Here is a 71,668-nt window from a genome sequence, read left to right on the forward strand (position 1 = left end):
AATTGTTTGCGTCATTTAGAGCGGCTGAGAGCATTGCAGTCGATTTGGTTCTGCCAGTCTCTCTTTGTCTCTCTCTTTGTCTTTGAATTGGCCCCTGCTGGCCCTTGGCAGACTCCAGAGAAGCCAGTAACAGTGCTGACCATCTCTCAACAAGCTAAAGAAGGACCAATTTCATGGGAACTGAGTCTGAGGCAGGCAAGGAGGCTGTTTCAGTTTTTAAGAGTGGCTGGGGGTCTTTTTCAGCCACCGCCTACAGTGACACACACCCAAGCTGACAACATGCTCATACAAACATGCATTCATTCACAACTCATTCATGCACACACAACATAATCTATAAAGTCTGTCATGGCATCCAGACATGCAAAGTGCAGCCTCAGACTTCCTTACTCACATACAATGGACAGCCATCCAATGGTATTTATCACTGGGTCACTAGCACAAGGGTTTAAGATCTTGGATTATGGGAATGTTCCTGAGCTCTGTAATTTACTTAGCTGCCATTCTTAGATAATCCAGGACAAATGCAGAGGATAAAAGTCATAAGTTTTTAATAATCTGAACTGTCAGTCTAAAGTTGGCTTTGTCCTCACAAAAATATACTTACTCACATTAGTGTACATTTAATAGCCTTATTATTCTTGGCTAAACAGTTCACAATGACTAAGTAATCCTCATGCATTTTGTCGCAGTCACCCAGTGAAGTCACTCCTGTGAGGAAAAACTTCCATTTAAGGCAAAGATTTTCCATTATTTTTTCTTCTTCTTCTTCTTCTTCCTTGGTATATTTTTTACTGTCAGGTTTGCAGCTGTTTTTGTTTTTTTAAATATATAATATTAATAATAAGAATAACAAATACTCACACTGTAAACGTTCCTGCTTTTGGTAATCACCATTGTGTTTTTTTTGTTTTTTTCAGTTTTTTTTTTTTTTTTTTGTGTGTGTGTGTGTTTTTGTATCCGAGTATCTATATATCTATGTGTACACATCTCATGGGCTTGTGGTTGGGGTGTCGGGGTGTAAAGTAATGTGGGCTGGCATGATTTTATTTTTCATCATTGGTGTTTTATTCTTTCTTGCTCTTAATTGTTTAGTCTTTTTTTTTTAACAATGTAAAGCACTTTGAGCAGCAAATATCTTGTGTATGAGAAGTGCTTTACATCGAGGATGCATGTCTAGTTAGTAAAAGGATATATATATATATATATATATGGTCTTTTTAACTAAAATGACTAGGCATGCATCCCACTCAGACTATGCTGTTTCAGGCTGAGTTTGCATGCCAAAGGGACAAGAAGCTTGACATCCTTATACCCCTATTATTCATACAACTTCCTGTCATTAGAGGCTCTCCTGCTTTTCCAGCTTTTCTTAACCATGGAAGTGAACTGCAGTGCTGTTATGCTCCACTTCAGAAGACTTTGGCATTTCCTTTGCTGGGGTGTGGTGGCAGCTGTTGTTGGAGATGGGGTCTAAATGTAGGAGTTTTGTGTGTCTACTGGGATTTGGATGCATGTGTGTGTGTTGGCTAATAGGGATTTTCTCCTCATTTGCTTAAACTTCTCCAATTGTGTGAGACTTTCTGCTCAGTTTCCTGCCTTCCTGGCATAGCCTAAACTAACAGTTAGTGTGTGGATGACAGGGTGTTGAGTAGCCCAGTCACACACATCCTCCAAGACTCTCTAAGTGAAAATGAACTGTTCAAATGGTTGTAATCTTCTGTTCAAGTTGTCATAACTCTGACTTTTTGCCACAGCATTCTTGTATTTTGTTTTTATGTGTACCAGCTGCTTTTCACATGTCAGTCCTTGCTGCTGTATACAATGCTTTCTTCTTTCTCTTTTTTGACATTGAAAAGATAATAGATATATAGTAGCAAAAATAACTTTTGATCAACAAAATGGCATGTAGCTCATTTTGTATTGCAAATTTCATCACATCAACCTGCTATCTTACTTTGCTATTATATGATTTTTGTCTTGTTTACCGATATTCCAGCAATGTGTCTAAAAGGCTTCAAACTTGTTCACCCTTGCTGTCATGGTAATATTCAGCTCAATCATATGGATCCATATGGTGATAATTTGTAGTAGTGTAAATGAGTGGAAGTGAGTGGAAATTACACTAGTCAGAAGTAAATGCCACAGACATACACACATTTATCTTACAGGAGAACTCACTAATCTATTAGAAACTGGGGCCAAATAACACAATGATGTTCACTTAAAAGACAATTGAGGTCAATAAAGGTGCCAGACAAGGATGTTAAAGGAAAGGAAGACTCAAGCAGGAAACAAAAGACACAGGTTGAAGAGAAGGAGAAAAAGTCAAGATAGAGTGTATCTATGTCCAGCATATTTTTTGCCTGTGTGTGTATGTGTGTGAGTTAGATCTCCGCATGCTCTGTGCGTCTGGGTGTCCAGGTGAGGTCACTGCTCAGCTATGTGCCTACACAAAAACCTTGAGATATCGCTCCCTTGAGTCTCAGTGTGTACACATACTGTTGTGAGTCTCTGTGCATGAATGTGCTATTTGAAATCGCATTCCCACCTTTGCAGACACATGAAACGGGATTTTCAGAATTTGTTCTTTCTTTTGGCTTCATAAATATGAACAGTTTACTTCCTCATTGTTTTTAGATTCCTTTTCTAATGAAAGTAGACAATTTGAAACAAATGAGAAGATTGAAATAAAAGATAGAGTAATTTGTTCCACAAAGAAAAAGAGAGAGAGAGAGAGAGAGAGAGAGAGAGAGAGAGACCTTGAATTGGAGCATGGTGTCAGGATGACAAAGTATTCAGAAACTCTGCTTTGAGAGGCCTTGATTTAGAGATGAGTATGTTGTGTTTTGAGGGCAGTTTTGTTAATAGAGCAGACCTCAGACAGCAAAATAATTTAAAGAAGCACACTTGGAGGAAGATGGATTACACTAAGGAATGTGTTGTCACTTCATCTGTTGACCTCTTTTTATCTTTTAGCTTTTTATCAGAATGTCAATATCAAGCACATTTTTGTGTTTAACCCTCACTTCTTTTAGGCTCTGAACAGTTTTCCCTTATAATATGAAAAGTTCTCTGCCTGGTATGATTAAATCATATGCATCCCTCCCAAGAAAGTTTGTTGACTCCTCTATCATAATTTTCAGAACCATATTCATCTGTCCAATGCAATCAAAGTGCACTCCTCTCCACTGTACATCAGTGTCTTTTACTCTCAATTCAATTCATTTGCTCCCAAGGGCACCCTAACAGATGAGATCCAGATGTGGTGATGTCAGCTTTTGTCTATGACTCTAAAGCTGTGTTCCACGAGACTGTGGTGTGAGGGCTGGAGTACAGTTTGTGGGAAAAGTGAACACCAGTCATGTCTCATACTGGTAATCCAGCATACAGTATGTAAAGGTCTGTAATCAGTGTTAAAGTTGATGCTGGTGGCCATGAGGTCACTGCTTCAAAAAGGTAGTAAATTCCTCCATTTACAAGCGAATAAAAGGAAAATTGATGCACAATGCGTCATTCCTGGTCACCAGCCTGACTTGCTCATTTTCCCAGAAAAGTTAGATGAGTGTGATTTTAACACACATATGTCAAGTTGGCATATGGACTCAAATATTCCATTCCTCACTATTTCTACTTTCCCATGATACTCCTTAGTTACAGATCATCTGCCACACTACTAAACATCTCCATGACAACCGCTACTTCCAGGTTTTTTGTGGGTTTTTGTGATCCTTTACCATCTTTATTAAATGTCTTGGCTCATAGCGTGTTAATCCTGGTGATGCATGTGTTCAGGGAACCAGTCGGGGAGAGTTGCTGACTCAGTTTCTCATTCATCCAAATTTGAAATAGATAGTAAGAATATATTGGGGGGTAGTGTAGTTACATATGTGTGTGTGCAACATGATTAAGGCACCGATTCTGCTTATTTAGTGAGGATATTATTTTGACTAAATAGACGTAGGCAACCGGTCCCAGCCTTTTCCTCTGCTTCACAGAAAATAGAATAATGATGGTTTTTGTTTGTTTTTGTCTGTGTAATTTAAAAAAAAGAGATTTAATCTTAAACATAGAATGAAAAACAGCATCTGTAGCAAAAAGTGTGAAGATACATAAGATAAAAACCTTTAAGATACAGTAAATTTCTCTTGAACACATTTAGGTTGCACATTTGTTTCTTTCTCACTAGGTGGCGCAGCTTCATCAAACTCAGTCTATATTGGATTGCATAGAGCCTTATTTGTTGAGAAACAGTATAAATAAAGAGGGGGTGAGAGTAGTTTTGTTTTTGTTTTGAGAATTTATTGACTTAACAAAGGTTTCTACTACATTTTGTACTGATTATTAATATAACTAATTCATGAACAGATTATTAAATAACAGGAAATAATATCCATTTATTTATTATCTACCGCTTAGTCCATTACGGGCCACAGGTAAGCTGGAGCCTATCCTGGCATTTTAACAGGTGAGAGGCAGGGTACACCCTGGACAGGTCACCAGTTCATCGCAGGGCCAACATTGATAGGGCCAAACAACCATTCATACATATACAGAATTTAGAGCTACCAATTAACCTAACATGCCCGTCTTCGGACGGTGGGAGGAAGCTGGAGAACCCAAAGAGAACCCACGCATACACAGGGAGAACATGCAATCTCCACACAGAAAGGCCACCGCCCCCCAGGTTTGAACCTCCCCCAGCCGAGGCTGGAACCAGCGACCTTCTTGCTGTGAGGCTGCGGTGCTACCCACCACCACCAGTTTTTTTATTAATATTATTTCAAGGTGATCTTTTCTGCTTTTTTATAATTTAGTTGTTTTATTGTTTTGTTTTCCTCTGAAACATTCATGATGAATTTTATATGTGTATGTAAATCGCAAGCTGAATTTAGTAACTTCCTGATAAATGTGCAGACAATTTGGCTCAGATTTTTGCAGCAGTTGATGATGACAATGTATTTCAAAGCAGGAGATAATTGGCTGGAAATGCGCTCTTATAAGTAAAAATATTGAGATGGGTATTTGGGTGCATGTAGGACATGATGCAAATATTTCTCAACATACTGTAATTACTGTGTTCAGCTTTCACCATGGACATGTTATATAAATATACGTGCAAAACTCTAGCTCTTTGCTGCAAGGATTACTGTATTATTGTATTTGATAATAAAAGGCTACATACATGGGATTACTTGATACAGGAGAGCACTATGAGATAATCTCCATTCAAACTGACGATTGTAATAGTGTCATTCCATGTCAAATAATTCATTGCCAGGATGTTAAATTATTTATTTAAACAGTGGCTTTGTCATTCAGTTCGGTCTGTTTTGTTGCCCAGTATTGTATTAGGTGCTTTTTACAATTAACTACTAATCCTTCATATATATATGTGACTTTAATGTTGTGTAGTTCTGGTAAAGTATTTGTCATGTGCATTTTCTGAAGATTATTGTAATTTAATTTTATCAAACTACCCTCAAAAGATAATTATAAATGCCCCTCTTTCCCTCATCTTTGATTCACACTGACCTGGAACCCACAATGTTCCTTGAAAACAGACATATGCACAATAACAATAAAGGTGAACCGATTTCAAAAGATTAACAGTTTTAATAAAATTCAAGTCAAACATCAAAATACTGAAATGGCAAAAAAAGAAAAAAAAGTCTACATTTCTCTATTTTGTACAAATCACAGTGGTTCAAAAATATTACAAAATTTTAGTTCCAAAACATTTTTTTGCAACAGCAGCAAAACATTCTGATTGTTTTATTGTTTATTTTTAGTTGTTTTTTGTCTGAAGCCCTTAATAGTTTGTGAGTGTGGTGTGCTCTTTTCTTTGTCTTGTATCGTAACAAACACAAAAATATAAGCAGTAAATGTTAATAACACTTATATGAGTCAATGGAAACAATAGTGCATAACAATACTATACAGTATATATGATACACTTAAAAATTACAGTATAGACCAGGGGTTAGTCACACCATGTCTGTCAATAGTAACAACTTGTGCATACTATCCCATGTATACACTAACTTAGTTAATAGATACAGTGTGGTGAGCATTAAAAGGTGAGCGGTTAATACCAACGGGGACTTTTATCAAACTTCCAATACTGTGTTGTACTTTGGATAATTACTTCCTTTATTAAAGCATAACACAAATAGCGGTCACAGCTAATATCTTCATTTAACCCAACCAGTCATTCAGAGATGCTGTTCCCCAACTAAAAGGACAACAAGTCTATGCAAGATGGCAGCACTGTTTACTGCAGATAAATAATGAAAGAAGTAGAGTCCATTACTTAGAGTCTGGCTGATAGAGAAAGCCTAAGTGGAGAAAGTCAGACGCTTAATGCTTATCAAGAAAACTGGTAAATATAAAGACAGCACACAAAAAGTACAATTAGGCTACATAATAGAAAGTGCAGGCACCTGGAGGAGTGCAGAAACATTATTCCAAAATTGCTGGTTTTCTGGTTTTCTTGGTCATTTCCAAACACAAGTCATCTATTGCAAGGTTTTAGCATAGATGATTTTACATACTGAATTTCTAAAGCTCTATATGTTATCACTAAAAGTTATCAATATTAATCTAAAAACCAGTGACCACTTTCTGAAACTATTACAGAACATAAGTTAATTCTTTTCAGCTGTAAGAGACTGTGTATCAACAAAAGCTCGCTATTTCTACTTCTATGCTTGTGTGTTTCTTGGCTTAGCTCACAAAAATTTGAGCCCAGACAACTAGTTGCAGTGCTGTTAGTCTGCACAGAGATGAAAGAGTGAGATTTCACTGAAGGCACAGGAAAGGAAAAACAAAATACTTGTGTAAAATGCAAAATAAGGTGTTCTCTCAGTCACTAGGCCTCGCTTTAAAATCAGGAGCTCAGGCCTGCATAGATGGGGTGAACTGCTCTGTCCAAAATAATGTAACAATAAAAAAATAATAAAAAAAAGAGGGGGAAAAAAGACTGAACCAATGGCCTGCATGATCATGTGACAAGATGGAACCTTGGCTTATAGGGTTCAGTGTGTTGCAAATATTAAAGGTTGAATAAAATAAAAGACGTCAACAGGGTCTCTCAACCTTCTCAACCATATCTATTTCCTACAATTTTCCACCTGATAATTGTTGTTTGTTTCCTTTCATTTCATATTTTTACAAAACCCCATCAATATATCCATAAACTTCAATCACATACCCAACACTAAAAGGTTTAGAAAGTCTACTTTGTCACCAAAGAAACATGTGCCATGCTCTGTACAGATCCTTTGTTAGTAGGTCATTTAGGACATCCTAAAACGTGTACAATTTGCTTTTTTATTTTTATACCCTAAAGCCAATATCTTAAAAATGATAAGAAAGAGATTTAATTATTAAATTATCTACAGTAACAGCATACTATGTACATCTGTGGTCCTCCACAGCAGCAACAAATCCTCTGTAATCATTATCAATCCGATGTCTGTAAGTGTCCCAGCATATTATTTTAAGATATAAATTTGTTGATGCTACTGTAAGTTGTGCTGAGTGTTAGTAAAGCCGACATCTGCATAAAGCCACTCAGTAAGACAGAAACCTCTATGGAGTTCTTTGCCAACACGGCCTTAGAGAAGTTTCATAAGTCCTGATATGCAGCTTAAATGGTAAAGACATGCTACAATCTTTAGGTTTAGAAACAATCTTACATTAGGATAAATCCATGCCTACAGGAAATTTATCATCACAGACATTAAAAAAGAAAGTGCCTTCCTAACACAAATGTCACATCAAAAAATTTAGTCCACCACGCAAATAAACCACATTCTAGTAAAGCCGAAGCCACTCAGCACACAGGCCAGCTAGTGCTATTTGAAAAAACAGAAAAATTTATCTTAAAGTCAGTGGTTTCAAAGTTATCCGCAAGAAATAAGCCAGCTGTTTAAAAATGCTACCTCTCAGTCACCTGGTCAGTGGGGAAACCCAACCATAATTCAAGTCCAAGTGTCAAGAAAACATCCTGTGTGAACTTAAGGTCACATGATTAGACCTACCTATACCTATACTACTACACGGTGTGTAGCATTGAAAGGTTTGCATAAAACAAGGTATCAATTTTGCACAGGCATGGCGCAAGTTAGCTTAAAAACTCCATTAAGAAAGATAATCTCTGAGAGTGCAAAAGGAAACATCATTTTAGATTTTACAGCCAAGACATGATCCCTGTCAACTTTATTCATCATGTCGGTGACTGTTTTCTCCAACTATAAGGCACATAGACCAAGACAAGAAGCCGAATGGTTTATGCTAGCCATTAACACCATGAAGACAAAGTGATTCTTTGGAAAACTAAAGAGGCTAAAAACTCCTGATGTCCTTTCTGTTCCCCTCTTCAGGTCAAATTTTTAAAATAGGATGATTTCAAATATCCATGGAATCAGGTTTGTGTGCTCATAATGCTTACTGAGATTTGTTCACATTTTTTTTTATAGAGATGGATCTGTTCAATTCTCACTTGGGCCTCTTGAGATCTTATCGGACTTCTATTTCAGTAGCTGAAAATGACTTTACTCGCCTCCCATGGAAAACAGCAAAACACACCACATCTCTCGCATAATCTATCTCCTACAGTCGCCTGGGTAAATCTGAGGGGTGTAAACCCAAGAACAGAGCAACGTGCTAATAGAAACTCACCACAAGATCTTTTTCTTTTTTTTTTTCTTTGTTTTTTCTCCCCCCACATTCAGCAAAAGAAATTAGCACCCTTAACAAGAAAATCAGTCTCCTTAAACCGCCTGCTGTTTGAAACAAAAATCATAACTTGAATTTCTATTTAATCTCAATTTTGTGGTTAGAATGAAAGCAAAACATATCACACTTTTTCTGAATATAAAAGTAATTACAACCCTCACTGGCTTATTTGTAATATCAGAAACCTACGGGCTCTTCAATGAGTTATGACCTTTTAGAAAGTGCTAGTAAATGGAGAAGAAATGAAGAAATGAATGTTCTTTGCAGATAGACACTAAACAACTAGAGATGCATGAAGCCTCAACATAAAGTGGACATTAATGTTGGTTTTTTAAGCACCAATTTCAATTCCAGCAACAAAAATGGAAGGCAATTTTGTGCAGTGAAGCTTTTTTCCTGACACCAAAAATCAAAAGTGACCCCCCCCAACCCCCCCCCCCCCCCAATCATGTCGGATTCATATATCATCTTCCACTGCCACTGTCAAAAGTCACACCCCTCTTCTAGTAAAAAAAATAGAAAAACAGGACAAGCAAAAGTGAAGAGGGTGAGGAAGAACGACAGCTTTGGTACTTTGGTAATCAGGTGAAAACCAATAACATGGTGAATGTGCTTTAGCTTTTTTGAACACTTTCCAAGAATTGAAGTTATACTGACGATCTCTATAACTAAAACTAGGTAAAGAAACAGGCATAAAAAGAAAAAAAACCTGCTAGGTTAATGCCAGGGCCCTGAGCAGTGCTGCCCCTAGTGGTGTAGGGGTGTAAAGGCAGGCTGGCTTAGGTGCTTTAATGCAACCTTGTGATCGTGGACGTTTAACACTGTATCCATCGTTCCTCTGTGGCAGAGGTATCAAGTAAGGCTAGCCCTCTTTACGCCCATCATTGCTGTAGAGTGGCTATATGAGGATTTATGAAAAGCAGGTTGACGAAACCAACTAATCAAGGACAGCTTGTGTTTAGCTTTTTTTTTCTTTTCTTTTTTTTTTTTTTTTGCTAGTGTAGAAGAAAAGGGTGGAAGGTGCCATTTGATGATTAAAAAAAGACTATAATAGAGGCAAATTTCTGCAATCAAATCTCTTAGCAGGAAGCTTGATCACAGAGATTTGAGTTGCTAAATGTTTTAAGGTTACCCTTGCATTTTTCATATATGGACTTGCAAAGGCAATCATTCATTTCCTTGGAGTAGTGTTTACTATTTCCCCTGATAACAGTGTCTTAGAATGCACATTAAAATGCGTAAAGAGGTTAAATAATATTGAACAATTATAATTACACTGATAGTTTCAGTTCCTGGCAATCCAGTGCTGGTTTTTTTGAAGCGTGGATCACTGCCATGGATCTGTGAGTGCAAGATAACAGTCTGTGTAGAAGTGAAGGCAGAGGTAAGCATCCCCCCCACCCCACCCCAAGGGGCGCTGCAGTGGTCAATGTGTAATAGTCATTAAGGTCAATGTGAAGGATGGAGACTGAGAGAGAAAGAGAGCCCTTAGTCCCAGTCTAATCACTCAAAGGCTGAGACACTGTGAGTGCTGATGGAGGGACAGAGCATTTATGGAGGGGACAAAGGGTTGCACTGCACCGCCACAGGCCTTTATAGATCAGGGCATCTGGGAAGCACTCAGCTTGGAAGCATCACTCAATCATAATATCCTACACACATACTCACACATCCATACTCATACCATTCATTTGGGTTCACATCTGTCACATGACATACCAAAATGCACTCGTGGTCACCCACAATTACGGTATAAAGAGGCACATACATTCCCCCAAGCATGCAGACATTCAGGCATATTAGGTGTTATTTCACCACTGATAGAGGTTTCAGAGTCATCCTCCTCTATATTCGTACAGGAGTGGGTTAGCTTTCCACAATCATCCAGGCCTGGATGAAAAAGTTAGTGGAGGAAACCCTTCAGGAGACGTGTGGAGATGAAGACGGGTGCCTCCAGAAACACCAGCCCCGTTTGGTGTGTTGCTTGCGCAGGATCTCTTCCTCGCGCTCACGCTCCTTCCGAGAGCGCAGATAGCGATCTTCCTCCTTCAAGAACCACACAGGGGGCCAGCGCTGCTTCTCAAAGTGCTTCTGGTTTTCTACAGAGAAGAGTGCAAATAATAAGTTTGCAAATGGAGGAGCAAATGTAAGTTTTTTTTCCTTAACAAATCACTTAAGGTACAAATGTTTTATGTACTATTACTGTAAATTAACTGTATTAATGCTTTTGCAGAGAGAAAAATGCTAATAATAATAATAATAATAATAATAATAATAATAATAATAATGATGCCCTTATTCTAACTGTTTGCTATTGAAAGTCACTTTTCCTGTGATGTCATTGCAATAAGCTGACAATTAGATAGATGGATGGATGGATGGATGGATGGATGAACGGTCAGACAGGCAGACAGATGTAAATTAAATAAAATATAATTAAATGAAAAGGGGCTTATTAAGATCAAGAAAAGAATAAGGTCTGCACTGTACCTGGAGACATGGCCTTCATGTCTTTGGGAAACTTGCGGCAGATGCTGTTATAATTAGTGCAGATGTGATGGAGACACCATGCTGACAGTTGTTTGGCATTGTGGAACTGTAAAAAGAAAAATAAATAATTATTAGTACTTTGAAAAAAAGCAAACATCCCCAAAATTTAACTTAGTCAAAAGAGAATATATAGATGGATTATGAAACATGTTTATGGAATTAATCCATAATAAATTATAGAGCAATCTTTAAGTGAACATCTATTACTACTTTAAAAAATATACAGTTTCCATTCAAAAGTAATGAATTAAAAAGTCATTGTTATTTGAAGAAGGGAGAAAAAGGCAGACCTGTGCAAGCTCAAGGTAAGCCAACACCTGCCCATCAATGTCCACTCCTTTGACCGCCACCTGGAGGAGCTCATCCACAGCGTGCTGCTCTGAAGAGGCACAAAATGGACAGCACTATGTCAGTATTTGTTGTTTCCATGCACATGGGTCTGCATCTTTATCTCCATGTCATAAATTCTTTATCTGTCAACCAGGATTGAAACTAACCACTCTTATTATCCTAAGTGTGTCAGTAATAAAAAGAGATCTTGAAGTGCAAAGATAAAGTATTACCAAAACTATCCTTGGCCACATCTAAACAGTGCAAGATATTCAAGTGAATGAACATTTGTCTCTCCAGCATTTGTGAGGCTCCACAGAGAATCTTTACCAGTGAGGGCGACAAGGCGTGGCAAACAGAGACAGTTGGCCAGAACAATCAGTTCCATGGGCTCCAGACCAGGGCAGGGAGTCAGGAGGCCGCAATACAGGAACTCAAGCACCCCACGCATACTGGCCGTAGTGGTGTTAGGAATGGATACCTGAAAAATGACCAAATCATAAGAAAATAAATAAACAAACATGAAAAATTCAGCACATAAATATAACAAATTAATTAGACAGGGATTCTTTTTTTTTTTTAAGTCAAATATGTCTTTTTTGTTAAGGCACAAAGCACAGAAAGTGATGTGTGTATTTGGAGGTCAGAGGATAAAATGTTCTGGTCACATCCTCTTTTATCTTTGCTCAGTTGAGAGAACTGTCTAGGGGGCTAGTGATGTGCCCTAACTGAAAAGGTCCAATGCACACACAAGCCTGCCATGCTGCCAATAGTTACAAACACATCCAGTCATAATGTAATCTAAAGCTGAACACATTTTCAGAAATCAAAACAGATGAGAACACTCCAAAGAGATACACAGGGATTTCTTAGGTCTTGTGCTTTTCTAATAAAATGATCTTTTGCCGTTACAGGTTTAAACGTGTGACAGTGATTCAAATGTGTAGAACTAAACGTGTTGAAGTTTAATTTAAATCCCAAAAAATGACCTATTAGTGCAATGTTTAAAATTGGATTAATCTAACATTTATTTGGACACCAAAGTCTAAAAAAATAACAAAAAAAAACATTTACTTGTAATAGTTTAGTTGCTCTCTCTTAGACCTAAGTGACTATATGCAATGGTCATTGCCTCCCATTCTAGGGATTTAAACATGCAAGAACATAAAAATGAATAAGCTCTTTCTCACAGCTTAATTACTGTACATTTGACCAACACTAATTCAATGGCATGTAATAAAGTTTAAACTGCAAGAGGATGGAAGGAAGGAAGATGATTAAAAGTGTTGACCTGACCCCTTGAGGAGCTCTCCGAGTCTACCCACTATGACACTTTTCAGCCTCCACTACAGCAACCAATTAGGTGAATGTCAGCATGGTGCGACCTCTCTTTATATTAGAAAAAAGACACAACACAGAAACAAGGGTGGTCTCTAAAGCATAAAGCGCCAGCTGAGACCTGGAAGTATTAATGAGAGGACACACTAATAATGACAACACATTCATGGATAAGACCCATCATCATGTATTATAACAAAGTGTTTAGACTAAAAAAGTAAACAATGCAATCTGACTGAAAGACAGGGAAAACTGCTGTGATATATAGCATATGTACATTTGATTTAGGTCACTAAAGACTGCAACTAAACAGAAGTGAAATAAATATAGAATAAAAAAGACAAAGCAGGAAGACATCACAGATAAGATATAGTTTTAGAAGAAAGAGGTTTTTTTTAGTAAGAAGCTTAGCAGACTCATTTTTGAAACACTAAGCTTTTCAGCATGTAATACTCCACTAAAATTAACACTGGCACGGTGAGCAGAAGCCACATAGTGACAAACTATGGTGACACACAATAGTTAATAATCCATAAGTGTACCATGACACACTCGGTGGCCAGTTTGCTTGATGGCCCGCACAGAAAACAAACCCAAAAGCTGATTACACATCTTTTGCTGAAACTAATGGCTCATGGTCCAGAAAATGTTCATGTTGTTAAGTTGCTAACAACAATAATTGCAATAAAAACAATTAGAATATCCCCCTAAAAATACACGAGTGTATGCCATTCTGCACCAACGAGAATAGCCCGTTATCACACAGCAGCAAGAACACTGAAATGTGTGAATATAAAATACTGAAAAGAAAATAGTACGGCACTGGCTGATCACATGCTACTCTCACAGTTATAGAATTATAGGTTCTTTTTATTTATATATAACAGATTTATAAGATGGTGGCTGGTTTCTCATTTTCTTAACAAATGCAGCCACTTCATTTTGCAAATCTTCAAAAAGGGTTTTTCCTAATTTGTGTCAGCACAGATGCTGATGTAGACAAGTTAATAAAATGAGAACATCAGATGTGTCAGATTTGAGGAATTCTGTTATTGTGCCATGCTCTTAAATTTCTGCTCCCATCTGCCCAAAAGGGAGAAAACAGTTTTACACACTTTATCTGACACTGAAATAAGTTATTTTCAAAGCCATCTTACAACCCAGCTACAGCAGCTTGCTGCAGACATTTACAATCTAAATAGCTATTTAAATATAAAAAGCTTCTCTGTAACAAGAAATGCAGATACATTTACATGAAAATAGGAAAACACTGTTTAACATAAGCAAACGTTGACAGTTACATTGTGTTGTCATTCTTTGTTTCTTTGTTTCTAGAACACCTGCTCTTTGCCAGCATCATGCCATAAACAATGGCACAGCAGACAGGAACTGTTTAAAGTAACCATTGACAACAGCAGCCCACCAACAGCAAATATTGTGCTGCATCAGCAACAACTGGCTGTGGTGGGGTTTCACACAAACTTTTGCAGTGTGCTCTGTAATAAGAATCCAGGCTTTCAAGGTGAAAATATAAACTGCACATCAGTTCCTAATGATGTTATCCCTTTTATTACCACATCTGTGACTGTTTGTGAGGGAACTTTCAGGTATTCTGAGAATCTCAGTAACTTAAACACTCTATGTCAGTAACTTCCTTTGTGGTTAGGTCAGGTCTGGCACGTATGGATTGCCACAAGAAACTGAGCACACCTGAAGTAACTAGACCCACCACTTGGGAAATGCTAACCTCAGAATAAGGGCCTTTTTTACTTTAAGTATTGATGCAGTTTATCAAAATATCCTAATTCTGCTCTTACAGAAGCCCTTGCACAAGTATTTTAATATTTCTATCTGTAGCAAGCTTGCCTTTGATAAACTGGCAGTTGCACATGATTAAAACGAGAGGACAGAAATTAACATATGTTTCGTTGGTAGAAACATTCTGTGGTTTGCATGATGACAAAGTGAAGAGTGACACAGCTACAGGAAGTCAGGTTCAGGAAGTACTTGTTTTTTTGTGAGTTTTTGAGCATGTATGTGCCTGCAGTGACTTTCATTATTCTTAGCACTTGCATTTATTATTCAGATGAACTGCAGACACACACTTCGATTTCTAAGAAGGCTGACTTGTTCATGTAAGGGATACGAGAAGGCAAGATGATATGAGCATGGTTTGGTTAATTCTTCAAGAAAGGTTTTATTTTTTAGTTTTTATTTAGGTGCATTTTATAGTGTATGTCATAATTTTGTGTGCAAAACATTAATGGGGCTGATAATCCCACAGCTAAAACCACATCTGTAAGTGAGGCAAAGGTTTGTGGGTCAACCTGATAACAGAGCGAACAGTCAGCACAGTGAGAACAAGTATAGTGCTCGTGTTTTTACAATGTCATTTTACTAGCAAGTCATCAACATGATAAATCTTATCTAAGTAAGTCGTACACCTTTAGTCCATTTTTATTCTTTTATCAGTAACATCTGTATGCTGATTACGAGTGTGTAATTGTCTTGCTGCTAAAAGGCTGTCCTGGCTTTTCTGCTATCTGAATTTCCCAAGATTTAGGATACAGACACTCAACCCCCTTTAAAAACTTAAAGGTAACTCCATCCTCACACACTTTCCAGTATGTCTGAACTCACCTCCTCAATGTAACTTTCCATGAAAGAGCCACGGAACATGGCAGCCATCCAGTCGCAGCTGGAGATGAGCAGGGGCTTGTGGGCCGGGAGGCAGCCATCATCCATTCGGAACACCACATCTAAAACCGGGGTGGGAAAAGAGCGTTCATCTCGGAGAATGCCACAGAAGCCCAAGCTACAGAGGGGGGAAAGACAGACGAGGCAGACGTCCAGACACGCACACAGGCAGACAGAAGGCCAGACAGACACACAGAGACACATAGACACAGGTAGACAGACAGAGAGATAAATTGACAGGGGGACAGAACAGCTTCTGGCTAAGAGTCAGGGAAGGAGAGGAGAGGTAGAGTTGTAGGTCATGGAGCAAATTCTGTGTGAACTTGAGCTTTGTTAAAGAAAGTGGTGCAGTAACAGGAAAACACACTGACCATGTCACTACATGGGCATTCTTAGTCAAAACAAGGGATATTGTTCATCTTTATGCGGATCCTTAGTTATAAGTGGGGTAAAGTAAACATGTTGGTGCAATTGTATACATAGACTACAATTAGCCTACTAGCAGGGTACAAATAAACATAATAACGGCAACCACAATTGGGGAAGTAGAAAACGAAGTAAATGTGATGTCTTGTTCAGAAACAGTGGACACTGGTGTTGGCTGCCAACACTGTGACTACGTGCAAAGACAACAGCCAAGGGGAGACAGACAACCACGTAAACATGAGACAGTATGCACATAAGAGCAAGCACAAAACAAACAAGCAGACTGAGAAAACTGTCATCAAGTCAAACGATGACTTAAAAAGCTTATCATCAAGCAGAAAAACTGAAACATACAAAATACTCATTTTAGTATTTCAACAGCAAATCATGATCAAATGTACAGAGGTTGTACATTTTCAGAACATTTTCAGAAGATGAAAGAGAGTGCTGGAAATGAGCAAAATCTTTCTGATCTTATTCACGCATTCTCTTCACCAACCTGCCATGATCCTCACATTCGCACATATAACCACACACATGCACACACAAACACCAATGCTTCAAATGCTGTTGAAAGTGCTAAGGCACAGAATGGTTGGCACTTTGGTTTACCAGCAAATGTCCCTTTATTGAGGCACTCTTTGATGCGGTTGGCTCTGCGGACATGGAAGGCTTTGGTGATTTCCTGGTTCATGAAGCTTTCTCTGTTCAGAACATTGGCGACCATCATTCGCAGGTCAAACACCTCGAGCAGCTCAGCGATGGTGGCCACCTGCATCAGATCACCTCGGCCCTCATCCAGACTACCTGTGTATAAGTACTGAAGCACCGCCTAAAAATCCAGAAAATCCAGAAGTATAATAATAATAATAATAATAATTTGTTTCTCAGTTAACACTAGAAGGTTTGGAACATTTGCAGTCTTCATGTTAGAGTTACATCGTTTTCATTTTATTACCTTGAATGGTTCCTCTTGTATGAGTACATCCATGGCTACCACAGTCATGAGTCGTGGCCGTCCAGTCATGGGATCATCAACATGCTCCAAACACACACTCAGGAAACCCCTTCCCCATCCCGAAAGTGCTCGACCAGTCCCTAGTGCTCCCAGGAAGAACTGGGCACGAGAAGGAAGTGCATTATCACTCTGGGAAGTCCTCAAAGAGCACTGCTGGAGCAGCTGGGGTCGATTCGGGCCCCTCACGCCCTCTCCTACCCCATCTTTATCAATGTCCAGGCTCTTGGTGCGCCCAGCTTGCTCCTTGGCTCCTCTCCTGTTCTGTTCATCTTCCTCCCCACTTTCAAGATTTTCCTTACTCTCCTGTTCCTCCTCCTGTAGCCCCACAAATGACCCACCAAGATCAAGGGTGAAGAGGTCATAGAATTTGGAGCAGGATGTAGCCAGATAGACTTTGTGCGCAAAGACACGAGTAGAGCCACCCTGTAGAAGGAAAAGAACATCGGCACACAGAGGCTGACAGAAAAGGGAATCGGGGCCCTCACCATCTGTCAGTGGGGGGTCTGGGATGCCCACTATGGGTCGTGGTGGGCGTGGAGGCAGGAAAGGTGCCTGGAGAAGAGGTCTTTGGACCTTTTTCAGGTGGGACTTCCAAAACTGCAGATGTCGGCGGGAAATAAGGGCAGCACGGATGGCATTGTCAAAAACATCTTTGACTCCGAATTGGGCAACAATGCTGGTCTCATAGTAGGGAATACCAAGTTCCTTTGCCACTTCATGGCCTCTCTCTGGAGGAAGAATATCTGTAGGTTTGATGGGCCTGTGAGTCAGAAAGAGATAATGATCTGTATGATGACAGTACTGAGATAAAGAAGTAAGCCCAAACAGGATGGAGGAAGTATCATAACAACACCAAACATTCATGCCAAGACAAAAAATGTAATTTTTTTTTAATCAGTCCACTTTAGTAATTATTTTAACATGTTTTTTTAGTATTTATGCAGCAGACATGATGGTTGAGAAGACAAAGCCAATGACAAGCATGACAGTGAAAATGGTGTAGTTGGGTAGCCAGGTTCTTATCTGTAGTGAGTCAGTAACTGTTATGAAGCTCTTACTAACCACTGATTAACTGGACAAGCTCCAAATACAATTTTTACTGAAGTCACATTGGTGTTGGTGTTATCACATGATGTCTGTTAAAGGCTGATGAAGAAGGTATCTCACTTTGCTAGTGGCCGTCGTGCACGGTTAACTGCATCCAGGTCAGCATAGCGCAGATCCAGCTGGCAGCCAACCAGGATGATGGGTGTTCGGGGACAAAAGTGCTTGATCTCCGGGAACCACATGGTGCGAACGTGGCGCAGGGAATTGGGATTAGCCAGGGAGAAGCAAAGCACCACTACGTCAGACCTACAAAGAAAGATGTGAAAGAAAAACTTCTCATTTCCTTTACAGCATTTTTACTTAAGACAGGAAGAGGCAAAGCAGAGCTGATTTATTACAGCATGAATAGGTAATGTCAGTCAACACAGGACATGTAGTCTTTGATAGATTGAAGGGAACCAAAAAGAGAGGCATTAAAAAAGGTCAATGCTGACTCACTGAACCTGTCAGTTTATGTTAAAATATGTGCCACGTGTGAATGGAAGATGCTTATTTCAGCTCTTGCAAAGCATTGTGGGAGCATGGACAGCACCTATGCTAAAGCTTTAAGTCTGGACCTTTGGGCTGATTATTTGTGTGGCTTGTCTCTCTTTATCTCTCTTGCATAAATCTTTCTAAGACCTTGAAGGCAGCATGGGCCACAAACGGAAGGCTAAGAATAGATCAGGACACACACACAGATCATCTGATGTGTCTGAGCAAGGAGACAGCAGCACTTACAGCTGATCTCCCACAATGATATTTCAACAACAAGTTGCTGCATGTTTATCTGTGTTTAGGTAATGTTTAATTTGTGTCACTGACATGGATCTTTCAGTACAACAAAAATGCTGACTGGGAAAAACCTATTTGAATTCCTAAACCATCTTCTTCCCCAGTAATACAACAACACAGGACTTTGAACCCCAGCAGAAAAAGACTACTCAGACTTATGTAACTCGTGTGTAGCATTAATCATTCATAGCTTGAAGGCAGTTTAAATGAAGACTGTATTTCAGATTTTTACATTTGCCTAGTATGAAAATATCATATTTTAAGAGAATTCATGGGGAGACTTGATTTGCATGACATATAGACAATGAACCTGACGTCCTCCTATCTACAAAGAAAAGGTGAATGAATATTAATTACTTCAAGAGGACTTGTAGCATTAAATCAGTTGGGACATTTTTTTGTAGTATACACATTTGTTCCATAGTCCTCTTCACTTCTACTAATGTAATTTCTAAAAAGCTCTGGATCGCAAGGACATAATATACAAAAGCCAGGATTTACACCACACTGCCACCAAACTGCCATTAGCACTTTGTTAAAGGCTCATTACTATAGCTTATGGGTTAGTCTGTATGAGGTCATACTGTGTACATGCTTTTATTCTCACAATGAAAAGCTTTTTTTCTTCCTTTTTTTTTTTTATAAAGACAAACTTTGGCTTGCTGCAGTAGTTGACCATATATGCCACTCTATTTAAATATACAAACGGCATCAAGTAATAGTACTATTCAGAGTAGTTTCAGCTGACTTGACTACAGAAAGTGTGAGGTTTTCAATACTGCCTACGTGTGTCAGAGGCACAGCCATGACCTTTATGAAATGGCATGCCCATTTTTACTGTATTGTAAGAATCAGTTCAATATTTCATAAAATCTAGACCTTCAAAAGAAAAAATCTCATTCGTGTCAACTTTTTCCTGGCCCGTCCCCCCTGCCTGGCTGCCCATCAAAACTTTTCTAGACCCGGGTCTGCATAGAAAGTATAAATCCTGTCTATCACATGTCAACTACTGTTTTTTAGAGAAGTGTTCTACTCTGATTTGTATCTCAGAACCTGTTTATAATTTACTTCATCACATTTATGGCGCTTAAATGATGACATGGGTCTGATTGACATGAGACTGATAAATTTTGCTTACTGTTGCTAGTGTGTCCAAAAACAATACTTTGGGGTAAGTATGTGCCGGTACGAACCATGAACCACGTACCGCTAGTTTCCTCCTTCTCAGCTTAACGATAAACAAGCGAAACAACATTTTTAAATATGGAAAGAGTTCGGGTGTTAAACCCTCTCACCAGGAAAAAAGTGGGGGATGAGGGTGTGTTAATTTCATTTAAAAAACACAATTAGTCACGCCTGTTAATGTGTTTTTTTTTTACAGCTATAATTTTGATCAAATTATTACTGCTAGACTTCTGTTCAAATGACTCCACCACATCTTATTTGCCATGTATACCAACTGGCTCCACCCGCAACTGGCAAACGAAATTTGTGCTCAGTGCAACACAAGTACAAACTGGCTGAGGTTAAGTTTAGCTTAGCCTATTTTCAGGCTGTTACCATTTTCTCAAAAAGACTGTTCTTCTTCTATAAAAGCATGTGACAGTCAGACAATGTGATGATTTGAGTTTTGATCTCAACCAAAGCCTACAGAGGCAGGTGTGAAGGAGGGCAAGAGTGGCAAAGTGTTGAGTGCATGGAGGAGGCTAATGATGGAGGTTAAAAGGCTGATTAGGTGAACTGGGACATGGAAGGTGAAGTGAAGCAGTGGAGAGGAGTCTGAGGTAAGGGTTCAAGTAAAGGAAAAGGTCCGGATGAATGAGTGGAGGAGCAGAGGTAGCAGAGAAGGAGGACAAGCAGGAGAGGAGATGGTGATGCCAGTTAGGCATGCAGGAAGAAAACAGCTGAGCTGGCATTGTGTCTTTGTCAGCTGACTGCAGGCTGACAGAGTGGATAAACACATACATATTCACACACACACACACACAAATAAATGCATTAAAACAGACACACAAACAGGGGAAGATAACCGTAAATGTGCAGACATAGAAATAGTGGGTAAAGAGGAGAATAAATATGAACTGAACTATATGCAAGCAACAAAAATATAACACAAAGTGTGTCAGCAATGGGAACTTTGCATAACAGGAACAAGGTGACATGTTATATAAAATGCCTCCAACCAACCCTGACAAAACTCACTGGCTGAACAATCTGATGTGTGGAATGATAAAAATATCGGATTAACTTTTCCATGTTAATTATTTATTTTGATGTCCTATATGAACCTCTTCAAATGGTCTGGATTTATACAGCATTAATCATTTTAAGCCCTCTTAATGACAGTGGAAGAACAACAACCTTTCACACACATTCATACATCACTTCTTAGTCTATACAGCTTAAAGCTCGTGCATGATTTTTTTTTCTCTCTCTTTTTAAAATCACACACACACACACACACACACACACACACACACACACACAGAGAGAGAGAGACAAATCAATAAAAAAAAATCACAGAGGGCAATTTGAGGTTTGCTTTCTTGCCGAAAAACTTGGAATCAAACCAAGATCTTCCAGTTGAACCATAACTAACCCACCCCATGGTTGAGTTTGGTCACTGTCAATCAAATTAGCATTTGCTGATTGTGCTTTAGCAATAAGTACTTTTGCATTTCATGCCAATAAAGCAGCTTTAACAGAGGGATGGAAAGTAAGAGGATAGAGTGATGATCCAAGCACGTCTGGTGGAGGAAGGATGTGACAGCTTAAGAGAGTTCAATCAAAAAACATGGCTACTGGATTAAACACACCAAAAAAAAAAAAAAACCTTTTTGGTAAGTGAATGTTAGGTTTTGTGGGTGAGACTGATTAATTATGTTGTTATCCCAAGTCTTCAAATCAACCCAACAATAAATTTGGCGATACATGAGCTGCGGGAAACTGTGTCATTGTGTTTATACAAATCTCTCGGCTGAGCCAGTTGTGAAAATGGAATGTGTTTCAAGGTAATTAACCTTGTGGTCTGCCTGCAACTGCGTTACTGGGTCAATGACTAAGTTCTGGCTGTGAGACTGCTTCAGACTGTGTGCTCGTGTGTGCAAATGTGTTCGCTTACCTGCCATAGGCAAATCGCCTGTCTTTGTGATGATCTCCAAATGTGTCCCATAGCCTTAGGGACACACTGACCTCATCAACTACATCACGAGATCTCTCCAGCACCTGCACACAGACACATATTCCTGTAATCAGGTGAAAAGTCTTCACTTCATTCAAAGGTTTGCATTTAAGTGAAATTGAGAGATTATTTGTTCATTATACTAAAGGAATATAAAACAGAAAAAGGACAGTGTATGTTGGATTTAAATCTTGAAATAAAAAGATCCAATTTATGATAAACATGGTCCTCTAAGCACTGTGATAGAAGTGTACCTGAATTTATCTATTTGTAGCTTTTCCTACGTAGTGTATGTGTGTGTGTGTGTGTGCCCACCTCTTGGCATACACGGTACTGGTCGATGGCCCAAACGGTTGGCACGTGGGTGGCAAGCAGCTGATACTGTGTGAGTGTGGCATTGCAGGCCCGGGCACAGATTAACCTGGTCTTGCCTACTGCATTATCCCCTACCACCACACATTTAATGGTTTCCACATTGGGCCGCTCATAGTCTGTATCTATATCCATGGAGAGGGCCCTGGAGAATATTAGACATGGAAGAGACAGAGAGAAAGAAAATACACTGATTTAATATTTGGGACAAGAAATGACATTGCACTTTGATAATAAAAAAAACTGGCATCAGGCACAGTAGCTTGTAACTCTCATCCAATTCAGGCTAGGAAATGCATTGTTGAGGTTCTAAGCCTCCATAGTCGCACTGCCCAGTGTACAGAGACTTCTGCCAAAGCCTTCAGCCGACCACATGGTTCACAGACTGAGGAAAAGAGGGACTGCAGAGCTATTCCTGTAACAGCACAGAGAGAAATGGAGAGACAAAAAGAGACCTCCCCTGAGGTCACTGTCCTTTTTCTACCCTGCCCATCTTGTGCCTTGTCTGCTCCCCCTTTAATGCACTAGGAGCGTTATCACTTCAGAGACAACACTTTGCAAGATGACAATGCATCTAACTTGGCCGTAAAAAACAAACAAACAAACAAACAAAAAAATTAAAGGAATTTTTAATTAACATTTTGTCATTTAATCATCATTGTGCATTATCTTTTAATTTGTACATAAAATACAAAAACAATGTGGCTGAGAAGACAAGCACCTGTCAACCCCAGACTTAAGACAAGGCAAGTTTATTTGTGTAGCACATTTCAAATACAAGACTATTCAAAGTACTTTACATAAAACAATACCAGCATTACAGTGGGGTACGGAAGAGGCATTAAAAAGTACTTAAAAGTACATAAAGAGAAACAAAATCAAAGACTTAAGATTAAGACTTAACCTTAATCAACCTTATGGCGAGACTGACTTCCTCTTTTAAAACCAAGCAACACTGTGAAACACAAAATCCCCTCTCTATAAACTGCTTAAAAACATTTCCAACATGTCCAAACACATGTTAATACCCATTATTAAACATTCCTGGAGGAAACTGCTTCATTGCAAAACCTTCATCGCCCCACAAACACATTTAAAGCTGCAGCCAGCTAATCAGTCCATCCGCCATTGCAACTTGTTCCAAGAGCCACAGCAGGGCCCCATAAATAGAGCATCTGAAAGATTTATAAAGGCCTTCATTTGTTATTCCATTGACGTGGATGCCAGCACAACACTTCAGTCCAGCAGTGACAGACACCCACAGCTAAAAATGGCAGCTATTTGTCAGACACATGAGCCATGTGTGCACAATGTTATTCAGCCATGACCTGCTGTCTATAAATTCATAAACCTCCACTGAGTCTGCAAGACCACTGCTGCTGTTTATCTAAAGATATAAATTTCCCCTTCAAAAAACAACAAAAGCACTTCCATGTTCACCATTTTCCTGACAAAAGGTGCCCAGTACAGGTACAGGTAATCTACCTTTGGCTTATCAGAAGGGAGTAAGAGTCTGAAATTGATTTTCAGAGTTTAAATATCCCCTTCCCCTTTACCACTTGTGTCGCTGTGACACCTTTAGAGACATGTACAACAGGCATGAGAAAAATAGAGGATGCAATAAAAAGGTAGCATTAGAGAATTGCAAGAAAAAGTAGAGAATAATAATTTTACTGAAAAAAATAAGTCATGCCAAAGGGATCAAACAGGACAAACCCAGCAATATCAAACAAGAGAACAAATCACATCTATTCCTGCTGATACATCTCTTTGTTGCCTTATGTGTAATTCTCTCATAGGGAGTCATATGGAGCAAAAGACAGTGGAAAGACCAGAGAACAATCCATAATCCTTTACTACTGACCATTGAGAGTCTGGAAGTCAGTGCGTGCATGTATGTGAGCGCATGTGGTAATGAGCTTAGGGGCCATGCATGCAGTGATGTAACCAGAAGGTTGCGTTGGTGGTGATGTGGACGGTTTCTCAAGGGGAGTCAAGAGTACCCAGCTCCCAGCTATCATTACCATCTGCAGCTGCTCAAAAAAAGGCACCAGGCAAGCCTAGTCATGAGTCTGTAAGCACATATAACACAATTGTCTACTCATAGACCACTATACTCAAAATATATGCACCTGCTCAATGGTTTATATTTCATCTTCATGTGTACTCATTGACTTGAACAATTTTTTTAAATTGCACGACTGACATATGAGCAGAGGCTGGAGATTGTATGAGCGAAGCAGTGCAGCTCACAGGAATGGAAAGAGAAGCTGTACAGATCAGGTTTCATTTTAGCCAACAACCTATAGGGAACTGTTCACAGACGTCTAGACTTCAACTGTTGGCTGGTGTTATTTTCCCAATAAGACAGTAAAATCCATCTACAAGGGCAAAAGGAGACACAACAAAACATGTGAGAGAGACAATTAGACAGTTTTGCTCATCCATCCTTGTAGTTCTGACTTCTGTGTGGGCAATACTGACAGGAACTCAAATGCAGCACACAAATACAATTCCCTGTGTTTTACATTGGAATGTCACTGTATTTAGTCTAGAGGTGTGTGTGTGTTTTGCGTGTGCCAGATGGACAAGTAACATGTGTAATGTGTACAATTTCAAACGGCCAGTCACACTTTTAGAAGATGCGCAGTTCTCATCTTTACTGATATTTTTTTATGCAAACATTGTTTCTTTTCTTAATCTGTTCATTCATCCTTCCGTTCCCAGCTGTACCCACTCAACCGCATCTCCATGTAATGCTCACTTGCTGTCTGTTAGTAAGCTCTAGCCTCTGCCCTATCTTCCTTGTCCCCTCTTGTTATTTTTTCTCCCTCACATTCAGCATTACCCTTCATCTCTTGTATTGGCAGTCATCTGTCCATCTGTGACCTTAGACTTCTCTGAATGGCAATCAAGCAGCAGCATTAAGCCAACATTCTTCCTACACCCACCCCCTCCATCCTTCGCTCTGTTACGTAACAACTTTAGTGATCCACTGTCAGCAACAACTCATCCCAAAACTCTCCATGAACCCTATTTACAGCCTGTTTGTCCACTTCCTTGGAGCTAGAGTTCACCCAAGTGTCATAATGATGAGTCCTGCATCCTCGGTTCCTTCTGCCAGTCTCGATAACAAAAATAAAAACAAAAAATGGTACCAATAACCACCCATTTTATACATGATCCATTTGTGCATTCACACAAAGCTACTGGGTTTACACTATTACAGGCCTGATTGCATTGTCCAAGAGCTCATGTGTTATTGTTGGGTGAAAGTGGATACTTGTGCAACCATAAATGCATCTTATGTCTTTCTAATAATTTTTTGTGTTAAAACACTCTGCCCTTATAAAATAAAATGTGTCCACTCATGGACTTGTATGCTCCATAGGTGTGTACGATGGTGTGTGTAAGGATAGGTTTGTGCGTGAGATGTTTGCAACCCTGACTGCTGCAGGCACAGCTGGCACAGACTGGTTACATAACCTGGTTTGTGGCTGCTGCTTAGCTTCCTGGATGGTTGACAGTAGACTTCAGACTCACACACATTTGTCCACACATGCACACACATATGCCCACATGAACTTGTTTCACCCACTGCAGATGGTTCTGGTAATAATGCATAGCCTGGGTTAGGCAATGTATGCGCACATCTGTATCTTAATGAATAAAACGGTGTTTAGGAGCTGTGTTGTCAGTCTGGAAAAAAGAACAAAAACAATAATAAATAAATAAAAACAATTCTTTATTCTCTTCTCACAGCTGCAATAGTGGTTTGTAAACACACACTCCTTTTGACACCCTCATTTCCTTTCTCGCTCCCCACCTTCTTCCTCCTCCTACCCATCCATAATTTCCACCTACTCTTTCCTCTCATCTTTCATTCTGTATTAACTTGTTTCTTTCATTTCTTTGAATTTCACACCCTTTTATTTTTAAGCAAGTCAAGTCAAGTTTCTTACTTTCTCACACATTACCATACTCTCCCCACCACCCAGCCCCAGGTGATTCTTGTGAAACAAATAAATTAAAAAGCAGTTCCCTTGCAATTTGTAACTGATAATCAAAGTGTTTTGTGGCTGATTTTGTTCTCTGTTGAGACTCCTGATTCTTAATTCAAAGAGTGAGCCTAAATTACTAAATCGTTCCCTGTATAAAATATGTTTATATACTAAGTGAAAACCTGTCGCTTATGCATTTTATGATGTAGTAAAACTGCAAGGCTTCATATGTTAACTCATATGATAGATGTTGTCATTTTCCAGATCAGAATTATAAAAAGATTAAGGAATATTTTTTTTTCTTTAATGCAATATTAAGACAAAGGATCTGTCACCCAGATAATCCTACTGCTTCATTGTGAGTGGTGTATTACATTTCTTCACCTAAAAAATAGTTTTAACAGATTTATACAAAAATATAAAACTTTGTAACTTACAACTAAAATATACCCTTGACCCTTCCATCAAATTATCATCAAGCAGCTGCAGTAGTGCTGAACATAAAGAGTGAAACATAACTCATGTTATGACATGCTGAGTTCAATACAGCCATACACTAATACTGGTTCACTGTTCCATGTGGGTTTGCCAGTGCTGCACATTGTTATCTCAAAGCTGTTGACTGACAGTCACAGAGCTTTGGGAGGGATCTCTAATGAGTAGAATAAGTAGCTCTGTTTCAAATGCATCTAACAGTACATATAATAGCAAAAAAGTAGTTAACTGTGATAGTGTAAGATTGCTGAACACCAAAATCTATTTAAAGTTGAAAAACAGTTCATGCTTATCAGTGTTATAGTGAGTGTGTGTTTGAATGCAGGCAGGATTTTGGGTTATTTTGACCAATATGAAAGTTGTATGAAAAAAAATGAACAGTTGGTGTTTCCACCAAACGATCAGCCAGGGTTGCAATGTGGATATTAATAGTCATTTCAAAAGAAAAATATGTTGGCCAAAAGACAAAGATTACACAATATATTTCTCTGCCAAACCGTTTATGCAACTCCATCCTGCAGACATGATTAATTGCTGATGACTGGAAATTAAAATATGGTTTGAGAAACACTCCGCACGCAGGACATTATTCATTTATGGCCAGGTGGAAATGAGAGGCTTCTTCATCAGACACTCAGCTACCTGCGTAACACAATATCTCTGGTGACGTCATGGCCACAAGATTGGCGTTACAGCTCGTGTGTGTGTATACTGCGTATATGTGTACGTGCTAACATGCGCGCGTGCAGCTGCAGTCTGACAAGATTTTGCACCTTTGCCTCAGTTTGATCCGCACGTTGTAAATTCCGTTCCTGTAGTGTAGGATGAGTACGTTCATCAATGAAAAGAAACTCGTGTGCTCCCTCTCCCTGCAGCCATTCATAACCACCAGGTTCATTCATTTTTTTAACACTGATTCAACATGCCTGGAAATATCAAAAAGCTTACATATTCATCGGAGCGCAACGATATCTTTCACATAGACTAATGCTGGTGCATATTAGTCTACATCCTAAAAGATGCACAGATAAGTCTTGCGTAATGTGCCAAGCCCATCGATGCATAATGACTCTGGATCTACATGCAAAAGTAGCAGTGTGTGCATCACATGTGAGATCTCAAACAATAACTATATTCTTTTGGCATTTTCTTTTTGAGTAAGAGTTCGACAGAAAAATAAAATATTTCAATACGTTTAAAATATCAAAAGGCAAATGAACAAAAAATGTAACTATTACAGGAAATAAAATAAAACACTACAGTTTTGCCACTGCGTATAAAGAGGACAGCTTATAATTTGATCAAAATCTGAATGAACTGCGTGGTTTTCTTTGTGCACAAGAATGGAAAGGAGACCATGTGATCCAGTATGTCTGCAGGAGGGGTCCCTACCTTCCGACGGTTCCGGAATTGACCCACATGCCACTCAGCTGGTGGTTCAGCCGGTCACTCAAACCGGACAAATACGCGCGGAAAAGTCAAGAGTCGATTGCGATGATCCCGTTCTTTGTCACAGAGCTATAGCTGCGGACAGGACCTGTGCCCCGACACATCCTCCTCCTCTTACTTCCCCTCACTCCCTCCGTAATCCAGCGACTCGTAGAGCTCAACAAGTATCGTGTCGCTGCAGCGAACCTGATGGTGCTACTTTGTTCTTTTAAGCCCACTTAAAAAAAGATTAATCTAAACATCACTTGGTGAACGATTTTTCTGGTCTGAGCCACCCCCTTTTCTGTTGTTGTTTCCCCAGCTGATTTAACCAAAGACCCGCCTCCACGGCTGCGCGTCACCACCCAAGACGCCCAACTCCTCTGGTGTTGCATTCAAGTTCAGTAAGAAAAGCGGCTTTTACACTAAAGTTTATGCTATATTTCCCTACTCGATTAGCAACCCATGTGCTGAATCACTGTCACATTTGGGTAAAACAAGACATGAGTTAATGTAAAGAATCAGAATTTAAAAACTGAATATATTAAAAGGTTATGAAAACTAGTCTACAATTTAAACCGTGACAAATGTATTTACACTTTGTTTTCAGTCTCCCCGTGTTTTCTATCATGTGTGATTAAGAACAATGATCAATTACCTTTATTTTACATAAATATTACCAATAAAAAGCCAGTAAACTATCTAAATACACTGGATATAAAACGATAAGTTCGGGATGTTGAAGCTGGAGAATAACATTTGAAGGTGTCCTTAGAGATCAGAAAACAAGAACCAATAACATCCCGCGACCTGCTACAATCCCCGCCCCAAAACTGTTTCGTCTTCATCCTGTTAACTCACAGCACCCCGTTATGTATACTGCCTTTAATTAGCTCACATCCGACACCTGTAGACTCGTTTACTGACCTGTCTGGACTAGAAACAAAGAATAGACTATTTTGTAACAAATAGGCCCCTATCAAAATTTGAAAAAATCTAATCATTTACAGAATGTAAAAATGTGTCAACTTTACTTTTTTTTCATTTAATTGTTACATATAACTAAATAATATTCTATCAAAATTGAAATCCAAATAAATTATGCAACAGCACTGTTATTGTAGGCAAAGAAGAGAATCAGACAAAGCAACTACCACATAGCAACTGTACAGCTTCTGAAACAAGCACAGAAGCTTACAGACACCAGTTTATTGATTGGATTTTGGAAACTTCCAAGCTTTTTCTCATTTATAAGATGTGGAAATTCATGTCTCGAATGTTAAGCTGTATCAGACAAGAAAAATGCTTCATGTTGTCAAGTGGAAAAGCTTCCCTATGGTCTGTCAGCAAATTTATTTTTTTTTTAAACTGTGACATTGCTTTGGCCTCATATGATTATTTGAGAGGAACTTGTTTTGAGTACATCTGTTACTAAATAATTAACTCAAACTCACATTAGGAGGTGAATGTGTAGATTATTTTAAACATCAATTTAACAAAAAAGTCATTTGTGACATTTTGAAGTGGTTGGTCAAATGTGGATCCAGACATACTACTAAGTTGGTTTCATGGTACAGAGACTGAAGACAGACATCTACTGGTAGAAAATGGTACTGCTCTATGTAAACTAAGGTATCAACTCTGTGCAACATTGAGTCAGAGCAGTCACCTAAGACCACTACAACAAAAACTTCCACCTTTGTAATGGAGCCTAGTCAGCTGTGGATGTCTACCTACATGCCCGTATTAAATTAATGACAATTATCATGCAATTGCTTGCCATAAATTTGTTGCAGGATAACTAAATTTTGTACCATCATTACTATTATTGCAGACTTATGAAGACATGTGTTTTCAGGTGAGTTCATGCACAACATGCAAACAGTACAAACACCAAAGTAAACTAGAGTTCAATGCACAGCTAGGGGTGTCTGTTTTATACCTACTTGTCCAGTGTTGTCTTGAAGCCCTGAGAAAACGGTGCACCCCTGACCTGGCTGGCATGGCCAGAATAAAACAGAATGAAAGATGGGGTGGAATCCTGTTGGAGAAAGCAGGAGATTCAGCACCAGTGGCACTGGGAGGGCTTAAAACTGAGGAGAGGCAGCTCCTTTGTTGGTGAGGTGAACTTGTGAGAGAATTCTCAAGCAGCACAGTCTGAGGTGATGTCTGGCCTTTTCAGCTACAGTAGGGGCACAGGGACTGTGCTTTCTTTACAGGCTTTATCACCCTTTTATTGACTGTGTGGGAAGTCTACTCCCATAGCTTTAACACTTTGGTGAGATTAAAGCTGGGAAAATGAGCTGAGATCATTCTCTGGCATCTAAATTCCATTAGTGTTTCTTGGAAAGCTTTAATACTATACAATATTCAATTTATATGCAAGATACATATATATACCTGACTCATTTGTCCTTTCCTTTTACTGAAATGAAGAGAAACTGAACTCCAAATGGTGTAAAGTTAAAGGTTCAAGTAAAATGACTGTATTTTAGCTTTATTTTAGCTCTGTACAACTGTCATGTAGAAAAAGGATTAGTCCATCATGCATAAAGTAAAACACCAGCAGAAGATTTGAACATAGATTTTTAGAGCTATGACTTGTTGACAATTTTTTTATGAAAAAACAACCACAGCAAAGTTCAGACATAAATAATTTTTCTGACTTTGTTTTAGCTGTTAACAGCCACTGACTCCTAAAAGCAGCTGCTTAACACTAAAACTAAAAAAACTAATTCCACAAGGCAGAAAGTAAGATTAAAGACTACAACTTGTCTTTTCCTCAGTTCCTTGTGTGATTGATTCATTGAAGTTCAGGAAGCATAGAGGTCATGCTGAAGTTAATGTTCAGAAAATTGTCATAAAACCTTAAGGAAATCTTGTAAATTCTGGAGTCTTGTTATTTTATTCTATTCTGCAGCAGCACCAATCATCACCAAGCATGAAAGAGCAAACATTTCTTCATTCTCACTTTGGATTTTAGGGTCAGTCTTTTGCAAATTAAGAGGTAAATAAGCAACAGTATGTATGAAGAAAGAGACTTTCTTTTAAATATATAAATATGCCTATCCAAGTGTTCAACATATAGGTAAATTGATCATGTTTTAGGCTTGTTGTGGCTCTTGCTACAGGGAACATTTAACAAGTAAAGCATGAGTGGATAGAAGGTAAGACTAAAGATTTATGGCTTCTACAAAAGGAGGATGACCCTAACACACTTATAAATCAACAATGAAATACCTCGAGCCATTAGGTGGTCAAAACGTCTGGCAAATCTGACTAGATGTAATATTGTGCTGAATATTTAGGACTTTGCCAGGTACTTATCATTGCTTTGTTTATTCTTTTCCCCTGTGTGGTTCCTTCATTGCACATCTGAAAATGCACATTCATTTTTAAGTAATGTCGTTTTGCAGCTGCTGTTACTTCAGTAAAATCCTTGTTTGCATTATTGTTCATGTGAAGTTCACATGGATTCATTTCTGATGATATCACGAGTTTATTCAACACCAGGAAATGGATATCATGTATCATTTTAATGACTGCGAAGCTTTTTAAAAGGGCATGGTCAATCTCATTTTATCCCCTTCTGTCCACTCTCCCACTGACCCTATTCTCACCCCTGCAGCTCACCCGAATATCCAACAGGCCCTGTTCACCCCCTGCCCAGCTCTGTGCTGGAATGGCTCTAAAGCTGTCAAAACACCAAGCTTCTCACACTCCCCTTGTCCACACAGAGTTTGCTTTAAACACACATCTCAAGCTCTAACAAACACACAAACACACATGCATGCACACACACAACAAAAACAGTCTACATGCAACCCATTCACTGCCACAAGTAGGTCAGAGCTGCAGTAGGTCTTCCAAGCACCTCCTTCATCACCATGGAACTGATAGCAATATCAAAGATTAAATTCTATCCTCAGCCCTGACACACAGACATACTGACACACACACACAGACACATACACACACATATTTACATATGTAAGCACACAGATTGCATGCCATACATTCATAGAGCTGAAGAATGAGGTCATTTTCACATGTCTTTGACTGGACAATTTTGGAAGAAATATTTTTGTTTTGCACAGAGACAATGCAAAATGTAGCGCACGATTTTCAGCTCATTCCACTGGGAAGAAGACTGAAAGGCACTTGGGATTAAAGGAAAAATCAGCAGTGGAAAAACAATCAAAAACTGAGAAATACACAGAAATTCAAATACATCTGTTGTAGTTAAAGACTCACATACATACTCTGACATGGAGTAGTGGCTGAGCCTTGCCAGAGCCTGCACCCTGGCATGACACAGATCTTATTTTATAACAGCCAGGTTATTTTATAACCTGTTTGGTTATGGGTAATAGGCATGTTAGCAAAGTGTGAATTTAAGTGAAAAACATTCAATGCCAGATAAGACCCAAGTGAAAGAACAGAAAGAGATGACAGGCAAGAGTGATAGAGAAAAGAAGACAGACTGACGATATTGTTTACTTGCTTTGTTATCACAAGGCTGTTTTATCTAGAGTCCGTTGAAAAACTCCATGTGTGTGACCAGCTGTTGTTGCCTCATTATATCCTAATAAAGTCACTGCTCTCCTCATGGTGGGAGAAAAAGAGAAACCCTGCAATGGATAAAAAGGCTACTGTGAATGAATCTATGCCACCAAGTTGACTATGCATTTAAAAAAATAATTCAAATGTGAAAGCATTTAATTAATGCATTTTTTAAAATGCAATTCAAACTAAGTGTCTTTTCCGCCAGTTTAAATTAAGGTTGGTTTGACGTCTGCACTGAAGAGCTTTGACGTTAAAACTTAACTTTCAAACTTTAAAATGAAGCAAAAAGTATTTTAATCTACGGCCCTGTTTACACTCCAACATTTCCATGCAAAACACACTTTTTCATTTGCGTATCTGAAAAAAAGAAATGCATTTACACAACAGTGGAATGCAAACTATCTCTGGGCAGGGAAAACATAATTAGGACCAGAAACGATGTAGTGTGCATGCCAGGTCTCTAGTGGGCACTGAAACTTTGAAGCGACACACCCAGGTTTGCACCTTATCCTCATAAGCCCGCAAAGCACAACAGAAGCGTTGCTATCTGGTTATTTGGTTATCTGGGACGTGTAACCTCTGCGTCTTTATTGGTGGCATAAATACTGTCTTGTGTCAACAGACCAAATAAATTAGAAAGATGCAGCAGGACAAACATGACATGGAGGTCTGCCATTTCTGTTGCTGTACTTGTCGCGGTTAAGCAGGGTCTGAGTAAAATGACGTGAAATTCGCCACCGTCACCAAAAGATTCCAGTTGCAGTTGGGACTCGTCTTACATTGTAAGAAAATTTCACACTGGAGGCCATTGCCAAATCTTTACAGTTTGATTCACCCAAAACTCTGTTACTGTGTAAACGAGAGGCCAGAATGCAACTAAACTTTTGGGTTTAACTGTCTCAGTGTTGTGGTGTAAACATGGCCTAGGTTTTTATAAATTATTGCAATACTTTCCCAGTAATTACCCTTAAAGGATAAAAAGGAAATAATACATTTGACCTATAAGGTATCAGCTTAGTCTGATTGTATATTTATCTTATTAAAGCACTATTAGTTGGAATTATTAGAGAAGAATGAGGTGTAAGTTCAATGGAATTTTTCAACAAATATCCATATTCAAACTAAATGATAGTTTCTGACACTTTCTATTAATAATATACGTTATAAATAATTATTCCTTTAAGCACAGCATCTGAAATAGAAGTCAGAATACATCTGCTTACAATGACGTATGAATTAGGTTAAGTCTGTGCTGGCCATGAGGGGCTGTGGTGGTGGAATATGTGAGGAATGCAAAGTGGCTTGAGGTCCTGGGAAAAAGACCGCTGGGATGACAGATATGATGGAGGGTAGGATGAGTGAAAGGGAAGGTGGCACTGATGAAGGAGAATAGTGTGGAGAGATCCCTCTTTTCACTGACGCACAGTCAGCCTCATAATTAACAAACCTGTTATTACAATATTAATGCCTACTTGGTTGTTTCAAAGTGTGGTGCCTGGTTTTCAGAAAGCAGTGCCTGGAGAGAACAAGAACACAGCCTTGAATATTTCACACTGTCCTAAATTGGTGCCCCCAAACTCTGAAAACAAACTAATAACATTAAGGCAAACACAGCCACCATCACTCCCAAACACTGCCAGGTGACCATGTCAAACCTGGGCTGAGGGGTTGGTATAGATCCTGTGGTGTAGCTAAGACACCTTGTTAAAATAAATATTTAGTTTTAAGTGGGAAACACTTCAGTGAGAAAATCCACTGATTCCATGGACTTTGTGATTGTTGAATTGTTTTTCTTATTTTAAAATCCTTCCCTGTAATGTGAAGGGTTGGGGACATCCTGAAGGTTTGAGTGAATGCTTTAAATTCTTGAGGGGCACAAATCTCCTGCGATGAAGACAAACTGCTTATCTGCCTCAGAGTTATAACATATGCTTTCTGACTTGAGGGGACCAAGGTTGTATAAAGGCATGTCTTGCTATGCTGAAATACATGAAGTGCATGTATGGACACCCATACTGTAGACATGCTTGTGCACAAAATACTCAAATCAAGCATAAAAGAATGTATGTAGACATGAAAGACAGACTCTTCTAGTCTTTATACGGACATGATTTTAAGATCACATACACACAAACAAACATACAAGCACCATCTCTACTTGATAAGAGTCACACAGGTCAATAGAGGTGCCTCTTAAGCTGTGGCTGTCAAGTGGCAGGGCTAATCTTATTAAGACTCTCTTCAGCTGGTAGTCCAAACTCTTAAAGTGATAGTTCACTGTTCAGGCAAAAAATCAATTGCACAATTTGAGCCTCAGTGTTTTTACAACCGGAAGAGCTTCCCTTGATTTGAGACAATAATATATCTAATATTTTTAATAAGAAGAAGGATTCTGTGAAGACGATAGTGGCTGCTTGACTTAAAAGAAGTCACATAGTGGCTGGTTTGGATTATGCTCAACAAAGTGAGAGATCATTTTGGATGATTTTGTGGGAGTGTGAGCTGAGCCATTTATGGCAGTGTTTCTCAATCCTGGTCCTCAGGACCTACTACCCTGCATGTTTTAGAGGCAACCCTACTTTAACACACCTGAATGAGGCTGAGGGCCAAACTGAGGTCAGTAAGGAAGACCAAGTCACTAGATCTAAGCATTTAAGGGCATGGACTTCAATATCAATCAAAGACTGAAAATAACTAATATGAATGCTTTCTGTCAAAAACAGAAATATACATGGGTCTGCATTTTTCAGTTATTTAACAGTGAGACAAAAACTAAGGCTGATGAATACACAAATTAATAAAAGAATATAGAATTGATTCATGATGGTGCAAGTCTGACTGACCAAGTCTTGATGATGTCAAACACTTCTGCTATATAAGGCCTTGACATCCAGCTTACCCACAGACACAAACAAATATCATTTCAACATGGTTTTGATATTTAACAGGATTGTCTGGCTACACTAACATCATTTAAACCAGATCACAAAATTATAATTAAATATTTTTGAAATGCTAAGAAGTAGAATGACTGTTATTGCATCTTATGTAGCAGTTGAAAAGAACAGGTAAGTATATGCTCAGGCCAGATTTGTGCTTGGAGCTTGTTCATGCAAAGACAACAGGAATAGGCTTAGAACTTTTATTATTTTAGCTTATGTAAGGAAATGTTGCATGTGAAACTGGCGTTGTGGTGTAGATTTCCAGCTTTCCATTTCCCTCTGACTGTCTATTGCACTGGTATATATAGTATAGTATACTGGTATACTGGTATATATAGTGGGGTTAAAGTCAGGTGTTTCCTGAAGTTTCCTGAAGTCTTCTGTTTACTGCTAACTTGTCATGCTGCCAAAGGGCAATTTGCTACTAAGTGTCATGACCCACAAATTGCTGAGAGAGTTAGTGTTCAGGTGAAATATTTCCCTGATGAAAGCCTCAACTGACCCAACAGATGCCTTAGTTTTGTTTCAGTGCAGAGAGCTAACATCATGCAAAGCACTATAAACAGTAGAGTACATTGAGAGCTTTACTGGCCGTGCATTAATGACTCCAGTCTGTTACTGTTATTGGTAACCTCTCTGAACCTCAAGACTGCTCAACATTCATCCTTACACTCTGTGTTTGGTATGATATGACATATTGGAAAAGATGAAGGGGGGCAAACCCTTTTTCTTCTTGAAAACACATGTGAGACTAGACAAACACATTGCTGCATCTAAATATTTTCTTTTTTTAATTACACTAAATGAAGAGAAATGTTGCAAAGTACTGACCAGAGATAAAATAACCTTCAAGAGAGGCAGGGACAAAGTAAATCCTACATTTGTGAGGAGGGCAATACAACTGGTCCCAGCACAGGTCAGTTAGTGCTCTCAAAACAACCTGATTCAACAGAGAGCAAAGCCAAGACAAACACCTTTGGACTTCAGTATGGCACAGAGAAGCAGAGCTGTAGCCCCACTGAGATCACACTGCACACAGTCACTATCAGGCCCAGAAAGCACTGTATATCAGAGGATCTCAGTCGATTTGCCTTGCGATCTCTTAAAATACTAATTTTACCTGTGACAACATATCACCAAGTTGCATGAGTCCATCAGTCAATCAGCTAAAGTGCAGTGATACTTTTATTTTGTTTTCTTTTAATTAATTTCAGAAGTTTATAACAGGAATTTAAAAAAAAGTTTTTTTAACATAAAACTTTACAGCAGCAAAAGATGTGACTGCTGAATGAAATACTTTGGAGCAACTTTGGAGACAGTGTATTTTACAGAAAATGCATTGCTTTTTTTTTTTTTTTTTTTTTTTGCAAGGCAATAAAAATGATCAAATGCAACATTTAAACTTTCAAACTTCCTTTCAGGGAATGATTTTGTATGATGTGAAGCAGTTAAAAAAATATATTGGCTAGGTTGTAATTACTTATCTTCATAGGCACTGTCTCTGAATCTCTCATAGCTGCATTGCTGTCATGCTAATCCAACATCAATCTGCCCCTGTTTAAAACAAACTGTTGCTCACAGATACAGAAATAGAGAGCAGATAACAAACAGGAGGGGACAGAAAAGAGTGTAAAAAGGGAAAAAAACAGAGACTGAGACACAAATAGACAAATAAACTCCTTTACAGGCAGCCAAGACATAACAGGAAGGTCCTTTGTTGTGTTTATTTCAAATAGTCTGCATGTTGTTTATCCTCTTGTGCTGCTCTGTTGAGTTCCTCAAATTGTACAGCACTTGAGCTAACAAAAACAAACCAGTGTTAAGGTGAATAGCATTTACTTGAAAGCAATGCCATTTTAATGTTATTCAATGGGGCTCTGAGTGGATTTTATAATCCTATGTGGCCAAATCATTTTCTCAGGCAATGGAGAATCATGTAATCCTTCAGCTGGGTAAAAATTACAAAAATGACTAAATGTAGAGAAACTATTTTAATCTAACAACAATGAAAAGCAATACCTCCTGTTAGAATCTGCTGAAATGAGCATTATCGTGCATCTCCAATTGCAGGAATGTCATTAAATAACACTACAAATGTGCACACAGACAGCTGATACACGATGCAGGGTGGGTATCCTAAAATAGTGTGATGGAAAAATCTATACTAGTGTTCAGTTATTTCCGCACTGCTGTGCCATGGCCTTGTATACAAACAGCATGTAATAATAACCGCACACTGTGACCACATGTCATTTATTTGCCAAGCTGCTGCATTGGCCACATAGTTTTTAATCATCTGAAGAAGGGCAGAGGGCAAGAAGGTGGAAGTTCTTATTGATGATGTGCTACTACTGATCCTTGCTAATCTCTAACACTTGCAAATACAGCTCATTCAGTGCAGATAAATGTTTTGACACCTTCAAAACCACAAAAACCTTGGCACCACAAAGACTTAACTTAAAAATGTCCAGCACGCATAAACCTTTTAACTGTTTAGAGTTTAAATTTCAAAGTTAGATCCTACTGTACAATTGATCCTTCTATTAAGGGGAAAGTAAATGGCACTTGACTAAAAATCTTAACAGCCATAATGGAGCTTAAGAAGACTTAAGAAGTCAATATTTCTGCATAACATGACATCTGTTGTTGTCTAAATGCACTGGTATTAGATGTCACATGACATGAAGTAGAAATCATAATGGTGATCTTGATAAAATATTTATAATGAAATAAGAGTAATGTATTCCAGCAGGAAACACAAAGAGGGAGAAGCAAACAGAGACAGCATGACAATTTCAAAACGGTCTCTCCTTAGATGACCCCAGAGGTTTTCAGAGGTTCTGGTGTCCTGCATTTGAATTGCATTTTTGAATTCACATAATGTGTCATCACGTGGCTTCTAAATTTATCCCCTTTCCTGGTTATATTGCGGTTAAAGACATAAGTGCTACTAAACCCACTTACGTTTTTTTTTTTTATTATTATTACAGCTCACCTTCACTTTTTTTTCTTTTTTTTCAATTAAGGTTAAGATTCCTGAAGTGTGTCAGAGCTAAAAACTGATCCAAGCTAAAAATATTCAACTAATCCACATGATATGCAATGAGTCAATTTCAGAGTTTCAATATGGAGCAGACCACAGAGACTGGAGCCAGGCAAACACTGACTGGGATGATGACAGAGCTCTCGTCTGCAAACTTGCTACAGCCATTTATCATATCTGACTCATTCATTCTGGTGTGTGAGAAAAAGAGGTTGAAAGACACATGAGAGGGTGTCAGTCAGGTTTCGTTAACATCCCGAACCTGTAAAAACAGGGCTGCCCTGGCAAGGGAGGGAAACATCTTAACTATTAGATATTTACAGGCAAAAGTGCATGCAGACAGTTGGAGGATTAAATCCTGTGGTTTGACAAGAGGGCTAGTCAATACTGAAACAAGTCTAACCCTGATTAGCAAGAATGACACCCTTGGGTGTTCCTTACACAGAATACTAGTTTAAAGCCTCCATTTCTTTGTGGAGCAGAGACATACACAAACAGACCGCATGCATGCGTCAGTGTTTATGTCTGTACAGTATGATGGGGTTTGGGGATTTTGAATTTATAATGTTCTGTTTTTGTTTTTCCTAATGAGTTTGGGTGTGTTGGAAGGTTTTTCAATGTTTCCCAGTGATGGTATTCTGGTGTGGAGAAGGGAGCATTATAAGTGTGACATAGACATAGCATAATAATTGCTCCTTATTACATTTATGTCATGAACGCCCCCCTCCCACTGCTGTTTTTAATGGACAGACACAAAAATTAAACTCTTTCGATTACTGCTGCTGCTGCAGGTGCTAATCGGGGTGTCTATTTTCAGGTGAGAGGCACAGTGCTATAAAAGGGGCTCTAAAAGAAAGGCAGATGGATAGACAGGCAGGCAAGATGTGAAAACAAACATGAAGATAAGGAGACAGACAGCCCAGGCTTGCAGGCACTGAAATAGAGAATGGCTACAGATTACCACTGTCTGAACAACACACAAGCCAGACATTTGGGGGTGTTTGGGCCCATGCAGACATGCAAAGTGCATAGGGTGTGGGTCAGCCTACGAGCTCCTGCAGGGGATATAAGGAGACAACTACACTTGTTCAACACCACTCATATCCCATAATCACACAGATACACACAACTATGAGAGCCTCAGACTACCTCCTATGGCGTGAAATGCAATCTCTAATTGCAGAACACACATACACACTTCAATACCTAGTTGGCATTTCCTCAGTCATATGATGCTGGAGCCAATTCACCCAAGGGGATCAGCTTCTGCCATAAATGAGAGCAGCAGATGCTTTAAAAAGAAAAAAAAGAGAAAGAGAGACACCCAGGGATCAAACTACATACAGAGTTGCACACATACAAAAATATGCATGAATAATCACATGCAGGCACACGGGAGGATTTTTTTTACTTCCACACTGCTATAATACACAGAATCACATAAACACAAACATGAACATAAATAGAGAGTAGCTACAGCCAAGCAACCAATTGGTGCCACTTGGTGTCTGGGGCATTATGGGCAATCCTTTCCTAAGCACACATGCAAATGCTCTCTTTCTGTCAAACACACACATACAAATCCAAGTACCATCACAACAAAATAGAGTATAAGGAGATATACATTAACATATTGAATGAAATGCAGAAATAAAGTAATGAAAAGGCTATAGAGCTTCATACAAGGTATAATGCACCTACAGTAGGTTTAGCATAAGCTGTATAAGGACTGAATTAAAAGTAACACTGTCTATGCTTTAATAAATAAGCCATGGTTAGTCTAACAACGAGCCATGGTCTTTTTCAGTTTCTCTGCAGATGTAATTATAGCTGACCCCGATCTTTCTCAGACCTCTGGTAACCTGTCATTTTGAAACCATGCAATGCAGAACATGTGCCCAGGCAGAGTTTCCTACAGGTTATAGTGCACAGCAAATGACACTGAATCCAAGGGATGTAAACTGACATGTGCACTTAAAATAAAAGTTCATGTAAGTATAGTGTTAAAGCGCTAAAATAATTAAGCATATAAAAAAAGTAAACAATACTCACTGTACCATACCTTTTACCTAGAACTCTTTCATTCTGTCAACAGTGGTGTTGTGTAATATGCCTCCCTATCAGTGTAGCCATCCTGGAGCTCTGAACACAACCCCCCTGTCAGACACTGGCCTCACTCCAACGCAAAGCTATCTGAGCGGCCATGACTGGATGAAGACACCCACTCTTAATTGAACTGGATTCCTTATCTCCTCTTGCCCACTTGATCTGGCCCTGCCCTGCCCTGTCCTTTCTCATAATTCAACACCTTCTTATCCGCATCGCTCACCACAGAAACAGCTCAATGCCTCACACGTGACCTGTCAAGTAAATCATAGAATATGTATATTCAAATTATGTTTAATACTTTTTTTTTTAGTATTTCAAGTAAATACTCATGTGTTGCATTTTATATGATAGACATGTTTATTGTTTAGCTGACAGTGAGATTTGTTTGTTTTGGGAGCAGCCGCAGAGAGACAAAGACCCTCGTGTGCAGAGAACCACTTAAGAGGAAGCTAAGACCAATGTTAAAAAGGAGTTTCACATGTGAAATCAGTTTTAAAAAAGCTGAAGATTTTTTTTTTGTATAAAAGCACCAAACTTAACTCTTTCTTCACTCCTGAATTTAAAGTAAGACGGTATCTTCTTTGATTTCTCCTTTAATGCCATCATTTTGGTTTTAAACCCCTAAGAAGTGGAGACATTTAAGAAAATTGATTCAAGCAGTATGTTTGTTTGATTTTATCATGATTTAATGCATATCCAGTCCAGCGGACTCTCCAAGTCTCTCTTTCTCACTACCATAGCCAACCTCTACTCCAATTTCCCCTCAGCCAAAGCCCCTTTCGTGTCCCTCTTCCTCAAGTTCTGCGTTCAACGCTCCTTTCTCCTCCCTTCCTTCAACTCAGCACAGCTCAGATTCTCTCTTATTTGTTTTCAACAATCTGCTTCTCTTCTCCTCTTCCCTACTTTTTGCACTCTTTATGTTCTTTCTCCAAACTGCCTTCCTCATTTATTTATTTTATTTATTTTGCTTTCATTTTTGCTCCTGCATATACATTCTTTGCCCATTGACATCCCTTTAAAAAATAACCAAAGAAGAAGCCAGTAAAAAAAAAAACAAAAAAAAAACAGATTTTACCCCTAGCACAACTGCTTAATCTTTCTTGCTTTCTCATTCTCTTGCACTCCCCCGCCCTCATCCATTATGTTTTCTCTTCTTAAAACTCTGTAAAGAGGACAGACATCATGTGGTGCTGGTAAGGGAAGAAGACACTACTGAGCAATGACTGTAAGGTTCTGTGAAAGTTTTGCCTCTTCTGTGTGTGAATGTTGATGTCCAAGGCTGTGTGTGTGCATGCATGTGTCTATTATCAAGGATGACTTACATAAAAACAACTCTCCATCTTTGCAGTTATAGACACAGACACAAATCCATGACAAGGCAGATAATATATACTGTCCCCCACACATCTACACACATCTCATGGCTCCCAGTCACTCTAAAAGCAGTTGTAAGCCTGAAGGAGGCCTTGTGTCTGTGTGTTACTGTGCGTCAGTTGGTGTGCATGTGACTGTGCATGTGTATGGGACATTGCTCAGCTTACACAAAGATGCTTCTTCTTATATGACTCCCAGCTGTGTGGACTTGGCCCACTACTCGGCTATGCATCAGCCAGAAATGTTTGGTGTGTAACCCTACTGGAAAGCCCCCTCCCACCCACCCACACACACAAACACAGGCTCTTTAGAAACAACGTACTCCTCTGAGCAGAAGCAGACGGAGGGATGGACCTCACCCCAAAGGAAGAATGGTTCAAATTCCACAGCTGATAGAAAAATACAAAGGAGTGGATAGAGTCAAGAAACTGATGTCAATTCTGTCAGACAATCCTCACACCCACCATGTTTCCTGTTCTTACAGGGTAGGAATAAAGATAAAGACATGGAAATGTAGTCTTGCAGGCATCACAGATAAATGGAAAGTGTTTTGTCTGTTGTCAGAGATACGACATTTCCTTCCATGCTTAAGCCAGCAGCAACCACTGTTTGCAGGCATTAAGTGACTTCATTCCTTAACTATGTCTTCAAGCTGAACTCCCTCATAAGGTACAGGTGGTCCAGAAGTCCATTTCTGTAGCTAACCAAGCCAAGCAAACTAGACGTTTGCAACGTGCTATATCACCAAAGAAATTCAGGTTAAAGCAGTTTAAGATACACCTGGGTTACAAAATTATCCAGGAACAGGAACACTTAACAGGAATACTGTGAAGGATCATGATTAAGATGGTAATATTTTAAGTATCCTGTACTCAGAAAAATGTCTTTATATTAAATTTTAAAAATATAGTGTTTTGTAACTATATGAATATTCACTTAAACACCCCTTATAAATCCAACATTTCTTTACATGGGTGAAAGAAACAAACCTGAAAACTTTTCCAACGCTTAAACTATCCCCTAAAGTTAGAAGCTGTATGTATTTTATCACTGTGGTGCAGCATTAATTGTGGGTTAATTTAAAGTGACACACCCACGTTGTTTTTTTTTTTTTTTTTTTTTACAAAATTTAATATGAATATTTTCAAATATTCAAAGTGAGAGAATAAAAATAAACTTTAGCAAGTTTTTACAAACAGGGGTCCAGTTATCTCACTCAAAAGCAATGATTTTGGAGCAGAACTTTAAAAAGTAGTCTCGACTTCTGTCTGGGGTTTGTCGATAAGTGCAGAAGAATGAACTGAACCGTTATGTAACCCCCCCTTGCTGTCTGTCCACATGTAGCCTAGTCTACAGACATTTTTTCTTCTTTTTTTTAAGCGATCAGGCTAATGATTAGGTCAAGAAGAAAGTAAGTCAGTAATTGTGGGACAATACTAGCGGCTCCTACCTTTTAGACACGCGCCTCTGCAAATCAGCTCAGACCCCTGTCCTCTCGACGTCCGCTTCCAGATCACACCACCCAACTGCTCCTTTTCCCTTCAGTTCACTCTTTCACTTCTCCCCATTAAACTGCAAGGCACAAACAAATGAGATCACTTTGGAGAATTCTTCTGAATGACAGCATCTGATCAAAACTCGCAACTTGTAACACTTGCTCCGTGTCAGCCTGGACCTGAAAGTCCTCAAATTTTCGGCTTTGCCTCGTGTTTAGTGTAGACCTGCAAGAGCTGACAGAAGAAAAATACTCCCGACTGTTGTAGCCGAGAGACGCCGGGAGGAATGTAATTACACGAAGACTGCTGCATATTGCAAAACCCGTCGACATGCTCCTATTTGCAAACCCCCCGCCCGCTTTTGTGCTGTGGGATATGTCTGGGTTGAGTTATCCGCTTGTGGTCCTGATGCGAGTTTTCCACGTCCCTTTGTTGTTTCTGTCACACCTACAAGGAGGGAACACATGGAGGAGGGGAACCATGTCTCGACTTTCTTTGTCTGTTTTTAACTGAACTGCTTATCGTAGCTGTGTGAGCATTTTATTTTATTTTCTTAAACATAGATTAGATGCAGGCTTACAGATGTACAGATGACCACGATTTCTTGTAAAAGTCAAGCATTTCTCATCTGTCCGATCTAATCTGATTTAACCAAAAAAAAAAAAAAAAATGACAAGACAACTGAGTTTGCCTTTAGTTCTACCCTTCTCCCACCTTAGTTTACAGGCAATCAAAGTCCCTTATCTCACCAAATTTCTTTAAGAAGTTTAGTCATCGGGTAGCCTCCGCTGTCTCAGTCCCTCTCTCTTCCCCTTCCCTTGTTGTTTGGTTGAGAGGGGTGGCAGAGCCCAGTTATGTTTCAGTCCAGACCATCCTTCACGGACTGCACGCCAGCGCCTATCAACGAGCACAGTGACGACAGCCTCATTATAGTCCCACGTGCCACACCCATCCATTCATAAACTGGAGTCAGAGCCATCCTCCGAGCCAGGAGGCAGCGCAGTTTCACGGTTTCCCTTCAGCATCTAACATGACTGTAAAATTCTTTAAAGGCTTATGTCTGATATAATTAATAGCACAGCTTGATTTGTTACTTTAATGCTGACTGTTGTGGACATGTCATGCATGCATGCAATACACTTTTAATAACAGAAACGTTGGCAGACAGGGTCTCATCTGGTATATATTATTGTAATTTTAAAGTCCATTTCTAATGCATTGATGCCAGTCTTACCCCTATCAGAATGAAACACAGATGGCATCTTTCTTAAATACACATTAATGTAAAGTATAACCATATTTGTTACCTAACTTGAACCATACGCTATTGTTATGTGCCTCCAGTTTTGTTGGGGTAATCAAACATCAGGTGCTAAGCAAAACTAAACAAAAATAAAATTCTAATAAGAAAACAAGAAATAAAAAAATACACCCATGATGAACCCTTCTCTTGATGCCTAAATTTAAATTCCCCCAAAAACACCCCTCCTATCTCTTGGTACAGTCTTTGTAAGGAAATTATTCTCCTAGCATCAAATTTTACAGTGACTGATGAGTACAATAAACAAGTCTGCAAATTCATTACATTAATAATTATAAGAAAATCAATTGCCTAGGGGTATTTCAGGAGACATGATGCTTATAACCTCTACTAACTTTCATTTTAATGCCCCTCGTTCAGTGACACATACTAGTAGCTTTAACACGTCCACCCAAGCCAGTCTGTTTGCACAAGGCTGCATAAATCATTTCACAATGTGCATTTAGTTGAACGCCCTTTTTCCACAATTGTTTCTATTCTTTCCACTACCCAACCCAGTACATTTTGAAACTATTTGGGTGGATGGACAGTGTTGATTTTTAAAGGCGTAACCACCCTCTTGGATGGTGTTGGTTATGGCCATTGTTCAGTACAGCATTGAAGGAATAATGTAGAAACTCTAATTCACTGTTTAATCATCAATAGTACATGCGTACTGGATCGGTTATTTACAATTAAGCTGACCAGTTTTATCAATTTCAATTGATACTTTATTTGTGAAAGATGAATTATTTTTAACTCTTTATTTATTTTTGCCAAGCTCTAAACTCTAAATTCATTTAGCAGGCACTTTTCTCCAAAGCAACTTTCAGCTGAAGGTGAAGGTAGTTAGGCAGTAGTGATAAGGAGATACTTATAATAATAATAATAATAATAATAATAACATTAATTCATTTTTATTCATTTATTTATTTTTACCAATTATTATATTTGAGTTAGAAGCTCTAACGGCAAAATTAGTATCCTTTAAAAAATTCCTGGATCCAGGTTAGTGAGCTTGTTCCCCTAAAACTACTTGTTCCTTTTTCTATCTCTGAGATTTCCTGAAAATGTAATCAAAATCCATCTACAATTTTAGGAGTTAAGTTTTTAACAGACAGACAAACAACCAACCCAGCGCTGCTGAGAACATGAGGTAATAATCAATTACATAAACCAATTGGGTCAATAGTTCACAAACACTGGATGAATGGTGTCATTAGTTTGCTCCTGTTCAGATTCCTCCAAAAGATGATGGATCAGCTCTGAACTTTCACCTTTTAGTTCAACTGTCTGGCCTGAATGAGACCTTTGCTCATGGAAGTCTGGAAATCCACAACAAAGTTTTGAAAGGGTTAAAATGACTGTAAAGCACTGAATTCTTACCAAATTAGAGTTAAGAAACTAATTTAGAAGAAACCAATAAATTATTATTAAAAGAAACATGATGAATTTAACAAATCATCAACAGTGTTGTTGGCTTCTAGCCTGTTCTTTTGAAAATAAACCTCAGAAGGTTCATCCCGACAACTCTGACACCACACCATGGTTCCTGGAAGTCTTGACTGCACTACATAACAAAACATAATATAATTTTTTAATTTTTAAAAACGAGACACAGTTGAAAATTGTATCTCATTTTTATAGCTCGTTTACACATAAAATGACACTAAAGTGGCTTTGAGTGAAACAGTCTATTCGATTCCTGTCATTTCAGTAAAAGTGATTTATTTATTTATTTTACTCATGTTTTTAGTTGCTATTGTTGTAAGTGCAGTAGGAGACCCTTTGCAATGAATAGAAATCAGCCAGCATTTTGGTGGCATCAGAGAGCAACACAGACAAACCAGCACACAAATGGTGCTCACAACAGTGAAGGTTCTTTCACAGGTTACAACATAAGCCCATGCTAAAGTTAACCCACTATTATAAGAGAAGTATAACTTTGTCTTTTTTTTTTTTTTTTTGCTGTCTGACAACAGCTCTTAGAGATTTTTTATTACCTCAGCTGTGGAAATTACATATAATTTCAAAGTACAAAGCTTCTGCACAAAGACAGTCAAGAAGATAATATACTAAAAGGAAAATAAAGAAAGAAAATATTTAGCACTGACATATATATTTAAACTTCAACACAAGCCCTTATCAGCCTTTAAAAATGTTGTTTCCTTTGCGCACTTTGGAGAAAACACAAATGTCAGGCTGCTGGGGATTTGAGACCTGCCCAGTAACCTGCCCAGGCTTGCTTCTAACTCAGCATGCATGTAAGTCCTAGGCAACTGTCCTCAAGCTGTGGCCAGCAAGCATGAGAGCCATCTCTCATAGACGCAAACACACCAAGGCAGAGAAGTGGTGGAACATTATGCTGTAGCCATAGCATGAATACCTTTGGGGTTATCTGTGATATAAAAAAAATATTACTCTTTCTTTCCTACAACTTTGATGCGCAGTACTGGCACACATATGACTATGTGTTAGCATATTCATGTCTGTGTGTAGATTCAATTCAATCATTTCCCTGCTTTTGTTAGACTTATTTTTGCCACTGTTCCTCATTTCAAACATAGGTGTACTAAACCTTTATCTGAAAGTGTCCTGTGCAGCAGTTTCCCATTGCCCATGGCCACAGCTATAACACTATTGATACAGCCACAAGGGCACAATAGGGGTATAATGGGGGATCCACATGCTTCTCCCCTCACTCTGTCTGTCTCTTTCCTGAGGTAGCAAACTGCTGATGCCATTGGTGTGAAAGGCCTATGTCAGCTAAATTTCTACAAACAAATACAGCCGACCAACATCGTCCACCTCCACCACATTCAAATGTACATAAACAAACAATACACAACTCAACCACACAAAGAAAAATAATCTTTGCCTGCACGGGTCAGTTTCAATCAGCAGCTCTATACTTTCACTGTTGCATATTACAATGCCCTTGACACAAGCCACGAATGATCACAATAACATCTAACTCCGGGTGTTGACTGACTACAATGGGCCACTCTTTGCCTTAGAGCCTTTGCTTTTCTTCTGCCTGATCTCCTGGACAAAGCTGTATTGTAGAAGTTCCAATTGAGTTTGAACAATTGCTCACAATAGATGCACTGACTTGGTGGTTGCAGCCCCTTGCCAACTGTACCATGTTATGGATTATTTTGTGACAGCATAGACATTCATATACTGAAAAAGACAATATCACTTCATGCCATAGAACCTGATTTGTAGTTAATGATTTCATATTTTGGGGGGGGATATGTTTCTTAGCCTGAGGAACATGTTGCAACAGTGTAAGAGTGCCTTGAAGAGGCAGAGTCTTTCAGATGTAGATAGGCAGAGGTTTGGCTGTCTGCAAAAAAACTGTCTACAAATTGTGGAGCAATTTCAGTATAATAGTCATCCACTAAAAACTAAATACTTTGAATATTTGATCATATACATCTCTTGATGACATAATGTCATCAAGAGATTTAGAGAATGTAGAAACATTGCTCGCTTTACATTCTCTGAATGTTGAGGAGACACAGCTGTATATTAGAAGCCTGTGGTCTTCAGGCCCTGAAGTGGTTCTACATTAAAAACAGAGCACACCACATTCTGTCATGCAAATCACCGCCAATGCTCAGGAACATTTTCAGAAATCTCTGTGTGTGTACAAAGTTCAGCATCCACAAATGCAAGTTAAATCTCTACCATGCAAAGACAAAAACATGTGTGACGATGATCCAAAAACACTGTTGAACACAGATGAAAACACACCAATGCAGATAAGTGGTGAAACATTATGCTGTAGCCATGGCAAGAATACATTTGGGTTATCTGTCATTTCTAAAAAAAAAATATTCCTCTTTCTGTCTTTCATATAATTTTGCTTTGTAGGGCTTAAAGTGGACTAAGGAAAGTGGAAAATTATTTTCCCATCAGACCACTCAAAACTTGAAATTCTTTTTGCAAATCATGGATACCATGTCCTTTGAATAGAGAATAGAGACCATCCAACTGGTCATTAACATTTACGTCAACATTTGCATATGTGATGGTATGGGGTTCATCAGTACTTATGGAACTTGTAACTTTTGCATCTGAAAGGTCACATCAATGCTTAAAAGTGTCTGCAGGTGTTTGACCAACATAAACTCATATTCTGATGATGGACTGGGCTGCCAGCAGTCCAGACCTTTTAACAACTGAAAGCATTTGGTACGTTATCAATAAAAAAAAAAAAAGACAAAGGATGTTGAGCAGCTGTAATCCTACATCTGGCATGAAAGGGACAACATTCCTCTCCTAAAGATCCACCCACTGGTTGCAATTCCCAGATGTTCATAGACTGGTGATGAAAGAAGAGGGGATGCTTTACAGTGGTGAACATGGCCTTCACCCAAACTCAGGTGAGATTTGTTGCTGCGATCAAATTAAAGATGAATTAATATATTTTCTCCATTCTCATGAGAATAAAAGTTTGCTTCATGACATTTGTAAATCCTTGGATTCAGTTTTTATTTAGATTTTACACAACGTTCCAACCTCTTTTAGAATTAAGAGTTGCATTGTAAGCTTGAGCAATACATGTTTTATTCTTTCCATATTTGTATAAAATCTAATCCAATTTAAATGAATGGTATCTACTTTTGAAGAAAATAACATTAAAATGGGAAAATAAAACATATAACTATATATAGGTAAGCACAGAGCACGGCTGAGTTGGATCACTCTGAACTACAGGACCTTAATCTGCTTATGTGGGAATTGCCACAATTCTACCAAACCTGTCATCCCTGCTTTTGCAATGCTTTTTTATTTTTTTTTACTTGGCCTCATATAACCCTGGTACATTTTTAGAAATCACATTTTCTACTTGTAGATTTGTTGTCTATGCATATATTTTGATTTAATTTATGTAGGTATGTTTAGAGACCTTTCAATAGGAATATGTGATTTTTCATGGCTACTGAGGGGCCAGGTGTCACTTTCTCAGTGTGGACAAAGATCAAAGACACAATGATATAACCCCCGCCAAGAGTTAATCCCGTTTTCTCTTCATGCATCCACCTCCATGGAGGAGTGGGCCAGTTGGGCACCTTGCCTCTCTGACCCACTGCCTGGGCTCCCTCTGTCTCTCAAGGCCATCACTTTGGTGCTATGAATAGACATGGGTGTATGCTCAGTGCTGTCAGCTGGGCATTGGCACGTGTGGCTCATGTCAGCACGGCTGCAGCGCAATGCTCCAGAGTGGCGTCACTGCACTGACAGCACATTTGGGTTGCCATGGAAACAGGGATGAGCACTGCTACCTCTGCGCTGACATCCATTGGCTGCATTTTCCAGACAAACTTTGATGTCTTTCTCAGGCTCTTCCTGTCTTTCTTTCCTCATCCCTCCCAGTGTCTCTTGTTTACGTGACTTATGACGCTCAACAGGGAACTGGAGGTTTGAAATTCTATCCAGAAGGCTTTATATTTACTAATTTTAAATTTCTCACATTTGTTCATGACAGCCTAATTAGAAGTACACACATGGTAATTGAATTTGTTCATGCATGCATTCATGTGGCAACTGGGCCCTGAAGTCTGCTTTGTATGTGGAAATGTGTGTGTGTTTGTGTGTTATGGTCTCTGCTGAGTAGGTGACCAGAGCAGCAGCTTTAAAAGTTCTTCAAGTATATGTTTCCTTCATTGGCTGACTTCCTTCTCTTTTCTCTTGGTCCATCCATGCTGACATGCAGTGCTGGAGTGACTGACCTTAATGATCGGTTTTGTGGGTCACTGCATTTTTCACTGGCAGCAAAGAGTTTTCTTAAGTCAAAGGAGCAGATTGCAGTGTTTGTACTTTCGCTCCATTTACCACTTTGTGTTTAATGACATATCATTTACTGTGTTCTGGCTAACAGGCCAGCTGGCACGGTCAGGTACTAAGTTCATAAACAAAACTAAAGTCCGTTAATCAACACCTGCTTCCTCTCCCTAGTTGTGTTGTAAGTTTCAAATCTTCCGAGAGTATGGTTGACACCAGACCCTGCTATCAGAGTTTCAGTTTGGTTCATATCTAAACAATAATAATATATAATTCTCTCTGTTTCCCAGGATTGTTTTGTGCAGAAGACAGAAGTACAAAAATAGTCTAAGCCAAAGTTTATCTTTCCCCCACCCTTCCTTTTTCATTTGTAGTGTGTGTACTGATACTATGGCACACATTTAGATTGGGGGGATTATAACATTCAGAGAAGTGGGTCCAGCAAGAGCAAAGCATGATCAATAATTAAGTTTGAGCTAATCAGTAAATACTTAAAGTGTGTGCCCATTCATTTATAAGTAATTGCATGTATAAGTATCGTGGTCTGTGGGTGATGATTACGCTTTTCTCTTTTTGCTCTTTAATTTAGACTCGTTCTGTTGTCTTATTTGACTTATTTCCTGTGTTCTTATTAAGCTGTCTGTTCCCTGCTGCATTAAATCACTGTGCTTCCTCTGCTGCTTCATGCCTGTTTCTTCCTCTTGGATTCATCCACACCTGGTTTTAGTTATCATTGTCCTGTGTACATACCCCGGTTTTTTGTTTTGATTTTGGGGTTTTAGGTGCATTTGTGTTTGTTTTCTGTTTCTAGTTATTTCTAGTTCTTTTTGGACTGTTTTTTTTGGATTCCATGCCCTGCATCTCTCTTTATTTATTTATTTTTTTATGTGATAAGTGAACTCAATCTGATTTTTTTTTTCAATCTGATATTTAAAAGACAAAAAGAAATGTTCTTCATTCAAATGTTCTTTATGTTGAGCTTCAAAATGTATTTTTTTATACATTAAAGCAGAATATAGCATAAACTTTACTTCTAGTGTCAATTATTGAATCCATTGTTGTCAACGGATGTGTTGGTAAATCCCTTGCTGTCGAATCAGTTGTCCATGTTCATGATACAATATAATCATGTACGAAGAGACTTATGGTAGAAGAAATGTGACAAGTCACGGCAAATAGTAAAGCTGCTGAACTGTTAAGTATCAGAGAGTATGTAAAAAGCATTAATTTCCAGTCCCCAACAATATTGATCAGTAACCTGTGTTGAGACAGGGAAGCTGCCAGATGCAGGAACATGGCTGGAAATGAATAAGCACGCTGCGTTACCTTACCCTTCATATTAGAAAAGTTACAAAAGCAATAATGAACAAAGAGTGTGCACTTTATCTGAACCTTTCCTGATGAAAAAGGTTTCATTTTAATAAAATATCTCATTATTTAACTGCACTCTGACAGGCTGAGCTTTGCTAAATCCAACTATATGGAATTGCCTTCTGTGAAGTGGTAGTGGTTTTAGAATAAATAAATAAATAAACAAATAAATAAATAAAATTACTGACAAAGCCACATAGTTTCTGTGTGTATATACACACATATCAAACCATAAATATAGCTATTTGTAAATGCAGAGAAACAAAGATAACACATAACCTGCCATCTGATATAACAGACACCAGGTTTAATCCAGGTTGTGCCCTGATGATGCCCATTTATCTCTCTCATATTAACCCTATTAGCAGTCCCACTAACAGAACCATGATAAGGGTTGCCAGGATATTGTTGTTGTTAATGCTCTAACTCTATTTTGAGACTCAATAACTCTCTCACCCACGCACTGTAGGTAATGAGAGGGGTGTTTAGTGTGTGTAAAAAAGAGCAGCTGAGGATTAAAATTAGCCAACTTCTTAATCAGTTTTGTTATTCTAAATCTGACTGTATTTTAGGGTGCACTTTTCAAAGTCATAGTCAAATATATTATTTAATTACAACAATATTGTATTATTATAATCACTCTATTGCCAAATCTAAACTTGAAGTAAACGTAGACTTATTAAAAATATGCTAAAAATATGCACACACACACACACACACACATCAATAGCCAAATTCAAATATAAGACTGACTTTACTTGGAAGACATTGCAGAAAATACATTCATCATCATCTGAATGGTGCCATCTGCACATACTGTATACACATACACACAGTATACACACACACACATGCACACACACAAAAACACAGACGCCACCGTCAGCATACCAACATCAGTTGAGCCAGACAATGCCCTGTGTGAGGCAGCCATGCCATCCTGGGGCAGAGGGCAGATTTTAATCCAATACACCATACACTCAGCTGTTTCATGCACTTTTGCATAAATCTGTAATTTCTTTTTTCATGTATGCTATACAATAACTGCTCTCTCTCTGTCTCTCTCTCTCTCTCTCTCTCTCTCTCTCTATATATATATATATATATATATATATATATATATATATATATGCAACTCTTCCCTCACCCAACCTCTCATCTAGGGTCCTTTACCATAGTCCTGGGAGCTTGAGCATCCTATCTTAGCTGTTCCTAGGACTGCACCCTTCTGGCTGGAGATGTCTGATGTTTCTCAATGTATCTGTTGTAGCCACTTTTCCAATGTGAGGGACATGGCCCCCACTACTGTTCCCTTCACTTTTCAAGCCTTTTCCAGTTCTTACTTGGGTCCTTGGTATTTCTTGTGTTCCTTTTACCTAATATTTCTATTATTGGGGGTGGCTACATTGATTACTACAGTTGTCCTTTGCTGCTTATCTATGATCACTATGTCAGATAGTTGGCCACCACCATTTTGTTGGTCTGTATCTGGAAGTCCCACAGGATCTTAGCCCTCTCATTCTTCACCACCTTGGAGGATGTTTCTCATTGTGAGCTAGGGGTCTCCAGTCCATATTCTGCAGATGTTTCTGTACACTATGCCAGCTACTTGGTTATGGTGTTTCATGTATTCTTTGCCTGCCAGTATCTTGCACCCTGCTGTGAGGTGATGGATTGTTTCAGGGGCCTCTTTACAGGGGTTCTGCCTGGTGTGGTAAATCTGGGCCTTGATCGACCTGGTACTCAAGGCTTGCGTCTGTGCTGCCACAAATAGCACCTCTGTGCAGTCCTTCAATCCAGCTTTCTAGCCATTCGTAGTTGTTCAAATCCACCACTTGGGCTATCTGTCGGTGGTACTGCTCATGCAGGGGCTTGTCCTCCCATGATGGTTCCTCCATTTCATTCTCCTCCAAGTTCCATTGCCTAAGACACTAATTGCTTCACACCTTAGGGCCATCTTCCTGATGTATTCATGGAGCTTGGATGTATCATCTTGGATAGCCCTGATGGTTACTAGTCCTCAGCCTCCCTCTTTACGTTTAGTATATAGCCCCTGGACACTGGATTTGGGGTGGGACTGTTAATGCATGGTGTACAGCTTTCGTGTTTTAACATCTGTGGTCCAAACTTCCTCCTTTGGCCAGCTTATTATCCCAGCAGGGTATCTGATCACTGGCAGGGCATAGCTGTTAATTGCCCAGATCTTGTTCTTGCCATTGAGCTGACTTATCTGGACTTGCTGTACTCGTTTCAGATATTTGTCTGTGGCAGCTTTCCTTGTGGCTTCTTCATGGTTGCCATTTGCTTGTGGTATGCTTGTAGCTCTCCTTGACATCTGCTATTCTGCCCTCTGGGAGTGCAATGCCCTCTGTATGGAATCATTTGGCCACATTTTTCCAGTCCGAATGATATTCCGATGTCCCCGTTGTAGGTCCTGGTGGTGTGGATCAGAGAGTACTTTGGCTTCCTCCCACTGTCCAAAGACATGCCTGTTAGGTTAAGAGTGAGTAAGAGTGAGTGTGAGCGTGAGTGGTTGTTTGTCTCTCTATTTTGGCCCTGCAATGGACTGGCGACCTGTCCAGGGAGTACCCTGCCTTTCAACTGTTAATTGCTAGGATAGGCTCCAGCTTCCCCCCAACCTTAATTGGACGAAAAGGTACAGAAAATGTACCTGCATCCTAGAAGTCAGTCATTGCAGAATATTTAGATATTTACCCTAAATTACAAGCTCCATACACTGGTGTCAACATGTATGTGGATATGATTTCCACTGGTACAGCATAGTAATGCAATCTGTGGTGGTGAATGGTTCATCTTTGTTTAACTACGATAAAACAGACCTATCCTGTTCTACTTGGATCCACTCATTTTGTTGCTAGTCCACTTTTGTTTAGAGTCTGGATGAGTTTTTAAGCCACTCAAGTCACTCCACATTCCATCCATCACAATCACCAAGATTAAATCAGATTTGCACTCCCTCTTGTACATAATCTGGTCCATTTCTGTCCTTTTACTTTGCGCTAGATACCATGTTGACGCCCTCCATTAGTAATCCATCAAATGAACAGAAGCACAACTCCAAATAGCTCCTATTATTGTTCCATAAATGCTGTATGTTTTTTTTTTGTTTGTTTGTTTTGTTTTTTTGCCAATTGAATCCTAATTCGCCTGAAAAAAAGCAACACAACACTATAGTTTCAGTCTTCTGTACGAGTTGTGCTTATGCACATTGTTTTGCTACATGCTACAGCTCATCTGTAGATTTAACTCTGAGATGTTTTTCTTCCTAAACGGACTTGATAATGTTATAGGAGCTGTGTGGAAGCCATCCCATCTGGTGTACCTTTCCTTGTTGTTAATGCTGAATATACTGTAGTTCTTCATTACTTCTTAGGGGGTGATATCATGAAGAAGTTAACTAATTTTATACAAATGCCTGCCTAATGTTGTGATGGATAAGATGTTAAACTCTTGGAGTGCCTCAAACTTTTGCACAGTGCTTCATATGATTTACTATACCCTGCTGCTCTGGTCACCCACTCAGACTAATGGACATATTCTACTCTAGATTTGTCTATCCCTATGACATACTTGTTTATGTGCACATCTAGCAGTCAGGAGAAGCAGATTTTATCATTGCTGTCAGTTTCTTACACATCACCTTCATATTTCAATGTGTCTACGGAAGATCTATTTATACAACATAACTTCAGGAGCTGGTTTCCCAATTCTTTTGTCAGTGACCCAGTCTGTCTGTGACACACCAAGCTGGAAGGGCTTTAGTCTCTTCATCCCCTCTACCGAGTTTCTACCTCGGCAGGCTTTTTGACAAAGGCTCAGGCAGCTGCCACATGGATGGATGGGCAATGAATAAATAGGTCTTTCTCCACCATAGTAATGAAGATACAAACACACACACAAACTGATTAAAAAGATTTATGTGGCAATCTCACAAACAAATGTTGAGAGACAGGCATTGACCACACCTGCAAATCCATGTAGTCTTAACTGGTTTGGATGGATGAACTTGTTTTAACCGCCTGGGATTTGGTCGAAAGCCATGGGCAGTTTGGGGTGTTAACTTACCAAACCTGGCTTGTTAATTGTTTACTTTTATTTAAAGGAATGTGAAACTAACTTATCTCAAGAGTTGGAAAGTTAAACAAAAAACTTGATGTCTTCCTCATTCTATGATGGCATCTCTGTGGAAAGAAAGTCTTATTCGTATCATGGCAAGTTTTCTCTTTGATCTCATTAAAGTGACACATTAGGACATTTCAGTAAACCCAGTGCCATTTGTATGTGTTTTTGACTTCTCACTTCTATCATGATACATAAGACTATTATAACAAAATATTTCCTTCTACTTCAGGTTTTCCTTATACTATTATCTGACAGCATTGCAATAACAGTCCACATAAATTCATATCAATGCCTGCATTTTGTATTGAGGTTTAATCTGTACAATGTTGTGTGTTCAGCTGTGGCTAACACTTAAGAGCCAAATATTGACAAGTGCTGTGGCAGTGCACATCCTGAGTGGCCCTGTGGCTGTGTATAGGACTAGACAGCTACACAGCAATGTTGATACAGTTAACAAGGAATAAATTTCCACTTTTGTTTGTCTGTGTTTTTCCTGCAAATATCATGTCAAATTCTCCTTTTCCAATCTCAGCTGCTACCTTAACAAGCTCTCTTCTTCTCTGAACCTACTACACTTTCTTAGTCTTTTGCTTTACTCATGTATCACTTTTGACCAACCTTTCCCTCCCTTTGTGCTGCTCCAGTTAATTATGTAACTTCATTATCTGTGTCCTTTGGGCACTCATATTGATATTTCAGTCCTTTACTGTCCCTCTTCAGCCACTGTGGTTGGCTGTCCAATTCCAGGCAACTGGGAAGTTTGACACAACATTACACACATAAACCTATTGATTTAATTAAGCACATATGAGTCCATGTCACTGAAGCCAGGGTTTGTGTTGTACATTTGACCCAACCAAAATCACTGGCTGGCTGTCAATGGCACCTACCAAATTTAAGTTACATAACTTGCCATGTGTGTGGGTTTAAAACAGTCATGTCAGCTGATGTTATGTGACCAGTGTTGACTGCACACTAGAAAAGACTGGAACTCTGGGATTTAATACATGCTTAGCCTGAGACTTACAAACCGCACAATTCCTTTCTGACCTGATTCTTGTTATCTTGTCACGAAAGATGGGATTATGATACCTGCTGCCTGATGGGACCTTAAAATACTTATATGACCTGTGTCAAACAAGACAACTTCTAAAGCAGAGCAGATGCTAACAGCATTTGTTTTCAGCAAGGTCAATTTCACCATTTCATCACATCTCAGTTCCTAGAAAAACACGTCTGAAGTATTGTATTTGTTTTTAGAAGAGGTCTTTCTTGCTCAGAATAACATTTTAAAAAAAAACAAAACAAACAAAAAAAAAACCATAAATGCACTTGAACTATAAAATGCCAGAATGCAATAACAACAATTATAATTTAAGAAATCTGTATAAATTAAACAGTGAAACCTATGTGGAAATGGAAGGAAGAGATCATGCATATGAACACATCTAAAAATAAAAACAATACCAATAGAAATTGTATGACCTCCCTGTGTGACATGCCCATATTTTCTGGTTAACATGAGCATGTGAGTCCTACAGTCTGTACAAAGCACTAGACCACAATGTGGAGATTCTGGAATGGGCTCTATTTAGTCTATAAATCTTTTAGGCAACACCACCCTGCCCTCTAGTGAACTCTGTCTGGGCTTCACTGATACTGCCTTCCTAAAAAGTACTTGACCCACAGTCCCATCTGCTGTTGCAGTAGTGAAGTGCAAAGTTAAAACCAAAACACAACATTGCTCTTTATGAAATCTTTACTGGTGCATTATTTTACAACAATTAATTATGTCTGACAAAATCATTTGTTTAAGCTAAATCACAAAAATCTGTACATAAAATTTGTACAACCTTAAATATCCTGCTTTAATTTGTTACATGGTAATCTCCATCTAATGTTTATAGCAATAAAAGGAGAAATGCAGTGAAATGATTTCTATTATATATAAAAATTTATACCAAATTCACATTCATACACTTAACCTGATGACTGCAAAAATCTATGACTGTACATAGCGAATAATCTCACTCAGGTCATAGCCCGTCACTGCAAAGGCATAACCATCGCCATCACAAAACTTTGCGCCACAAATCTGCATATCTGTCACACACTCGTTATGCAAATGGGAAACCTAAGAGGAAATGAGAAAACATGGTCAGTCTGAGAGTATCTTAAAAATTAAATCAGCTAGACACCAAATTAAGTTGTGTTTTCACTTACTATAAAAACGAGCCCTGAATTCTGTATAATGATCAATTACCTCAACAGTGTTGGTCTCTGGGGTCATAGTCAGGTGCCACACCCTGACAAAAGAGTCCTCAGCAGCAGACAAGAGCTAAAACAAACAATGAGATGATCTCTCACTAAGGCAGTTATACTTAAAAAAAGTGCAAAAATAGATAAGAAAAAATATAAACCAAATGATAATTAAATAGCTTTAGATTAAAACTTTGTAGTAATGTTTGAAAGTTTGTTGATCCCTTAAGAATTTTCTTGATTTCTATTTGTCTTTTTGGCACAAAATGCCACAAAAAAACATAGGAAACATTAGAAAACATTTTTAAACCATCGTTTAATAAAAAGCATATTGTGCTAAGGTTCAAATGCTGTAATGGGGTGTTTTCATTTTCTTCATTATGCATCTCTTTTAAATAAAAAAGGTCTATTATAGACTCATCAATCTAAAGAATATTCTTTTCCTTTTGAACTGCAGATGAGTAGCAGTGTCATGGCAGAGCAGTAGCTTCATATTGCCCTGCCATGTACATTGTCATTCAGTTTTCTTGTGACTGACAAACATTAACATTAGGCAATGTGTAGGAGGGGTTTAGTTGCTTAGAAGTGTTCCTTTACACACATTGCTCCTGGAGTGATCTTTGTTGATCAGCCATCCCTAATAAATAATTTTGTAATCTTTTTCGATCAATAGCTCTAACTGAGAAACCTACACTGTGTTTGCTTGATAAATAAATGGGTAAGTGTAATAGTTTTAAATCTTATTTCTTTCTAATCTTTTCTACTATTAGGAGTTAAGTGAAAATTTGTTTTGGATCAAAATTAAGTAAAAATAAGGAAACATACTGTTTACAAACTCACATGTCATTTATTGAATCTATTTATTATTGGCTAACTAAAGCAATGCAAACATTTTAAGTGTAGAAGGAAATGTCTTGTCAGTACATCTGGTTTATGTAGCTCACCAGTCCAGAAAAGGGAGCTATGTCCAGTGAGTATATCCAGCGAGCATGAGCGTTGACCTCCGCATGCAGAATTCCCGTCACTGCCTCATAAAGACGGATCTGACCCGTGCCATAACCTGCTACCACTGTACCTTTCCACAACTTGACAGATGAGCAACTCATGCTAAAAGCAGTGAGAAAAACAAAGGATTAATGCCATCCGGTAATTAGGAGAATAGATAATGGATATTAGATTAGCTAATCACAGGAAATGAAGATCAAAGGACAATGACAACGACCATAACTTTGAGATAAGTGTCACCATGTATAAAAGAAGAGAGAAAGAGGTGAAAGTGACAGCTGACGAGGAGTTGATGATGAGAAACCTTCACCATTGGTTACTTTGTCAGTATCTCCTTTTAATCTAGTTACGTTTTAATTCACAGACCAAAAAAATCATTGAACTGTAATACAATAAAATTCCTACTCAAAACCAGGGATCTTGTTGAGAAGCTGAAATTCCTCCCCAGACTTCCACACACACAGATTGCCTCCATCATCCGCAGTGACCAGATTAGCTATGTATTCCTAAAAGGATGGAAACAGTAACAGAAGGAGAGTGATTATGTAATAGAACTGCTGCATTACCTAGAGGTATTATCTAATTTTTTCAGGTGGTTTATTATTTATGGGAAAAAAGGGGGGAAAAAAAACTACTGTATCTTGTTACAAATGTTCAAATTGACAGGACACACATGCCATACCTGGCTGCCTGAACACTCTGAGGCCATATCAGTGATGGAATCATTGTGTTCCTCCAGGACCTCAGACAGAGTAATGTTACTTCCTTTGCTGGGGACATCAAATACTAGAATTGCACCAGATGAAACACCTATGGAAGGAGGAAATGATGTCGAGTTCTGCTGTATACGTTGGAAAGTATGTAAAACTAAGTGCTTACCCACACATATATAATTCTCAGTCACTGCAGATATTCCTCGAGCAAACACTGCCTGTGCTGAGAAAAAAATAAGCTCTGTAAGTGTAATAAATCAATTAAATAAAATTTGTGAATGTACAAATATGCACTGAAGAACATATGCTTCATATTAACATATTTTACAGCAGCACATGCATGTAGCAAATCCACAATGTTTATATAGGTTTACCTGCAGGTGTTTCAGGTGTATCCAGTGCATGCCAATACACCATGATAGAGCCATCAGATTCATACATCTAAAGCAAAAGGTTTATGTGAAAGTAATGTCTGCAAAAACACATACTTTTGTTATTTAATGACACACATTCAGTGTATACTAAAAGCCCTACAAGTGTACAAGCAGCAAAAGGAAAGAAGGAGACTTACCTGGATACCCTTCTGAGAGGTCACCACCAGCAATTCACGAGAGGGCAGAACACAGAACGCAGCCTTTAACAAAAAGAAAATTATCTTAACGATTTAGCCACATGCATAAAATACAGGAGCAAAACAGCATATATTGTCTGCAGATCATAGGCTTGAAGTAAAGCCCGATTTCAAATTGAACACATTTTCTATTCTGCATAAGTTTGTCCAAATGTGTTCTACAACACATTTGACCAAATAAAATGTCTCACAAATGTATTTACTTCTTTGCATGTGCGTGTGTGGTAAGCTTGCAAAATACTGTAAAGTTGCCAGCAGAGCACATAAGGAGCTCACAAAAGAAGTTTCACAGTGGCCTAACCTGCATGATAAGTGATGTGCTTGTTGCGACATTGGGTTCCTTCGACTGCAGCTGACGGTGGGAATAGTTGAGGCCGTCCCAGGACGCGCTGACCATGTTCACCACGTTGGCATGGACCACTGTGAAATAAGTGAGGCGCCTAGGTGCGATGCGCAACACGCTGAGGTTGTTGTACAGCGCCGATGCGCTGTTTTTTATCTGGATGCTCTTCTCTTTGTGATACATCGAGCCGCCTTATTCTAATATTGTTGTTGGTTGAACAGTATGTCATCCGATGTCAATCTAAAACAAGTGTAGGTCAACACAATTAAATAGGATATTTAATGAGAAACACACTAACAGGAATCCTGCTTTTCGCAGGAAATATCAACGCTTAATACTTAACATTAGCAACAAGCTAGGCATGTTAGCAAGAAGGCAGCTACAGTTACCACGAATAAAAGCAGAAACTGTTCAATTTTAGAGATACACCGAACATGCCTCTGATTTGGACTAAACAAATGCTGGCTCTGCCTCCACTGGCGCACCTCTCGTTGAGTATTAAATACATAAACGATGCACTTTTGGGCTTAGCAATAGGATTACCTATGCGTCCTCCGCAGCCATAGAGACGACGTGTCTCTACGTATTACGTCACCTTGGCGTACTTGGTTACTTGGCAACGGTGGACATTACAAGGGTAAGGTCGTAAATACTTGAGCTCCTGACAAATTAATAATAATTGAAATAGCATATCGAAACAGCTGAGCTCATTTACCAAATTTATGTTTTGACCCTATTAAAGGAAACGGATTCAGATCGGTTTAAAATCTCAGCCTTTCCGACTTTTATATCACTTAAAGCCCTAAGGTTTTCTGGATAACCTCAACCTTAAAAACTTGCTTTCTCCAGAGAGACGCAGGTAAAACCCTTTAGCAGATAAAAATCTTGTAAGCCTGTTGAGTTTTAGCTTATTCGGTTTGAAAATTATAGTGAATAATTTGGAAAAGTGTACACATAGGACAAGCTTTTTTTTTTTTTTTTTTTGTAAACACGTAAGATTTCACTCTGCATTTGACAAGAACAACCTCTATTTGAAAAACAACTATATTTTTTCACATCACTTTATTTGCTATTATTAAACTTCATGTAATCTATTTTGCTACTATTAGTCTTCATGTGTTTATAGAGGATTTAATGCCCACACTTACAAGGATTTGAATTACAATCCCTGCTCTCCTAAAACTGCTGGATACAAGAGCAACATACAAACTGGTTAAGACGCCACAGTTTCATTTAATTTGTTTTCATTCTTCAATCCCTTTAAAATTAAACATGTATCACAATCAAGTTAGATTCTTCTTCTTCTTCTTCTTCTTCTTCTTCTTCTTCTTATTATTATTATTATTATTATTATTATTATGTAATTTGTTTTTGTTTTCACACAAGCCTTTGAGCCAAGATGCATCGCTCTGCACAAAAGTCCAAACTTGATAAGTCCAAGAGGCCGTCTATCAAAGAGACAACACCTACAAAGCATGATCTAGGAATAGAAGATTCACACTCTAGTGGCTTCACCCAGGCTGAGTGGAGCAATATGTTGATCCAGGAAGATGGAGATGAAGCAGTGGGGGAAATAATGGATGAATTGCTAAGGAAGGTCATGGACAAGTGTTATAAGGTGTACATGGAAAAACAGGTAAAAAAAAAAAAAAAAGTGTAAAATTGATTTGTTATATATATATATATATATATATATATATATATATATATATATATATATATATATATATATGTTACATGAACTGATATTGCTTGTCTTTGCCATTAAGCTTGCACCTTTCTCAGTTTCCTGGGCCAAGAGTTACATTGCACAGACTCTAGAGCACCAAATCTTTTACACAGAAGAGGCAGAACCATTTAAAGGATGTATAACAGAGGATTCTGAGCCTGTCCCAGCAATTCCAGACTTCTGGGCTCCAGGATGTGTGCCTGTTGTACATGCCACCCATCAGCCACAATGCATCACACAGGAGGTACTTTTAATCAATCCCTTCTGCAAAGGTTCTTTGAAAATTCATCTGGGAATATGCTTTTATTAATATCTACAGTATGTCTGTTCCTCTATATTCCTTTATAACAGGAGGCTGACAGTGACTGTGCTCCAATACAAACAAAGTCAAGTTTCGGAAAGCAACATGATATTGTTTCCCTAAAAACATTCCCCATAAAGCAAGATGAAGAAAAAAGTCCCAGAAAATATGACAGTGACATATACTGTAATGTGCTTAGTCCAAGTCCCCTACCAAAAATTAGTAGTAACAAAAAACAGTATGTGAATAATACTTCCAAAAGTGGCCCCAGAAAATTACTTCCTTCCCTGTCCTGCTCAAATGCAAACAATAATGTGGAGGTAGAGGGTAAAAAAATGGAATACTCTGCTGATAAACAGAAGAAGGCATTGCTACGCGAACACAACAACCACAAGCCTATACAAAAGCTGGATCCACTTTCCTTGCCTCGAAATTGGATATCTCTTCAGTATGAGATTGTAGATAACAACACAAAACCCAACCCCAAAAAACTCAGTGGACCACTTAGACCTGAACAAAAATCCAATAAGCAGCAAAGAACACCTAAGCCACCAACCAGTTCCAAGGATCAGCCAGAAAGATATCAGAGGAGAAATGAGGATGATGTCTGCCTGTCTAAACATGAAAAGGAGCGGCATGCAATTTCTGGGCCTGTGAACCTGGACGCAATGGTCTTAGCCAAGGGGGTTTCACTCTTAGATCCTGAGGATGGTGAAAAGAAAACTCTGGAATTTAACTACCCGTCACGGTCTGCCGAGCTAAAGCTGATAAAAATGTATCCACCTGTCCCACCATATTCAGCTGATCAAGTTACTGCAGGTCCACCACCTCGGGTCGTCCCACTGTCTCAGTCCACAAACTGCAACAGCTGATTTTAAATTTAAGGAAGTGTCTACACGTGTTTTCAGAGCTCATTGAACAGCATGTTAATGAAATAATAAAAATCACTCACACAAGTACTCATCATATTGTGTCTGCTTTAGGCAAAGTTGTAAAAAAAAAAGGATAAAACATGGTCTGTAAAGGTTCTGGCTCTATACATGAAAGTCATTCTACATATATATTTTGTATAATGTATTACCAAAACATATGAACCAGTGTTACACCTGTAACAGTGTAAAATCATTACAATATGTGTATTAATCTATAATCTACTAATACACTACATTAGAGTATGCATAATTAAATGGATAATGGATTTGTTGTTTCAAGATAAGGTTTTTTGTTTATATTCTAATGACTTTCTTTTGTAATAAAAGGATTTATTTAGCTTTAAATATGTTGTTCCCCAAACCTCATCATATTATGTCATATTTAGTCAAATTTAGGAATTTTAATTTAGTCATAGTTTATATGACTTGTCCAGTTTAGTTTATTGTCAACAACGTCTCCTAAGAGTTTGGTTTCAAGAACTGTCTATCTCAACGCCACTAATTTAGATTTCTCTAGGATTATTTGTTGAGTGATTTCCAGAAATTCTCCAAGATGGCGAGATAACTTGTTGGCATCAAACTAAGAAGTTATCTTGTATAACTTGTTGCGTCCTATATATCCTATATAGGAGATATATATTATATTATATCCCTGTTTGATGCCAACAAGTTATCAAAATCATTACTTTCAGTTTGGGTTACAGCTATTTTAAATTTGAATCAAGGGCAGTATCACAGATTCTTGCTTGTGATGAGCTTGAATTGTACTGCATTATGCTAAGTGAGTACTTCAGCATAGAGTTTTCAGCTGACAATCCTCATCAATTGGTAGAACATCTCTAAAGATGTGTGTAAATGATTGACAAGATTAAAAAGAAGTGGTAAAAGCTTTATTTTAATATTCTCTTTTGCAATGTGTTGTAGACTTGAAATATATATAAATAGGTGTATATAAAAGAGAATTAAGTTTTTGAGGGGGAAAATAAGTACACAATCTTGGGTTTCTGTTGCCTATGATAGAATATACAGTAATCAAACCAAAAGTATAAGGCAAACAATGCATTTCCTATACCATCCCAACCCTTTTCTGTTTTTTTTTTTTTTTTTTCTGGTTTTACAAAATAAAAAAAATGGAAGTATTTAATTAGTTTTTGAGCTAGTCTATTACCAATAATAAGAATTCTACACTAACCTTTATACCGTTTTATGTTCTGTGCATATAGACATTTTTTGTGATTTGGCTTTGGAGTAATTTTTAGTTAACAAGCAATGTTCCTCTGGGATTAATTAAGCATTTCTGATTCTGGAAAAGTCTTAAATGAATGCTGTAAGGTAACTGAAACTATTTATTTTATACTAAGTAAATATGAATAAACAACATATAGACAAGACAAACTATAAACAATCAGCCCACAGCTTTATGTGAAACTACTAGTTTTCACTTAAGAGTGGTAAAAAAACAAAAAAAAAAACAAAAAAAAAAAACAAAAAAAAAAAAACAAAAACAAAACAAAACATGGAATGAGGTTAATATCGATGTACATATAATAAAGATACCCTGCATTTAAAAAAAAAAAACAAAAACAAATTTGCCTTGTATATTGATATAAATGAATTTTATTTGTTATAAAGAAAGCTAGACCACCATTTATTAGTGACCAAAACTCCCACACATTTCTGAGCCCTGCCATGGTGAATTCTATGAAAGCACTGACGTCACCGTTGTGACTGAGGGTGCAAATCATTCTGATGTCTCTGTTGTATTGATCTAATCAAACTGTGATATTTCTTCCTTTGTAAAATATCTACTGATTTTGGAAATGCTTAATTTTAAGTAACTTAGTATGTTTAGGTTTATTTCAAGAATTATAATAATACAAAGAGGACACAAGATGTCACTGTTCTACAACTAAGTGATAGGTTGAGTATATCTGGTGGTCTACCCATAAGCATCTCACTCATATGAGAACCACATAGGAGAACCACACCCCATCAGGGTTTATCATACTTTGAGTCACGTGTCTGATAAAGCCAAACTAATTGTACCATGTTTGAAAATACACATTAATTTAAATAAAGATATTTGTTTTCAATTCAGTGGGATTTTGTTTTATCTATAGAGAGGCACTTCACAACAACACTATCCATTGTACAGAGAGAAATCTAATAATTTCCTTTCTACAATCACTTGACAACAGTAGGGATAAAACAGTTCTCTTAAACCGGGAAGACACCTCTGGTGGAAACAGCCTCAGACCTGTCAGGAGTACGGACAGAGAGAAAATTATAAGAAAGAGAAGTAAGAGATGATATAAAAAGGTCTGGCCAATAAAATTCAAAATGTTTAAAAAGGGAAAATTATGTAATTCAATACACTTGGATAAAAGCATACATAGGATTTTATTTTTCCTTTTTTTATTAATTAATTTTAATAACTACATAAAACAGGAAATACACATGAAGAATGATAGACCCGAGGGAAGAAAGTACTCTGCTGGTAAAATATATTATTCTGAGATCGCATAGATATAATATAAATTAGAAATCCTTTCTATAAACATGAGGATGTTTTTCTTTTTCTTTCTTTCTTTCTTTCTTTCTTTCTTTCTTTCTTTCTTTCTTTCTTGCTTGCTTGCTTGCTTGCTTGCTTTCTTTCTTTCTTTCTTTCTTTCTTTCTTTCTTTCTTGCTTGCTTGCTTGCTTGCTTGCTTCCTTGCTTGCTTGATTTTATTTGACGTACAAACAACATTGTATATAACTGTATCTGTCACACGAATGACCCAAGCACTAAGTAGCTCAAGCGACTGTTCATGCAACCTACCGTGTTAAAGTGGGCGAGACAGTTTGGGAGCAGTAAACCAATCATATTTCAGAACAGTGGCTTTTGAACCAATCAGAGAACTGTTTTCCTTGGTAGCACGTTTACCTAACCCTTAGCACATGTGAGACCGTAAAGAAGGAGAGGTCCAATTCAGTGTTTCTTTCTTAATAGCGGATTTATCGTTAGATTTAAACTCAGATAAACATGAAGAAGAAACACCCTGTTGCAGAAGAGGCGGGAGAGGTAAGACTGTCGACATTAGTAGTTGCTTAATCAGTGTGGTAGCTAGCTGGCGCCCAGTAGGCAGAACAGTTTTATTCAGACAGTACGCTTTCCAGTAATATTGCTATGATCATACTCAAAGTGCGTGCACAAAAAAGAATTAATTATGCTGTAATAAAAACGGGTAACATGGCCCATCTTAATTCAATGAATATCTGTTAAAGTAAAATTCGACAAGTTAAAAAACTGAACTGTTTTATTTAATTTAATTATTTATACTTACAGGCACTTCCCTCAGATTCTTCCCATGATGACGACAATGATAAAAATGAGGCTCCTCTTAAGGCCAAAAGGAGCAAACATGAGACTAGAGAGGAAAAAGTGGTCTATCACCCTGTGAAGCTGTCCCGAAATGATCTGTATAGACCCCCTACAGCAGAGGAGCTAAATCAGCTGAAAGAGGCCGAAAGTCTGTTTCACTGCAGCCTTCTCAAAATGCAGGTGAGACCACCATGAACATGAATTACAAAAGGAAACAAAAATGAATCTGTTCTGAGCTTTCAGCCCTTTCGAGGCTTGTGAAAACAGTAACAACATGAACTCTCCTGTTTTGTTATGACAAGCTTATCGTTTCTCACCCAAACCAGATGGAGGAGCTTCTAAAAGAGGTTGTGCTGAGTGAGCATAGGAAACAGAAAATTGATTCATTCATTCAAACTGTCACTGAGGTCCTCCAGACTGTGCCTGATTCACCAGAAGTTGAGGTATATGTTGCATTTCTGAGAGCCTCAAATCCATTCAACCACCTCAGCACCTGTTTCACAATCTTTCTCTCTGTATTCAGGTAAATGACCTGTCATGGCTGTCTGGCGCAGTTAAGGTTCCTTTTCTCCTGATGCCCAAAACAACAAAGGGCAAGTTCCACATGGCCCCTCCAGCTTCTATTGATCTGATCGGGAGCTACCCTCTAGGCACATGCACCAAGCCACAGATAATGGTGGACCTGGCTGTCACAATCCCAGCAGTAAGTCATCACTGGCATTGAGAGTTCTATGAAGGCAAGACACTAGATAAGCATCAATTGTGTCTTCTTCCTGAATACCCCTCTGTTCTCAGGATGTCCTTCACCCAAAAGATGTCATAAACCAAAGGTATCCAAGGAAAAGGGCTATTTACCTTGCAGGCATTGCCCAGCATCTCAAGTCCTCCTCTGATATTGGGACCATGCAATATTCCTGTCTTCATGGGAATCGACTTCGACCTGTACTGTTGCTGACCCCTCCAGGTATTAAAGTTTGAGTTATATTGTTCAAAATTCATACAACTTTTAATTGTAAAGTCTCTATGCTGATTCCTTTGTTCATCAGAAATTTCAAGGTCAGGTTATGATTTTGAGATTAAATATATTTGCATCTTTTAGGTAAAGATTCTTCCAGCTTTTCTCTACGTGTTCATGTCTGTCCACCACCTGGATTCTTCAGTCCCACCCGTTTCCACCCTCAGAGAAATAACATCCGGACAGCGTGGTACACAGGACTGCAGACATCCAACTCTGGTAGGACAGCTTAGTTCTTTAAGTGTTACCCTATTCTGTGAAAAAAGGCACTGATATTAGCCGTATTAGTCAGATACCATAGCTGCTGCACACAAGGAAAACATGCTGGATCTGTAGATGCTGAGCATGGAACAGACAAGCACACAGAATCCACTGCCAGACATTTTTAATGTTACTAGCTTTTTAAATCACATTGTAAACCAGCAGAGTGCGTGCAAACTGTGTGGAATTGGGGAAAAAAGGGCTACAATTACCAGTGGCATCGTCTCAAGTCTTAAATGAGACTAATTTACAAGACAGCATTTGCACCACATTAAAGATAATGGTCATTCATTATGCTTTGATCTCCTCATGCCTAGACTATTGCAACAGCCTTTTTACATGTCTCATCTAAAAATCTAATTGACTCCAGATTGTTCAGAACTCAACTGCCCGAATTTTAACTAGAACCAAGAAGAGAGAGTCCATAATTCCTGTTTTAGCCTCTTTGCACTTAACTTCCAGTAAGTTTCAGAATTGATTCAGAATTGATTTTAAGATCTTACTGTTGACTTTTGAAGCCCTTCATGGCCTTTTACCCTCCTATTTACCAGACATTTTACAACCTTATTAGCGTTGGATGTTTGAGATCCTCTGGTAGAGGGCTTTTAGTTATCCCAGAAACTCGAGCCCCTAAACTTTGGAATGAGCTGCCTGAGGAGATCAGGTCGGCCTATCAGCTATCCTCTTTTAAGTCTCTTATTAAAACATATTTACATCAGAGAGCCTTTCCTAATTTTCATCTGAAAATAAGCAGGACGAGCCCAAATAAGCAACTACACTAAAGAAAACAAGCCCGAAAACCCACAACCTAACACTGATAATATTTCCAAGCAACTTTACAGAAAAACAAGCCCGAAGTCGCATATAACAAGTGAACTTGGCAACACTAGTCATTAAATACATAGTTATTATTACATATTTGATTTATCAAATCATTTTTATTCACACAAATCAAAATAATTGTTTTTCATTTCAGTGAACAGCGAACCTCCTACTCCACATTACAATAGCTCCATTCTGGGGGATTTACTGCCCAGGGCTCACCTCCAGTTTCTCTCGGCTGTCAGCTCCCAGTGCTCAGCTTTCACTGATGGAGTAGCTTTGCTCAAAGTGTGGCTGCATCAAAGAGAGTTAGACCAGGTAAGTTTGCTTACCTTCTTTTGTTTTACATTGTCTACATTAATTTGAGATGTCATGTCTGGACTGTTTTGCTAATGTCTCACAGGGCACTGGTTGCTTTAATGGTTTCCTGGCCTCCATGCTGATGGCTTATCTGCTGATCACTCACAGAATCAGTAACACCATGACAGCCTATCAGCTGCTTCGAAATAGTTTGAACTTCCTCGGTAAGAAAAAAAAATGTCCAGAAATACTCATTCAAAATGGGTATAATTCTGATTTGTTTAATTTGATGAACTGTTTGGAATATGTTGCAGCATATGCTCACCTTTTGTCTAATGTTCAGCTTCTACAGACCTGACACAGGATGGAATTAGCCTAGCTAAGGATCCTGACTCTTCAGCTGTGAGTTTTCCAACTCAAATGTAAACCACTGAGCCAATGCATTTATTTTTCAAACATTTATTAATCCCCATAAATTACTTTCCCCTTTATTTTTCTGCAGCCATCTCTTGCAGAGTTTCACAGTGCTTTCCAGGTTGTGTTTGTTGACCCTTCAGGGCACCTTAACATGTGTGCTGACATGACTGCTTCTACCTACAAACAGGTAAATATTGTTAAAACTTTATTTGATGAGGTCATTTTTGCCTGCTGAGATTAAGAAATTAATGTAGAACTTTTTTTTTCTTCATGTTTTATTCTCAGCTGCAGCATGAGGCATCCGTGTCAATGCAGTTCTGGGACGACCCCACAGTAGATGGGTTCCAGTGCCTCCTCATGACTCCCAAACCCATGAGCAGGACAAGTGACCATGTCTTCCAGTATGTTGCTCTTTCAACTAATGCAGTGTAACCTTACATCCAGCTCTTCTTATGTACTATACAATTGGCATGATTTTCAAAATTTCTATTATTCTTCATTAAATCTGCCAGTTACCAGTATAGACTTCCTCTGTTCATATGTGTTCTCTGTCAGGGTTTGTAATGTCAATACTGGGAGGAAAAACTTACAAAAACCATAACAGTACGCAGCACGACTAGGTTCATTATGTCTATTCCAAATGTAGTTGTAAGAATTCTTTTTGATAAGACAAGGACCTTTTAAGGAGATGTAATTTTACCTTTTGACATGTTTCAACTAAAACTGTTTTCTTCAGAAAACGTCATCTGACGTGTGTCGGACCCGACATGTACCATCAGCTGACGGTATACCGGAGGCGTGACCAGCCCGGCAATCTGACAGATTTTTTCTGGTTGTGCCTCCTGCTGCCTGGTGGTTTTTGCTGGAGAGTCCCATGTGTGGGATAGCATGAATGCCCCCTCATCACAGTTAATTGTGTCCTTGGCTCACTTTCTGATTTCTGTTAAACAAAAGAAACCATAATCTTCCTGGAAATTAAAA

At 38.6% G+C, this 71,668-nt stretch overlaps 4 protein-coding genes across 10 annotated transcripts in view; 2 read left to right on the top strand and 2 right to left on the bottom strand.

Moving 5' to 3' along the window:
- Positions 1-6,659: 6,659 nt before the first annotated feature.
- On the bottom strand, positions 6,660-44,845 carry rhobtb4 (Rho related BTB domain containing 4). Of its 5 annotated transcripts, none has more exons than XM_041998779.1 (12): positions 44,739-44,845; positions 43,944-44,065; positions 22,479-22,680; positions 22,104-22,207; positions 18,269-18,454; positions 17,042-17,861; positions 16,696-16,915; positions 15,601-15,719; positions 11,953-12,103; positions 11,583-11,671; positions 11,233-11,338; positions 6,660-10,841 (listed from the first exon to the last, which is right to left on the bottom strand). In XM_041998779.1, exons 3-12 carry the CDS (start codon positions 22,668-22,670, stop codon positions 10,663-10,665), a joined length of 2,166 nt encoding a protein of 721 aa, XP_041854713.1. In that variant the 5' UTR covers positions 22,671-22,680; positions 43,944-44,065; positions 44,739-44,845; the 3' UTR covers positions 6,660-10,662. The 5 variants fall into 5 exon arrangements, with proteins under 5 accessions (XP_041854713.1, XP_041854714.1, XP_041854712.1 ...); XM_041998780.1 differs by lacking the exon at positions 44,739-44,845 and adding an exon at positions 44,215-44,426; XM_041998778.1 differs by lacking the exon at positions 44,739-44,845 and adding an exon at positions 44,169-44,426.
- A 13,496-nt stretch (positions 44,846-58,341) lies between these two features.
- On the bottom strand, positions 58,342-62,154 carry wdr54 (WD repeat domain 54). 2 transcript variants are annotated; one of them, XM_041998488.1, is made up of 10 exons: positions 62,091-62,154; positions 61,506-61,787; positions 61,145-61,207; positions 60,948-61,014; positions 60,740-60,796; positions 60,543-60,670; positions 60,266-60,366; positions 59,800-59,962; positions 58,860-58,934; positions 58,342-58,730 (listed from the first exon to the last, which is right to left on the bottom strand). In XM_041998488.1, the coding sequence occupies exons 2-10, from the start codon at positions 61,728-61,730 to the stop codon at positions 58,599-58,601; spliced, it is 1,011 nt and encodes a 336-aa protein (XP_041854422.1). In that variant the 5' UTR covers positions 61,731-61,787; positions 62,091-62,154; the 3' UTR covers positions 58,342-58,598. The 2 variants fall into 2 exon arrangements, with proteins under 2 accessions (XP_041854422.1, XP_041854421.1); XM_041998487.1 differs by having other exon boundaries at positions 61,986-62,114.
- Positions 62,155-62,934: 780 nt separating this feature from the next.
- LOC121649259 (uncharacterized protein C2orf81 homolog) lies at positions 62,935-64,864 on the top strand. Of its 2 annotated transcripts, none has more exons than XM_041999939.1 (3): positions 62,935-63,183; positions 63,317-63,520; positions 63,628-64,864. In XM_041999939.1, the coding sequence occupies exons 1-3, from the start codon at positions 62,947-62,949 to the stop codon at positions 64,447-64,449; spliced, it is 1,263 nt and encodes a 420-aa protein (XP_041855873.1). In that variant the 5' UTR covers positions 62,935-62,946; the 3' UTR covers positions 64,450-64,864. The 2 variants fall into 2 exon arrangements, with proteins under 2 accessions (XP_041855873.1, XP_041855874.1); XM_041999940.1 differs by having other exon boundaries at positions 63,596-63,781.
- A 2,569-nt stretch (positions 64,865-67,433) lies between these two features.
- nol6 (nucleolar protein 6 (RNA-associated)) overlaps positions 67,434-71,668 on the top strand; it is a 19,217-nt gene continuing 14,982 nt past the window's right edge. Inside the window, exons 1-11 of the mRNA XM_041999303.1 lie at positions 67,434-67,572; positions 67,837-68,052; positions 68,199-68,315; positions 68,396-68,575; positions 68,668-68,836; positions 68,972-69,106; positions 70,125-70,288; positions 70,374-70,494; positions 70,614-70,672; positions 70,773-70,874; positions 70,973-71,088. Coding sequence (XP_041855237.1) covers positions 67,534-67,572; positions 67,837-68,052; positions 68,199-68,315; positions 68,396-68,575; positions 68,668-68,836; positions 68,972-69,106; positions 70,125-70,288; positions 70,374-70,494; positions 70,614-70,672; positions 70,773-70,874; positions 70,973-71,088 — 1,418 coding nt within the window. The 5' untranslated portion in view covers positions 67,434-67,533. The remainder of the gene's footprint in view (positions 67,573-67,836; positions 68,053-68,198; positions 68,316-68,395; positions 68,576-68,667; positions 68,837-68,971; positions 69,107-70,124; positions 70,289-70,373; positions 70,495-70,613; positions 70,673-70,772; positions 70,875-70,972; positions 71,089-71,668) is intronic.

This window comes from Melanotaenia boesemani, chromosome 11 (genome assembly GCF_017639745.1).
Source record: "Melanotaenia boesemani isolate fMelBoe1 chromosome 11, fMelBoe1.pri, whole genome shotgun sequence".
Taxonomy (NCBI): Eukaryota; Metazoa; Chordata; class Actinopteri; order Atheriniformes; family Melanotaeniidae; genus Melanotaenia; species Melanotaenia boesemani.

Coding starts and splice junctions, on each gene's coding strand:
- rhobtb4 (XM_041998777.1), bottom strand. CDS start 28,452: ATGTGGGTCAATTCCGGAACCGTCGGAAG. Junction 12,104..15,600: donor TGGAAAGTTACATTGAGGAG/GTGAGTTCAGAC, acceptor GTCATTTTTCAG/GTATCCATTCCTAACACCAC. Junction 11,339..11,582: donor CTTACCTTGAGCTTGCACAG/GTCTGCCTTTTT, acceptor TTCTTTTTACAG/TTCCACAATGCCAAACAACT.
- wdr54 (XM_041998488.1), bottom strand. CDS start 61,730: ATGTATCACAAAGAGAAGAGCATCCAGATAAAAAACAGCGCATCGGCG. Junction 60,367..60,542: donor CAGAGTGTTCAGGCAGCCAG/GTATGGCATGTG, acceptor CCATCCTTTTAG/GAATACATAGCTAATCTGGT. Junction 59,963..60,265: donor AACAAGATCCCTGGTTTTGA/GTAGGAATTTTA, acceptor CACTGCTTTTAG/CATGAGTTGCTCATCTGTCA.
- LOC121649259 (XM_041999939.1), top strand. CDS start 62,947: ATGCATCGCTCTGCACAAAAGTCCAAACTTGATAAGTCCAAGAGGCCG. Junction 63,184..63,316: donor AGGTGTACATGGAAAAACAG/GTAAAAAAAAAA, acceptor TTTGCCATTAAG/CTTGCACCTTTCTCAGTTTC. Junction 63,521..63,627: donor CACAATGCATCACACAGGAG/GTACTTTTAATC, acceptor CCTTTATAACAG/GAGGCTGACAGTGACTGTGC.